Source organism: Dermacentor variabilis, chromosome 3, assembly GCF_050947875.1.
Source record: "Dermacentor variabilis isolate Ectoservices chromosome 3, ASM5094787v1, whole genome shotgun sequence".
Classification (NCBI taxonomy): Eukaryota; Metazoa; Arthropoda; class Arachnida; order Ixodida; family Ixodidae; genus Dermacentor; species Dermacentor variabilis.
In genome coordinates, this window is record NC_134570.1 from 125893898 (window position 1) to 125965986 (window position 72089).

General features: G+C 44.6%; 1 long non-coding RNA gene across 1 annotated transcript; it reads left to right on the forward strand.

Annotated features, from left to right (window-relative positions):
- Positions 1-24143: 24143 nt before the first annotated feature.
- On the forward strand, positions 24144-33248 carry LOC142574161 (uncharacterized). The gene is made up of 3 exons (XR_012826442.1): positions 24144-24209; positions 28719-28787; positions 33164-33248. It is a non-coding gene; the product is annotated as an uncharacterized LOC142574161 (long non-coding RNA).
- Positions 33249-72089: the final 38841 nt, after the last annotated feature.

A 72089-nucleotide genomic window follows, 5' to 3' on the forward strand; every position in this document is an offset into this window, starting at 1 on the left:
TGGTCCCTGTATTGGAAGCGATTTGCGATGGGGACTGCGAGTTTTGGCTGTCATCGAGTGAGACGCATTCGTTTGCCTGTGGACGCGTGACACCCTACTTGGTAATTTCGCTAGGAAGTGAATGCTTACAAGTTTATACGGCCGATAAAACAGCTATCTTGGTGTAGATCTCTAATAATTTGCTATTCGAATTGATTCTTCGCGTTTTGAGCGAAACTGCGCCTCCTTATGTTCAGTAACGGATTTCTTGGTTTTATACCCAGCTGATTGCGTGTTTAATGAACACATGTACATTTTATTCACTGCATTGACTATGGTGCCGCAGCTGTAGACGCTGACGTCTGCAACTATTTCAACATGACTAACACGGTCCACTTTCATTTTTAAATGTCAAGTATGTAGATAGGTTATACAATGTGGAAGCAGCAAGTACTTTCCGAAAGGAACGAATAGCTGTTTGCACGTGGAATACATACTGTCATGAACAAAATAGGACTGAGAAAAGTACATATCGCAATTCATAAAACTTCCTTTCACAGGTTTTATTCAAGCCATGAACACTTTTATCTACGCCGCTGCGACAAGTATCGCACTTTTGGTGGCTTCCGGTAAGTCCCACTATTTTCCATGACAATTGCATTTTTCTCTATCACAATGACCTCTCACTCACAGTCCCAAGGTTAGCTGTTGTAAAAACATAAATACCCAAGAAAGTGGATGGGGAAACGGTGCCGCGGTTGCTGAATTGGTTAGAGCATTTCACGTGAAATGCGAAGACGTGGAATCGTTCTCCACTCGCGGCAGGTTCTCTTTTAGGCACTTTCATTGCCATTAATCTATGATTTTTTTTAAATTCAAATAATAACTACAAGAAAATTTCCCAGTGTTTTCCTTGTTTGTTGGTTTCTTATGATATCATTAATAAAAATCTCGCTCCTCGGTTAACCCCCTTTCCTTTCGTTCATTACATAACGAGGAGCTGGAATCCGGCAACATTGGTGCCTTCAGGTAGCATGTGTGGGTTTTTTGACCAGATGCCTTCACCCAAAAAGATCACATACTCGAGACGCCTTCGGCAGACAGGATGTTCCAATTCCGCCGCCAAGATTTTTGAGCGGTGGCACTGGCTAACACTCCCAAGGTTAGTTGTAGTAGTTAGAAACATAACTAAACAAGACAGGAAAAGGGGAAACGGTGGCGCGGTATATCATTGGTTAGAGCAGCGCACGCGTATGGCGAAGACGTGGGATCGTTCCCCACCTGCGGCAAGTTGTTTTTTCCTCCACGTTCATTTCCAATAATTTATTGGTTTTTTTATTTCATTAATTAGGCAAAAGTAACTTCCCCTATGTTGTACTTGGTGTCCTCTTTTGTTGCCTTTTTATGATATATCTACATATATATACCTAATGTGCGCTCGCTATACAGGGTGTCCGATGTGACGTACGCCAAACTATAATTATAGAAAATTCTAATGCCTCGTAGCTCGACAGAACCAAGGTAATGTTATTTGCTGTCGCTTGGAAATACTCAGCTTATTTTTTTTCCCTTCCGCTTAATTATATAATTAGTGAAAAGTATTGATCAACGCCAACATTATAGTTAGATTGAACGTGTCAATGAGGAAATTGTAGAGGGACATGAAAAGCTCCCGATACCGCTTTCTGTTGCTCAATAGATGCAATATAAACGTGTTTTTCCGAGCGTGAAAGGAGCACGCAAATACACGTAGAGAGAGATAAGGGAACAAGGAAAGGCAGGGAGGTTAACCAGACTGAGTCCAGTTAGCTACCCTACACATGGTGAGGGGAATGGGGAGTGAAAGAGAAAGAGAGAACTTAGGTGTAGGATGTCTATAGCAGGGCACTCAAGTGTGTTGCCTTCAGGTAGGGAAAAAGCGCTCGAACTGCCTTTTGGGCTAATGAACTGTGAGGCTAGGCTCCCAAGATCTTCGCTTCCGTAAATGGCCTGTCGTCCAATCTATTCAAGGCACACTGGAGAGTCTCACGTTGATTATCGAAGCGAGAACAGTGGCACAGAAGGTGACTGATGGTCTCTTCACACTTGCACTTAGCGCACATTGGTGAATCCGCCATTCCAATACGATAGCTGTAGGAGTTGGTGAATGCTACTCCTACCCACAGCCGACACAGCAGTGTTGCTTCGCGTCGTTGTAGGTTCGCTGGTAATTTAAGTTTCAGTGATGCGTAGAGGCTGTATAAACGACACTTAGAGTTCTGTGGTGTATGCCAGTAACTTAACGTGATGGTACGAGCGAGACTACGAAGCTCTCTTGCAGCGTCGACTCTGGATAAAGGTATAAGGATTGTCGGTGAGCCAGCCTTGGCACGTCGGGCAGCGTCATCGGCGAGGTGATTACCAACGATGCCATAACGTCCCGGCAGCCACTGAAATATGATATGTCCTCGTTCAGAAGCGAAATGGCAAGTTTCGTTAATTTTTGACACCAGCTGTTCATAATTGCCACGTCGTAAACTTCGCAAGCTCTGGAGGGCTGCTTTCGAGTCACAAAATACTGCCCATTTGTTGGGCGGTTCTTTTTCAATATATTCGACAGAAGCGCGAAGAGCGGCCAGTTCGGAACCTGTAGATGTCGTTACGTGTTGAGTCTTAGGCATGGTTTGAAGGCGCTTTCATGGTAATGAGTTACTCCTTTACTCAATCTTTAAAGAAATACTAGCCGGAAGAGCAACGCAGCAAAGAAAAAGAAGTCACTTTCAAGATTTTTAGGTAAAACTAATAGAGGAACGTCGGGAGCTCACTTGAAAAATTATAGAGGTTACTAATGCTGTTTAATACCATCACGTACGGACGCAACAAATCAAAGCTCCTTCATCGAAAAGGCGCTTAGTAGCACATACTAAACAGCCGGCGGAAGCACCAGGGCCGACGTTAAGCAACGGCTATCCGCTCACGATGGCTACCAAACGAAAACCAACACAGTGAGCACACGATACGCTGTCGTCTCAGCCGCTTTTTTACTAAATAGTTATGTTCAAAGCGCATGCGAAGAGCAAAGAATGTCTCCGTTCCGACAAACTTTTGTCTTCTGCAACAGTTCTAAACGTTCTAGTGTGTTAATTGAGTTCTAGACAGTCTAGTGACTGCAGTCGCAACTTTGGCACACAAATCCTAGCGACAAAATCTGCCTCATACGCATCCTCTACCATATGAAACCAAGTTTATTATAAAGGATTGGCACGTTCGCACTTGGAAGGGCTCCTTTTCCCCGGAATCTTGCACTACAGCAGCTTCATATATGTAAATTCTTCTTTTCACACCACACATATTGTATTACTCATGCATTTTCATATTGCAGAACAGGACATTGGAGACTCATCGGAGGGTAAGTTGTGAACTTGGATTTGTTTTTCCGTAATGAGCGCCTACATGACACAAAGGTAGCCATGTAAATGCACCAGGTTATGTCTGCAACTAGTGCACGATTTGCGATAAAAAGAAATATAGAAAGGTAATTTAGAACTAATAAGTCATTTGGAAGTAGCGAAACAAAGTGTATTTTGCAAAATTATCTTAACGCGTACGGGAAGTAAGCGGTGATTTATTAGTGTGCCAGAATGGAAACGAGGGCAAGGGAAGCATAGTCGATCTTTTAAAAGAATGACGTTATTAGGGAATCTTGCAGGTAAAAGAAAAGTCGGATCACACGGGATAGGCGTAATGCAGATTGCTGTGAGAATCTCTCATCATGAAATGAAGAGACATAAGAAAAGGAAGTATTAGAAGATTCAAGAGTGGTTATAAAAAGAGTGGTAAAGTTTATTATTTTCGCTGTAGACGACGAGCCTGTTACACATGCAACGCTCTATGACAAGTACTATCTGCGAATGTAACTGTTTGTTGCATTTCCTCAAATACCTTTATATGGATAGGTTGTGTGCTCCGCCGTGAAATCAACTTGCTTTGGTTGCGCGAAGAAAAATAGTATCTCGTTCTGGGATAGCGAGATCTCGAGTTCAAACTCATTGCACATTTAACATCAATTTAAGGATGATATACTGAACGGTACAGCACTCAGAGCAGCCGCCCTACCTTCATTAAAGTGTTAATGAACAGAATACAGAGACTCCTTCTTTAACTAACGATGAAGTTAGAAGGGCGTTGCAAGAAATGACCTGGGGAAAAGTGGCCAGAGAAGATGGAATAACAGCCGATTTAATCACAGATGAAGGGTATATGCCTGAAAAGATTGCTGCCCTTTATGCTCAATGCCTCACGATTTCAAGAGTGCCAAAGAACTGGAAGAATATCAATATTACACTAACACACAAGAAGGGAGACATTAAAGAATTGAAACACTATAGGCCCATGAGGCTACTTCCAGTGCTGTAAAAAATATTCACCAGGACATTTTCCAATAGACAAAAGGCTTCAGCTGACTTCATTCAACCAAGAAAACAGGCTGGCTTCAGGATGCAATATTCTACAAGTCATCACATTCATGTCATCTATCAGGTAATCGAGAAATCTGCAGCGTGCAGTTAACCCCTCTATATGGCTTTCGTAGTTTATGGAAAGGCATTTCATTCAGTAGACATATGAGAATTCATAGAGGCATTACGTAATCAAAGAGTACATGAGGGATGCGTGAATATCTTGGGAAATATGTACAAGATTCGACAGCTACTTCCCTTCTCTCCAAGAAAAAACGGAAAGTTATTCATCAAGAAAGGGGCCAGGCAAGGAGACACAATCTGTGCAATGCAGTTCTCTGCATGTTTGGAAGAAGCATTCACGCTGTTAAACTGGGCAGGCTTAAGAATGAAGATAAACGGTGAATATGTCAGCGACCTGTGGTTTGCAGATGACATTATCCTGTTCATCAACACTGTGGATGAATTACAACGAATGATTCAGGACCTTGACAGAGAAATCGCAAGACTGGGCTGCAGAAGACAAAGATAATGCTCAATAGCCTGGCAAAGGAACACGAGTTCAGGATCGCCAATGAGCCTCTAGAGTATGTGAAGGAGTACGTGTATCTATGCCATTATCGCACAGGGGACTCTGAATCAGCGAAAAAAATATTTACAGAAGAATAAAAATGGGTTGGAGTACATACGGCAGACATTTGCCAGATTCTAAGTGAGAGCTTGCCACTATTATTGAAAAGAAAGGTTTACAATCACTGCAACATACCGGTGCCAACATATGGGGAAGAAACTTGGAATTTGACAAGGAAGCTCGAGAAAAGGTTCTACGCAAGGAGCAGTGGAATGAAGAATATTAGCCGCAATATTAAGAGACAAGAAGAGAGCGGTGTGCATCAGAAAGGAAATGGGGATAGTCGGTATTCTATTTGAGATTAAGAGAAAAGAATGAAGCTGGGGCAGGCCATGTAATGCGTAGGGTCGATGACTGGCGGACCATTCGAATTATAGAGTGAATGCCACCAGTAGGGAAGCGCTGTTGAGGACGGCAGGGAACTCGATGGGGTGATGAGATTAGGAAATTTGCGGGCACAAGTTGGAATCAATTAGCGCAGGACAGGGGTAATTTGAGATCACAGGGAGAGGCCTTCGTCCTGCATTTGACATAAATAGGCTGATGAATTTGGTTATGATCATAAAAGGTGCATGTTTCACTGAAGTCCATCAATATTAAAGTAGTATGTGTAAGATCTCGAGCGACATTTTATTTCCAGTGTCTCTCCATGAAACCGTATTCCTTCACAGGCAGCAGCTGACAACTGACCTGCGCAGTTCAGACTACAGGGAGAAGTTTATTCTTTGTGTGTGAGTTATGGATTTCTCGAAGAGGTGCAAGTCACCTAGGCGAAACCTTGCTTGCGACTACAGCTGCAGGCGTTAACCTCGTTGGCGCGAAACTGTGGCATAGGTTTCGAATGGTATTCCATTGGGAACTATTGAGTATCTAATTCCTGGATATAAAATATGTAGAAGCGAAATTAATCTTTTGCTACCCAGAAGATATTGTGCTGTATTACATAGGTACGCGTTTTAAAAGTGGCTTGCCTAATCATTAAATATTAGCTTTTGGGCTAATTGGTGATTCAGTCATTGTAGCAGTGTTAAGTAACATACAAGGGAGAGAGAGATGAAAGGAAGGCATGGATGTTAACCATTGAAGAGTCTGGCTGGCACATACAAACTGGGGAAAAATGATAGTATGCACGACAGACGGCTGAAATCACTGTTCTCCATTTTTATGCGTTTGTATGGCACGTAACACAGTAACGAAGAATCATGTGTTGATGTGAAGAAATTTTCCATGTACGTCTCATGCTGCTTACATAAAGCTTGGGATTAAACTCCCAAAAATTATACGAAGAGCTTGGGTACCTAATGTGTCTACGGAGCATTGTAAGTGGGATTTTCACTATAATTTGCGCATAGGCCAACATCACAATACTTTTAAATAAAGCAATGTTAGGGATATCAGCAATACTTTCTAAACAAACCATTTTTTTAAAACATTCTCTTCTTTCTTTGTGATTGTATAAGTTATTGTGCGCTTATGACGGACAGAAGGTGACACGACGAGCCTGTAGTGAGCATGGAAGTGTCTGGGCTGCTTCTTCGGGCGCTTATTTTACAGTATAAAACGTAGAAAAGAAATCCCCCAAACAAATTACGTTTTGGTATTCAAACGTGCGACCGGGATTTAGATAAAGAAATGAAGCTGACCTGGCTCGCATGCGGCGCTGTCAGGTTAGATTCTCCATCTTGTAAGTTAACGCGATCAATTATCACATCTGTCGTGGAGGGCCGGGGCAAGCGAGCTACTACCTAGTGCTACCTGGGGACACCGTCTGCCATCGACGGAGGCACAACAGTACAAGCTTCGCCGGAGCCGTTGACTTGCGGACTTGGCACTACTCCTTACCACTGCAGGGAGCCGCGGACCTTCACAGAAAAACACGGCAACGATGTGGATGAATAGCTCCACCACTAATAATGGCTGAGCCGTTCCAACGCTTGGAATGCCGCTAGCCAGCTGTCTAACGTGCGACTTGATTTTACTGAGTTGGTATGGTTTGAGAACCATTAAGACATTGACTATCTGGGAACTCTTTTAGAGGAAATAAAGAAATATTTTGCGGAAACAACGGAGAAAGAACGTGGGGAGCAGAAGTTGTCGCATAGCGCTCAAGTCGCCGGGGATGCTGGCAGAACGTACATTGAAGAGATACTGAAGTTGTGAAAGTCAGCGGATGCCCACATGGCGGAAGAGGACAAGGTGGGCCATATTCTCAAAGATATTGTTTGTCACTGCCTCATCGGCAAGGAGAGTCTGGAATCAGCGTCTGAAGTCATTATTCACTGTCGAACCTTCGAGGCCCTTAAAGGACGTCGCATCACTTCGAAGATTAGACGTCTGGCCAACCTCGCGACGGTCGCCACCGTCGATGTATGATTGACTCACCTTGATTCACTACCTGCCGATCTTTCCTCCACCATTCGTCCGATGGTACGCGAGGAACTACGTCGGCATGCTTCTCTTCCTGCGCAAGCTAGAGACACGCAGATTGATATACCATCCACAACTACCAGTGCGGCAAGTTTCGACGAGCGCAGCTGCTCGAACCGTGGGCCTCGGCCGAGGTCTCCATTACCAAAGGCCATTAACGTCGAGCCGGGTTTTACGCCCCGTGACAGTCATAGCTACAACAGCCGACCGTCTCTTTTTGTTCAGAATGGAATGCCGCGCACATTCAGAACACCGCGACTTTGGGCATGTCACGTGAACACCCCGTGTGGTACTAGTGCGGTATTTGGGTACACATCGCCCAGTTCTGCTCTTCGCGAAGTCAGCCACGTACGACATTTTCCGAGCAATCTGCGGCACTCCCAAGGGGAAACCAACGGCCCGATCACATATACTGGCATTCGAATTCAATTACCCAGCAGGCCGTGTACCGGCAGAACGTCCGTAGTGACTCTCCCGCCTCAGTGCGAATCCTGACGCCGCCTATTACGCGCCAGCGATGGTCACCATCTCCACGGCTCTGGCCGCGGCTCGCATCTCCGGTACCTGGAAACTAGCCTTTGCGGCCGATGGAGGTGAGGTCGCTGGATTTACCACATTGCACACAAGTATGCTTCCACCAGTTTCGATGCTTCAAAAGAAGTCTCAATTGCATTTTCACGATGTTCCCACAATGGCTCTGAGAGACACCGGAGAAACTGTTTCTGTGACAGGTGAAGATTGCAAGGAACTACTTGGCCGTAAAGGTATGTTTCATTGGGACAAATTTACTACTTTTCGGGCAATTAGCGACGTGCCTTTGTGCCCATTCGGTGTACGTACCATGTCTGTTTGTGCCGCTGGCAAGACCTTCAAGGGAGAATTTGCTTTACTTGCTCGTTTCACACGAGCGAATTTTTGCAACAGTGTCGTGCGACTGTGGACTGCGGGGCAAGCGAAGTTCAGTAGGCCGCTCTCGCCCCGCAGCCTCCCTGTCGAAGTGACCCCTTCGCGGTAGTAAAAAGTACCGTTCTTACGGCTAGGTCCCCCTCAAGCTTGCCTGTTATTATTTCGATGACCGACCCGAGTACAGTTTCACTCGACGTTGTGATTTAGTCGTTGCCGTTGCCTAGTCTGAAGAAAAATACGTTTGTGCTTCGCTGCCTCGTATCGCTTACTAGCAGAAAAAAACACAGTTAAGGGTTGTTAACTATACGGCCAAGTCAGGTACGGTTCCGGAGTGTGTGCGCCTTGCCCTGTTTGAGGAGTGTGGCATCTTCAATGGAGCCCAAAGCATTTGCGTGACATCTGAAATTGCTAATGTCTCGGTTACAGGATCAGAGTGCTTTAAAATGATTAGCAAGTACCTTCCCTCGCAGAAGCGCAAAGCCTTGGTTACATTGTTGGCTAGAAACGTTGAAGTACTTTTTTTTGCACAGAAGGCGCATGTAATTCAGGTACCGAGCTGACGCACCCATCACAAGAGTGACACCGGATGTGCGCATCCTCTCCAACCGTAGCCTTATCGAATTTCCGCGTCTGAGCGCAAAGCCATTTCAAAGTAGGTCAGCGAGTTGCCAACCACTGGCGTAATTCGAGAATCCTCAAGTCCCTGGGCTGCGCCCGTTATCTTGGTCAAGAAAAAGGGCGGGCCATGGAGGTTCTCTATTGGCTATCAAAATCTCAACTCCATAACCAAAAAGGACGTCTACTGGTTTCCTCGCATCGATGGCGGTGTCGATTGCTTACATTCGGCGCCTTATTTTTCCTCGGTAGACTTGCGATCCGGGCATTGACAAATTCTTATGGATCCGACTGTGAAAGAAAAGAAAGCTTTTGTAACGCCAGAATGTTTGTTTCAATTTAGTGTCAGGCCGTTTATTTAATGTGAATGCCCCCGCAACGTTTTTAAGATATAAGATATATAAGATATATAAGCTACGTTTTTTAAGGAGTGGGCAAGGCAGTACCCGAGGGATGCAGTCACGCCTAAACCTGTTCGTCGTTTTTATGCAAGTCTTTGCCTCGGGCATCGACACTGCTTCTTTTCATCCCGTCGACGGTCAGTATGCTGCGCCGGGGAATGAACGACATCACCATGTGCCAGTGACGATGCTCTTCCATGCCAACACTGGATTTCGCAACGACACCGATGGCTGCTTCCCTGAACGTTATCGGCCTTCGCGTTGGCTATCCCAAGTAACATCGACATCATAAAAATTCTTAGAAACTGCCCCTCAAGATTTGTACGCCAGTGGGCAAGGCAGCACCAGAGGGATGCAGTCACGGCTAAACCTGTTCGTCTTTTTCATGCAGGTTAGTAGATATCGCAATTCCTGTGAATTTAAAAGTGATTCCCTCTGTTTGGTTGTGCTGCCTTGCCCAGGCGTGTTGCTTGAATGTTTTACTGAGTGTTTTGACTCATGTTGTCTGCTTGCACTGTTGTTAAGCGGGGACGTTGAGCTTAATCCAGGCCCAGCGATAGCAGAGCAACTCGAAGAAATTCTCCAAAATGAAAAAGCTTCTTCATGTGAACTAAAGGCTATCGGAGTTCATCTAGACTCGCACATCACTGTGACAAACGTGAGACTGTCTTCCATTGAAGGTAAACTGGAAGTGCTTCCACAGACAGCTAAAAGGATGGAGACATGCGAGCAATCGCTTGAGGAACTAAACGAAGAGACTGCTTCACTAAGGAGAAATGTGGACAACACTGAAAATTATTCTCGACGAAACAATCTGCTCGTGTGTGGTATTCAGGAGTCTGAAGCAGAGACGGTAAATAGTCTTAAGAAACATATTCTAACAGAAATTTTGGAACGCAAACTTGAAATAAAAGTAGAGAGCCTAGAAAGTTTCCACCGCCTTGGAAGAAAAGCGGTAGGTAAAGCACGTCCGGTAATTATACGGCTTTTTGACTTCACTGAAAATGCGGAACTTCTCAGAAATGCTTCAAGCTGAAGGGAACTGAAACGTACATTTCGGAAGACTTTTCACCTAGGCTAAGAAAAATTAGAAAGCTGCTCTGGGCTACTGCTAAAGATAACGAGCCTGGGGATAACGTGTACCTTAAGTATAACCAATTAGTCATTAACAAAGAGGTCTACGCGTGGGATGAAAGGAAAAATCAAAGGTTTAAAGTACCTGAAGCCGCTTCATGCGGTATTGATCACAGCTATGAGAGTGGTATAACGAAAGCCTCACAACCGGGGAAAAGTGCAGGTCGTCCGTGAAGGTAATGCGCCAATGCTTCTAGTACTTGACAAGCCACAGGTTCAGAATCAGTGTCTTTTTCTTACGCCCATGGTTCTCCGAATCAAGCGAAGCATAAACCGCCATCGGTTAATATTAACGCTGGTAGTTCTCTTGACGTCAAGACGACCCTATCGCCAGATACGTGCCAGTTACGTGTGATATCCCTAAGCGCTAGAAGCATTGTAAACAAAATAGATAGCCTTGAAGTTCTGCTCATTTCTTTCGATCCTCACCTACTGGTGATTTCTGAGACATGGTTACATAGTGGTATTCTTGATGAAGAAATTGTGCCACCGGACTACGTCATATACAGACGCGATGGCGGCTCACATGGTGGAGGCGTTGCTGTGATCGCGAAACGTGCAGTAAACGTAACGCTGCTTGAACAAATTGATCAGCATGAAAGTTTGTTGTTGCATGTTACTGCGCATGGTCTCACTTTTTTCTTTGTGCTGTGTATCGTGCACCTGACGCAGCGGATTCTTTCATATATAGTTTATTTGACCGCTTAATACCTTACCAAAACCGCAACTTAATTATTACCGGTGATTTTGATTTCCGTGCTATCCATTGCGATAAACCGTATTATGGCCTGTCTGTCTCATGTGATATTATTCTTGATCTGATGTTTTCTTCAAACCTTAAGCAGACCATTCATGCATACACCAGAGAGACATCTGTCTTAGACGTTTTCTTTGTTAGTCAAATCTTTTTTGATGGAGTGCTTAGTGTTGAAGCTGGAATCTCGGACCATCGTCTGTTGTTCTTCTGTTGTGTTTCGCCAATTGTTTCAGGGATGCGTCCGGTTAAAATGACCAGGAACTACGCACGTGCTGACGATAGCGCTATCATCGACACTTTACAATCACAGTTAGATAACCCTTGCTGCAATGACTTTCGTAGTTTATGGCAGCACTTGAAGAATACAGTACAGTATACTATTGAACATTTTGTTCCCCTTAGAAAGGTTCGTATTATTCGCCGCAATCCTTGGATAAGTCGTGAAATTATTCAAATTAAACGCAAAGTAAGTCGCTTTAGGAAGTATAAAATACCTTGTCCGCCACAGTTTCAGGTTCTAAAAGAGGAACTTCCCTGTAAGTTAAAATTAGCAAAGTACCGTTGTTTTGACACGACGCGCGCCGAATTTATCAGAAGTGATCCCCCAAAATTCTGGAATTTTCTAGGTCGCAGGACTGACCACTTGACCAAAATTCGAGTTAATAACAGCGTTGTAACCGACTCCACGATCTTAGCGCAAGGTTCTAAGTCGTATTTTCAAAGCGAGTTCCTTACGGAACGGGCAACCACAGCTAGAATTACAGTTAAAGATCCTGGTGACGTACCAACTATCTCTGTGAATGGTGTTGTGTATACGCTGCATAAATTCGTAGATAAAAGGTCTGGGTTTCGATGGGCTTCCAAATGCCTTTCTGAAGCGTTTTGCAGCACAGATATCTATTTCCTAACGAGGATCTTTCAAGTCTCGTTACTTTCGGGAGATGTGCCGGAGGACTGGAGGATGGCCCGCGTTGTACCAATTCTAAAAGAAGAGGACAAGCTAGCCATTTCTAATTATCGACCAATCTCAATCACTTCCTCTTGTCGCAAGCTGCTTGAACACATAGTTTCTGGTTATCTGAACTCCTATCTTGCTGAAAATAACATTTTATCACCTGCACAACATGGCTTTCCGAAAAAAATGTGCACTGTGACACAGTTAGTTGCAACAATTCGTGATTTTTCTGTTGTGCTTAATAAATCAGGGCAGATCGATGTACTTACTTTAGATTTCCGCAAGGCATGTGACACAGTTCCCCACAGTAAACTTATTTATAAGCTGGAAAATATGGCACCCCTACTTACCTTGTTTATTGGATTAATGCTTATTTGAAACACAGGACACAGTACGTAGAGGTTAGTGGTTGTAAATCTGAAGTGTTTCCAGTTAGGTCCGGTGTACCCCAAGGAAGCGTTTTAGGCCCGCTGCTCTTCTTAATGTATATAATGATTTGCCGGCTGTTATTTCCGAAAATGTCTCTGCCAGGCTTTTTGCAGATGACTGCATTTTTTTCAAGAGCATAAAAGAGCGTACTGATCATTACCTCTTACAAAACTCGCTATTAGCTGCTCATCAATGGTGCCTAAATGGAATATGCAACTTAACCAAGATAAATCTGTCCTCTTGCGAATTTAGCGCGAAAAGCAGGTTTCTCCTGTCTCTTACAGCCTTGTAAATCACTCTATTATGGAGGTCACACATCATAAATATTAGGGATTACAATAACAATCGATTTAACCTGGTCTGCGCATATTGCAGACATTTGTTCCTCATCATTTTCCAAACTGTGCTTTCTGAGGCGGAAGCTTAGAGGCGCTCCAAGTAAGCTTGAACGTCTTGCATACATAACATTTATTAGATCAAAATTAGAGTACGCATCGGTCTTATGGGACCCGTTCATAAAAAAAGGACATTTACCAGCTTGAGATGGTGCAAAGGAAAGCGATTAGGTTTATTTCTAACAAATACAGAAGGCTTGATTCACCTACGACGCTAATGAAAACAAATAACATCCAACAACTTCAAGTACGTAGGAAAATGTCCCGTTTGTTGTTCCTGCATAACCTTTTAGCACATAAACTAAACATTTCGCATCCCACAGTACTTAAACAGCTATCGTCTAGACGAACACACCACACAGGAAGTCATTTAGTGGAACCAATTTTTGCAAGAACTGAAACATCCAAACACAGTTTTTTCCCGAGGACCGTTTCCGACTGGAACTGTCTTCCGGGGGCCATTTTCCAGTCGGCTAATTTTGTTAAAGCTCTAGAAGAGCACTTATTTGAGTGAATGACTGCTGCATATGTGCGTATACGTGTATATATGTATAAATATGTATATGTGTATACATACTTTTCTGCTTGTTTATCTTTATTAGCGGCAATCTGATAAACTGCCGTTCTTTTTTTTTCTTTTTTCTCTTTATGTCACAGTGTATTTCCATGCCTTGTACAGCCTCTCCTGCATGGGCCATAACTATTGGCCTGCAGTATTCGGAAATAAATAAACAAATAAATAAATAAATATATGGACACTATTTACGAGCACTCAAATGGTAAATCAGTTTGTGCTACCTGGATGATGTGGTGATTTTTGACCGAACATTCGACTAACATAACCAACACCAAGAGCTTGTTATAACCTGTTTGGAGAAAGCTCCACTGACATCGAACTCCCAGAAATGTCGTTTTAGAGAACGCGAGACACTTGTTCTGGGACACCCTGTGAAGAAAAATGGCGTTAAACCGGATTCGCCGAAAGTTGCCGCTGTCAGAAACTTCAAGAAGCCTAAATCTCTCCGGGACCTACGAAGTTTTCTAGGCATATTTTCATGCTTCAAATCAAATCAACTTTTTATTCTCCAGTTTGCATACTAAATGGTCATTTTGGGCTAAAAGCTACGTACATAGCTTGACACGCCCCAGCTTGACGTAGCTTTACGTTCCGTCGCTTTACTCCACATTTTGCTGCGGGGACACAGCAACTGACTGATACTGCAAAAAGATGTGCCTTTCCGCTGGACACCGAATTGTGACTGCATTTACGCAGCTAAAGTTCATGCTGACATCGGACCCGGTGCTGCGCCACTTTTATTCTTCTGCTTCCACAGAAATTAATAGCGGTGCCTGTGGAAGTGGCCTCGGCGCTGTGCTTGTCCAACACCGCGACAATGTTGAACACGTGTTTGCCTATGCAAGCCGTTCATTCAGCAAGGCAGAGCGCAACTGCAGAGTGACAGAACAGGAGTGCCTGACCGTCATTTTCGTCGTTCACACGCTCTAAGTCATCACCAACCATCATTCTCTTTCTTGGTTAGTAGGGATACGTGACCCCTCTGGCCAACTTGCGCAATGGGTCCTTCACTTATCCGATTTTGACTTTGTAGCAGTCTGCAAAAGCGGTAACTGCCACGTAGACGCTAACTGTCTAGCGTGCCTACGTCTACCTACGACTGAGTGCGACACTGACAATTTCGATCAATATATGAACGCTATCGACGCCCCGTTCCCTGATCTCGCGATATTCCGGAAAACACATGACAGCCGGTGCTTACATCCTCTGTTCGCTTCTGCGAATGAATAGGCGAACCCAAGCTGTTTTGTGGCCCACGACGACATCCTCTACAAGAAAAATTATTCAGGCCAAGGAGCCCGGCAGCTTCTCGTCGTTCCACGTACTCGACGTTCCCACGTGCTTCGTTTCACAAACGATGATGCAACTTGCGGCCACCTGGACTTTGCCCGAACGTTTTACCGCATCCAGGAAAGGTTCTACTGGCCCAAGATGCGACACGACACCAAAAAATACGTTGCGGGTTGCGAACAATGCCAACGCCACAAGCGTCCACGGCTAAGCCGCCTAGACTACTTCATCCTGCACCACTTCTTATCTCTCCATTCGAGGCTGTTGGTGTCAATCTCCTCGGCACATTTCCGCGATCAAACAACGTCAATTGATGGGTAGTCGTCGTTGTGACCATCCGATGCACTATGCAAAAACTGCCGCAATACCTGCAGCAACGACCTTCCATGTATCACAGTTTATACACCGCTTTGTAATTGTACATCACCGTCTTGCACGACTCATCATTCGTGACTGCGGGCGTGAGTTCGTCACTGACGTTGTTGAGACGATTATGTGTCTGTCTGCCTGCCAGTTCTGCCGTGCCACTCCATATCACCCGCAGACCAATGGCCTCGTAGAGCGCACAAACACGACTCTTGCGAACAGGTTACCCATTTAGCTCGATTCCAAGCACGAAACCTGTGACCAAGTACTATGTTTCATCACTTACGCTTACAACACCGCCAATCCAGAGACTATAAGGTACCCTTTATTTTATCTGCTCTATTGTCGCTTTCCACGCAGCTGTCTCGACAGCAATCTTCCTTTTACGCTAGACGTGGATATTTTGCTTGGCGAGATATTGTGCCGAGCCGAAGAAGCCCGTCGCTTCGCACACTTACAATCTCTCGTTTGTCAACAGCGTTTACCAATTCCTTACGACGCCCGCCATCGGTGCGTGTCTTGCACTAAAGGCGACCTTGTGTGCTTGTGGACACCGGTCCGCAAACGCGGTCTTTGTGGGAAGTTCTTAGGCCGCTACTCTGGTCCATTTGTCATTGCCGACCGCCTCAGTGACGTTACGTATGGAATCTCCTGCGTCACATGCAGTGGTCGCCGGTCTAGAAAGACACAGTTGACACATGTCGAGCACCTTAAAGGGAAGCTGAAAGCTTTTCAAGAAAAAGTGAGGGAAGAGCAGTACGTCGTGGTTTTCAACCCCCTGAATTCGAATATCGCATCGAAATTGAGCGAAAGAAAGCACAAGCATATTTTATTTCGACGAAAAGTGCAGCAGCAGACACGCCCAGCTCGCGCGCCTCGTTTCTGCCTGTGATTGGTCGGGTGCCTCGTGACGTCAACAATGGTGTTCATCCGCACCGACTGCTGCCGTTACACACGAAGCACGGTGCAAGGTAGTTTGGTGGTGTTTTGATGAGACGGTCATGGAAAATTTCGAGAGCTTGCGTTGCTCTGAGGAGTTCGGCGTTAAGTCCAAACTCCACGAGAGCGATCTTGCGCGCGACAGTGACGGGCGACGGCTTCGAGCGACAAAACGCGTCGTCGCTTGAACAGATCGCTCGGTGTTTTCGCTCGATAGCTCGTTTCTAGAAATCTAGAACTCTTCGCTCGTCACCCGGAAATGCTATGAGCGACTAGCCAATAGTGCGAAGCCGAAACTGAATGTACATAACTCAAATACTTCTGTTTGTCGCACGGAACGAGCAAACTATTGAATTTTACACGTGCAAGAATAAGAACCTAGTACAAGACCTTGAGAAATAGTTTATGCTCCTTCAGTAAAATGCATCAACTTAAATTGGTATAGCATGCGTCACGCTAGTTTCGGCGCGTATATTGCTGCCCTCATACCGTGAAGACGTCGCTCAAAGCCGTCGCTCGCGTGGAGTTCGGCTTGCAGGCGACGAGTGAACGCGACAGCCATCGCCTCGCTTGTTGCGCTGTCGCTGTCGCGTGCAAGATCACTTGTAAGGGCTTTATACTTTACTCCCTACATGTACGAGCCGACTGCGAAGAGCCGGCCTCTCCAAGAAGCAAGAAATGGTGGTGCAAGCACTGCTTTCCGCGCGAACGAAGGCGAAGTGTTAGCATCTCCTTGTGTAGGAAATGTTCTTTGGCGAGTATGTTTTTTGCTAAGCTGCATTCAGCGTTCCAGTGAGTACGTTTCCGGGCAAACAACTGTAGTATTATGTTCCTGCATGCCTCCTCGTAGAACGTAAGCGATGATGCAATCTTCGGTATTTGTGCACTGCCCCAAAGCTGTCGGCAATCTACACAGACGGTTTACACGCGGGAAAAGTTTACCGGCTGTTGTAGCATGTGAAGTATAGGACCTTCATCAGCGTGCCATCCGCACGCTACTCGTAACCGGCGAATTCCGTCAGCTACGTGAGGTGGTTGGTTTCTCTATATGTGCGCGAGAAGGGGGAGCGCAGCGTCCTGGCGTCAGCAGGCTTTCCAATACATTCAAACTTTACGCTTGCACTGCGTTATGGTAGCTGCATGCAGGCTGTTTCACAACACACGTGCGAATAGAAAATTCGCAGTGCTTTGCGATGAAACCTGCGTCAAGGGTGGGAGATAAACATGCACCTTCGGTTGAGCATGCTAACTATTTTTTTAGGAGAACCCAAAGCATGCATTATTGCTAAACTCCGTTAGTAATCGTCACGGAAGTGGTTGGAGCACAACACTGTTGTGCTTGAGCGCTTGAAGTTGTTTCACTTCACAGCTGCCTCCCATTTAGCTGAAAGCTTGTTGTCTTACAGGAACTAATGGAGCATCGGAACATCGTCGCGGCCGCTGGTGTTCGTGCAAGCGTAGGCTGCACAGGACGCCGGCATGATCGGCCTACAAGTTCAATTGATGCTGCGCACGTCAACTACCACTCTAATATACACACAAACAAAGGAATGTAGGATCGAGCGAAGCAGATTAGGATGGCACGCACGCAGAAATAAGCCCGGTCAGGCACGGTCGCGGAGACTGCGAAGGAGCGGAACACCAGTGCTGACGTCACTACGCCGCGGCTTCCGGTCTCCGCTCGCATCGTCAGTGTCAGCAGCAGCGCGTGGCGCTCGACGGGGGGCGGAGCTACAGCGCAATTTTAACCGACGATTGCGTCGCTGCTAAGTGAAAAATCCCCCCCAAAATTTTACCTTTATGGTTTACAAAGTTACCGCATCCGTATATGAGCGTCTTATTGAATTCGACAGACTCTTCAGTTTCCCTTTAAGCCATTCTGCAGCCGATCTGAATGACTCGGCCAGCAGGCATCGTCTACGAACGGCGAACTGAAATGTGCGAACGGAGTTTCGCTGAAGAGGAGAACGAAGATGTGTTGGCTCGCATGCTGTGCTCTGAACTCCTTTCACTGAGCGACACCTTTGCATTCTCCATCTTGTATGTAAATGCGATCCATGGTCACCATATTTTAAAATTATGAGGTAAAAGAGATAGAACATGGCTCCCGGTATTTCTCTCGGTATAGCTCTCCGAAATGATTTCTTGAAGCAATTTTAGTTGTAGGTAGCACGAATGTATAGTGTACATTCACATAGGCTGAACATTGCGTGGAATATTGTTACGAGTAGTGAATGGCAGCGCGATAAGTTAGCAGCCGTTAAGGAGCGCTCATTTGCGATATTGAAAGCGTAATCGTATGCGAAACAGGACGAAAATTCCAAGCGAAGAGTTTTAAAAGTTGCTGCGAGTGCAATTTCGTAGTGCACATAGGCAGTAATTGAGCGGTAATGCCTAACTTTCTATCTAATATTCTTTTGTTTGGCTTTGCTAGATTTTTCTTGAGAATTTATGCCCACTGCGATTAACATTTATGCAATGATCGGTTACAGGTATCGGTGAAAGTATTTTTACCTTGCCCAGAAAGCAGCATGTTGTTGTCGCTGGCGTTTCTGATAGCACCAACTGATTTAGTGACATATATGTGTTGTCAGTAAAACAAATGATAATCTGTACTACTTTACCGTGGAGCTATGCAGATTACTGGCAATGATTATATGGATTTGGTTTCCGTGATATATGTGGTTTTAAAACAAGAACGAACTACGGGGTTATGAAAGAAGCCGTAGTGGAGGGTTCAAAATTATTATTTACCGTTTTTTATCGTGCACGTCATTTTAGTCGACAACGACGAAAAAAATCGCCCGACAACACAAAAGAGACCTGCTTATAAGTCATGGCGTTCCGAAAATAAGTTGAAATACACAAATGTTTCCACTTTTCAAGTACGTCACAATCTATTCAGCTAAGTGAGCCAAACACTTTCTCAAGTTTTAATAGTACTAATATCGGAAACTTTTGTGCTATCTTTCTAAGTATGAGATATTTATCTCTCTGCATCATGTCTTGAGAAGATATGTCTTCACGAAAGGCATAGCACATTGCCCGTGAGGAAATTATAATTTTTATAGCATAACTAGATTGCATAACAATTTTTTATAATAACACGACTGCGCTGTGGCCTACTTTATGTTTTAGACTTGCTGAGCCACATCCAACGCTTCAACATAGTAAAGAATTTCATAGTAAAAGACAAAACATTGTCATCGTACGAAATATTACCAAGAGAGCGAGTCTCCTGCCGATGAGCAAGATGCTTTGATGGGCAAATTGGTGTTCACCTATGACTGAACGTGGCGCGAAAACATGGAAAAGAGCAGGGCAAGAGCACAGAGCGCTTTGTGTTTTCAGCTTTCTTCCTTCATTTTTTTTGTGCTGCTTTCAATAAGGTCAAGCAAAAGGCACGGGTATTCTGAAGCAATTAGTTTCTCACTGTGACTGCTACGGTCTCCATGCTAAATTTTTAAATTTTATTATGTATTAATTAAAATTAATTGATTACCATGTTGCCATGAGGGTGAACGTTTACCTTAGTGTCATAGGCATTGGCCACTTTTTAATTGTCCGCGTCGCTTACCGCGCCTTTCCCTCTACCACAGCGGATGTGCCAAAGCGATGTTATAGAGGAGCGGCTCTCGCGCTGGCACGACATGCCACAAAGTACTATCTCTATGTCGTAGTTGAGTTAAAATGTTATGGTATAACATCGAAGACCATTTTACTCCGAAAGACTAAGGCGGCCGGAAAAACAACATCAGCTTGTGAAAGCAGGTTCCAGGTTCGTATATGCTATCTTCACAAAGCTCGGCCTACCTTTTCTCGCGAACAATTCCTACCGACAACTATTTTTTGAACGTTTACCGGCTTTTTTCTTTCGTAGGTGAAGTTAAGATCCCGTGTGGAACAGTTTCCTGTAAATTAGGCTCACAATGTGATTTATTAATGAATCATGCTGCATGAGTGCATAAGGTGCTGATCAACTGATTAGTTGCAACCAGTACTCGGAATAACAAAGCTTTGAAAATGCCGTTTATAGTAAGAGCGCACTGCAATCCGGCCATATGACTACCCAGTAATTAAAGGGCGCATTTGATTTCTAAGTAGAAACGGAACGAGATAATATTTCTAACACTATGCGAGTATAGTCGACAAAAATAATACAGAAAAGAATGACAAGCTGCATACGACGTCGCCTTATCATCAATGAAATCGTGTGCTTCATGTACTACAGTGGCCGCAGCGCGAAGTCTGCTAGAACACAGGTCAGGGCATTTCTTCATTCACGCTGCTAGAAGCTATATGTACGCAAACTTGAAAAACAATTATGCAGCTCCAACGCACAATTTGGGACCCGTCTGAAGCGACGATTTCGCGAAGCGGGTAATTTAATGTTATGAAAATGTTCATCTCTATCAACGTGTTATGCAGCATAGGGATTATCGGCCGGCCCGGCCAAATCAGCAACGCTTGGTGGTCCCTATCAAGACAACCACGGGTCGACGTATTACAAGGCCCCTAGGATCGGTTCACTTTTTATCACGCTATCTCCTACACCGGCTTATCCGGTGGGCTCCAATCCTTGTGCGGCTAACAGTAGTGCAGGATTAAAGACTCCTCCCACTGAGGATTCTCACTCAATCTGACTTTAATAAAAATTCTCCCTATTGCATTCTGGGATTAGCCCTGCGGACTATTTCATCATCTGACCGACAGGCCTAGTTTACTTGGTAAAAAGCCTAGCGAGCAGACGTGCCACACTCTTTCAAAGAAGGCAATGGTCAGGTTAGCTTATAACGAAATTATTCATTTGAAGGCTTGTGTTTGTCGTACTGTGAGAACATTTAGGTACAATGCGATTTTTCCCTGCCTTATTCAGCAGTGAACATGGCTGACAACCCGTACATTTATATGGATAGTATATTAAGGGCTACATATAATCCTATTTGCTGTGCAAGCGCTGGACTGTGGAGCGATTCGGCATGACCGCAGCAACAGCAGTCACGGCTGCTTAAGTACTGGAGGTTTTTCTGAGAAAGCAGCGCTTTTAACAGCTGTAAATATTGCTTGGGCAGCAGGTTGAAGTATGGCTTGGACAGGGCAAGGCTCTTTCGTTTGGAGCACATCTGACAGCTGCGCCGTATTCAATGCCTTGGATCTCTGGTACATTTGCCTTCACTGAATCTTTTCAGTAAAAAGCGAAATCCTGGAAAAAATTGTGGTTACACTTTTTGTCGTTTTTCATTCTTTTTAAACCAAAAACATCGAATACTAGGTGTTAGCATTCAATAAGATAAGCAGCAATTTCATGTTTGCTTCAAGAATGATCCCGTAGGGAAAGGCACAATGAACATAGTCGGTTACGTGAAAGGTTTTTGGGCTCTCATAAATGCTTCTCAACCAAGCATGCCTATGGCCTCTAGGCACTAAATTTCCTCACAGGTCTGAGATGTTGACAATTCTGTTTCTCTTACAGCTGAATGCTAATGTTGATGCCTTTGAATATACATCCCGCCATCCTTAAAAGTTTGAATGCTACACTCTAGAATTGTGCAATACTTCAAGAGGTCACTCTTGGTCTTTCAACGCTTTCTTTCCTTAATGATCAATTACGAGGTATTCGGCACTCGCAAAGATTTCTCAAACTCTTACATTTTGCGTCATCCTAGGAGAGTATACGAAATTTGAAGTGTTATTAAAGATGTGTAATTTTATGATGCCCTAAATAGTATGTTTTATTCACCAGGTTGAAGAGTAACAATCGGAATAATCGAACAGCCACATTAAATCCGTACAAATAGTATGTCCGAATTCCTGAAGTGTCTGTGTGGCTAATTTCTTAACCGCCGTGTCACTGACTCGAATCTTTCGCGATGGCACATCGGACACACCGCTCCTATACACCAACAAGTCCCGGTAGCCACAGAGACGTGCCCTGTGTCTAGTCGTACTAGATAGTACATACATTCTGAGCGCTTCGGCCACGCTCAACACTATGGACATTCTTACGGTGGAAGAGGTTGCTGTGGTCCTAGCCATCGTACGCGACCCAACTATAAGGGCACCGGGTGACCCATCACAGTGGTCACTCATTGACAGACCACCAGCAGGACTTTGGCACAAGGAATGGTGACATCCTACACACACCGGAACCTTACATAATTACACTCCACACCGTTACACAGGGTGCGTAATATCTGGACACCTGGGCACGCCTCTTTTCATGAGGATGAACACGCTATTGTGGTAGCCCGAGAGCTCGGCAACCAGGCGCCATCGGAAGAGCTGTCCAACCAAGACGACGCACCGACAGAACCATTAAACTACACTGAAACTCTAGAGCGTTACGAAGAAAGCAGGAGGCACTTCGCCTCGCCACAGAATTATCTTAAACCAGAAGGCGCTGTCGCGTGGCTAGAGCTTCAAACTAAGTAATTTCCCTGTATCTTTTATCTTCACCTCTTCCACTACACACAATATTCCTCATACTGTCCCTCCTGTGGAGCAAAAACCGCAGCATATCATGGCACCTAGCAGTGCTCACAGCCTCCGGGTTAAGCCCCTATTTTTTCGCCTTTACTTTCCTTCCTGTTAGATTACGCTGACCAGTTTAGATCCGTAAGAGCAGCGACGGCTGATACGGTGGGCACGCGGAATGGCGCGATCCAATGGGGCCCGGAACTAAGGCATCTAGCCTTCGAGGAAGATTCCCCAGCTTATAAGAGATAAGTGTTTTCTCTCTCTCTCTCTCTCTCTGTCTTGCTTGCGCAGTTCTTCACGCCTGTAATCCGTAAGTGTCGCCGCCCACGGTGCATTTTGCCGCTCCACGTTGGAAAGCTAGTAAAAAGTTTGTGCGGCTAGGGTAGTTAACATTGCTGGCGTTTTCAAGCAATGTCGTCTACATGGGAGCCCCGTAGTGTCCGTATGACTAGGGCCTCTTTGAAAACGACAGGTGATGTCAGCGATGAATTATTATAAGACCGGCAAGCATCAGATGACTAGTGCTTCTAAAAGTGTCACAAGTCCCTCATGCATCTTTGTCGTCTTAGATGTATCAGTATCTCACATTGGCATATAACTGCAAATATATTTTTTCGTAACATTTGCTTGCAAAGTACTAAGCGATTGTATGAAATTTACATTCACGCGCATATTCTCGGCACTGTGTCTTCAGAAGAACTGAATATACTTCCGGATACACTACACGGTTTTGAAGAAACTCTGTCTAAATTGAGTGACTTGCAAGAACTCTGGTTCAATATAACGCTAGATTCGCGCTAGTATAAATGTAAAGCCTCAGCAGTCCAGCTCGGTGTAGCTTGTGAATCTACGTTGATTTTGCGGAGTAAAAACGCTCTCAGTAATGAAGGGTATTGCAAAATCGGATTGCTGGTCGTTACCACACGCATGAATAAAAAAATATATTTTTACATAATGATAACGGCGTGTAGACTGATGTGTCTGTTCCAAAATTACTTCTCTGCCTAAGCAAGTATGTATTTTTTCAAAGATACATCTCAGAGGCATGACGTTTTGAGCCTGTTTTAGCATCTTATAAGCATTTACACTATTGCGTTGTAGTATTTGATAGTTTTTCGATGCTGCTGCCCAAAGTAAATATTTCGAATGTTTTCTTTTCTCTGTTTCATTATACGTAAAGGCATCCCATTGCATCAATATAACGCAGAAAGACAACTTCTCTGCTGAAAATGAAATGCATTCTCGCATATTCCCAAGGTTATATCCTGGAGGGACAAAGCTTTTATTCTCAGACGCCATGTAATAATTTTTCACGTAATTGATTGGTTGTACTGTAGCTAGTTTACAGATGTTTCTACAGAAAATATACCAATAAATCTTTCAGCAGTTTCTAATATTAATTTCTCTATACCGATTTCTCCTTGTTTCAGATTACTTCGACTACGGCCCTCTAGGATGTCCGTTTCCAGTTGCTGAGAATAAAAGTGGATTCGGAGTGAGTATACAATGTCGCAAATTAAAGACCAATATAATAAGTTTCTAAAATACTGGTAGACAATGGAGCCAAATTTAATGTCGGGTGTGTCAATGGTGTGTAGGCATATGGCATTCGCTGTCATATGTAATCTAATGTATCGCGCCTCTTGCACTGGTTTTCTCCCTTTTCTTTATTCTTCATTCAAGTCTTTTTACTGATGAACAGCGTCGGTGAATCATTAAATTTTCCTTTAAAGGACATCATTTATTAGAACTTTACTTGCAACCTTCAGCCTTATAAAAAAATCACATAGTTAACGAAATAAACAATATGAGTAGCGACAAAAGTGAGGCAACAAGTAAGTATTTTTGCCAAGACTAAGACAGTCCTATATAGCGAAAACTATAGCTCATTGTTTGCGAAGCGCGTTTGCGTACTGACATTTGCATAAAACATTTTGAGCAACGTGCGGACGATCTTCTTTGGCAAACGACTACAACGTTGATATACCTTAATGTCTGATAAGCTATTTCGCACCTTTTGTCATCTGCTAAATACTTTTGAGCTCGATGACGCACGTTTTGTGTTTCGTGCACCTCAATACGCGCCACACCACTGCCCCGTGACGCATAGCTCGCACTTAGCGTTCTGACGAAACAGTTATATGCAACAGCACTTTTACTCTCTGCTAACCTTAGTCTCCTAGACCGCGAACAGGTCTAGGTGTCTTTCTTACATCATGCATCTGACCTGATATTGCTTGCGACTTGCCCTTAGATAGCGTATACTGAGCTTACCGACACATAATGTTGCAGGTATATTAATCATACTGATTGTAAGCGCGAACCAACAGTAAAACCCTTACCATGGCTCTACCCTGCAGTGAGAAGATCGGGTTGTTTACTTGTTGCGTCCCTGACGAGGACCGGACTTCGGCGCAATTTTAGAAATAGAAAGAAAGCAATAATAGAATGAAAGTGAGAGAAATATAGACAGCTAATCAGATACAAAGAACAGAAACAAAAAGCAACATGGAAATTTAGAAGAATGAGACGAGAGAAATTAGAAGGGAAAATCTGTACGTTAACACAATGAGCAGTGCGTTTGTGGCTCAAGCCCGTTTGCCTAAGGATAAAAATATACCTGGCCGAATATTCACTAGTAGATTAGGCAAGTGTATCCTGCACCGAAAATGCGCACGCCACTCAGCACATTCTAATGGAATGCGAAGGAATTCACCCAGTGAGAACTGCAGGTAACGTACACCTTCCGGACGAGCTCGGGTCCCGACTGTTGACCGCCAGCCGGTCAACAGTCGAGATTAGCAAAAGACGTTTAGAGCTTTGTTGAAAAACAATAAGAATTATTGATAAGACCGGATCTCTTACAGTCATAGCTAGCCGTTCAAGGTACATTTTAAAGGGTAAAAGAGAACAAGGAGATGTATGCAAGAATGCTAGAAAAAGAACATGTATACCACACCTGTTTAAATCAAGCAGGCTAGGGGACTATTTCTCACTGCTCCATTCCAAAAGATATAAATAAATCGTCATCACCATCGTCACCGCGGCAGCAACGGCGCTGGACGTCCGTGGTAAAAAAACCAAAAACAACCAAAAACAACAACAAAAAAAAACGAAAAGCTCGCCTTCGCCCACAGCGTTCCCCGCAAGCGTGTTAGTTCAAAGGTTACGGCTGCATAAGCTGCAGTTGCCGGGAAGCGACAACTGTGTGGCAATTCTGTACACAGCGCCGCGCGCAGCGGTGTTGTCATTCGGTGCGGTGATCGGTGCGATAACTCAATATATGACGAAATGAAAACAAGTATAGAGCTGCACTAAAAAGTTCGCATTAGGGAGTATCGTAATCGTCGGAGAATTTATTGTGGCGTTTCTTTTGGGGTGTGTTAAGGTACTGTTATAAGTGTGAAAAAAATTGTAGCGATTGACGTTATGTCTTCGGGTTGCATAATGCCACTTGACACGCAGATAAAATTACTACATGATAGTGAAATGGCTGTGCAAACAAATGTGATTCGCTTATTATACCTAAATGTAACTTGCTCGTTTTGGGGAACATTGTTGTTTACGCTGAATTGTCTGTGCAATGTAGGAGAGTACGAGCTTCGTGAGGCACCACCTGTAATCATTTGTAAGGGCGGACACGCTCTTTTTCGAAGGTGACTAAACGCACTAGTAGTGTACGCTGTTTCAAAAGAGTGCTCAATAAAGGAGAGCACGTTTCATGAGATTGTGCTACGCAGGGGTGGCCTAACAATTAGCAACCGTAGAAAGCTGAAGCCAGATGTTTAATACTTTTTATATGAACAAACTTGGTTCCGCAGGAGCTCTTGCAGTAATTGTACTCATTAGTTTGATTGGGAGTATAGGCGAAATTGTGATCGCAGGAAGCCCTAGACAATATGACTAACCTTTAAGTGTTATCTTCTGCGCATTGTACGGCAGGTAAAAGTAGCCCTGCAGCACTTTTTTTGTGCACAGTAAAAAAAAATAAACGTTGTCCAGCTTGGTAATGGAGAATTAAGAAAATAGAAGCCAGTAGGGTCGTGCGATAACTCCGCTTATACTCGAAGGACTGGAAAAATATTTGCCACAGGAGATTCGTGAAATGTCCTACACAAGTGGTGAGTCCATCCTAAAATAACTGGAAAGGTGCTTCAGGGTCTCTTTAAATGGCGCGCACTCAGATGAACACCGAGAATAAAACGATACATAGAAAAATTCACGCGGAAGCTTGCGTAAAAACATGATGGTTGTGCCTTGTAGACATGTTGCATTTTGCTTGTCGAAGGAAGACGGACAGTGGCCCGCAGGTTCTTCGCGCACTGCGGCAGTGGTCTCTGCAAATCGCACTATGCTCACACCGCACAATCCGTTTAAACCGTTTTTGCTGCCGTGGCAAGTTGTGTTCATCTAAACGAGTTGTGCAATTTGATTGTGGAATTTTCATTGCACAAAGCCATGAAAAGAAAGTAGCGTTGTGAACCATAACCTACCAGCACCAAGGCGATGAACTTGATCGAATGCGATGGTAATTCTGTTCCGTGTTTTTTGACACTCTGATGATCGTTTATATGTTTAAAGGAAGTTGCGCAGATATATTGTAATACGTGCGCCTCATGCATCTCGGTGCTGATAATCTTACACAGTTCGATATCGCGAGTTCATAGAGCGAACGAGAACTTTAATACTCTAGTATGAGTCTATTATCTTTATTAAGGCTAAGAAAATGTGTTTTTAGTTTAAGGAAATGTTTGAGAAAAACATGGATAATAGAATGAAACGCGGTTTGTTTTTGTGTCTCACGTGAAGAGGCAGACATTATTTGTAAGAAACATCGTATTTTCCAGAGGCTAATAACAGTGCTCACCAATGAAATATTCCATTACTCACATGAAGACAAATACTTCATCTGAGAAAGCGAAGCCCAAAAGTGGTATAACTGTTCCTCACCGTACTATACTAGCCCAATTTTCGAGATATGTCCTCACAAAATTTGATGAAAACCTGTCTCTGCCATCCACCTGGGATCATCACGAATTGCTCAACGCGTGTTTCTTTGGAAACTGCTGGCAGTGACACTGTATTTCGCAGCGAACATTACAGACGGATATCTTGAAAACTGGGCCACCCTTAGCAGCTTTTTATTGACGAGAAAACACGGCTTCGTTACGGCTCCCTTCGATTTCACAATTGCCGCTTGTGTCCTAAACTGCATAACAAAAGAATGTTTTCAAAGCGAGGATTTCCTTGGGAACCTCGGCAGACTTTCCTAACGGCGGCTGTTGGCTGCTCCGGCTGCTTTCTTGTTCATTCGTTAAGAAAAGTTCTTTACGTGGCCGATGCTGAAATGGAGCCTGTCCTTCCTCGAACACCTTGTTATAACCATTAGGCCGCACACTTCTATCGCACGCACCCACACGTCTCTCGTGCCAACGCCAACTAGCTATTTGAGATCATTGCCATGCGTGTCCTGTTGCAGCAGAACGGGTGCGAGTGCGCAACTGCGCATTGACAAGTTCCCTATACGGAAAAGGTGCACGACAACAACGGACATTTTTTTGTAAAAATTGATTAACTGCTTAATGAAAGCTTCGCTTTACATTGATTAGATGTGCATTGCATTTGCACAATGTTTTTTTTTCTTCATTTAGTAACCTGGAGACTTCTTTTTGTCGTGCAAGGTTTGTTCGGCTGTTCCGGTAATGCAACTAAGCAGTTCGTACCTGCCACATCCGAATAAAAGAAATGCATCCCACTTACAAAAACGAAGTTGCAAAAGAACGTGACACTGGTGAATAACATTTCAATGAAAGAAGATGTTAGGCTTGCTCTCCATATTAGGAAACACAGCAAGCACTTCAGTCGCACTGCAATACCTAATCATTGAGTTAATCATTATCAATACCATAAAGAGCCTGAAACCCATAAAAACATAGCTGAGAATCGAGAAACGTTTTGTATTGCGAGCCAGGTTATTTCTCACCACCATCATTTATTTGCACAGACGCCGATTGCGTGCACCCAGGACTGCAACAATGGTACTCAGACTGCTCCCAACGGCACACGCTGCTTTGTAAGTACTACGCAACTTTTCGAAGTGGCGCTTTCATAATATTTTAGGGTGCTGTTTTTCCTAAGGGACGGCGCATTTTGTAAGCGTTTTGCGTATTGTTATTTATTCAGGAAGTATATGGTGTTTTTCTTGGCAGACATGCACTAAAATAAGGCACATGTGTTGATGTGCCGCTTTCTGTTCGCTTAAACTCAGAACAACGGAAAGATACTTATTTTACTACTTCAAGTTAAAAAAGCTTCTGAAAACTTCTTTCTGCCAGAGATGGGGCACCTAAGGCGCCCTGGATCTAAATATACAAATGGTTATGTGGGGATACATACAAAAATATGTGATCTTCCTCGTGATGCGATGCAGTGACTTTATCGGTGTAGACATGTCCAGTGTGATATGTGCAGGAGCAAGAGTGCAAGCGAACGAGGTCAATTTTAATTCAAGATTTCATTAGAGACAACTGTAGTTCGTGTTGTCTTAGTTTATTGAGTTGACGCTCACCGGTAGCGAAAGCCAGACACACTGCGTTTAAATGAATAACTTTCTCTACTTGCCTCGGTTATCATGATTGGGATATCATGTCTAGGAGCGCAGCGCGATTTCATCGCGAGCCCGAGGAGTATCTGTTCGTCGCGCGAAAACAAAGGCGGGTACAAATTGGAGAAGCCAAGAATCGCCACGCTTAGAGAGCCTACATGGAAGTGTTGTTTCGAAACAGCGCTTGCACGTAAGCTTCATAGCCACACGTCGTCGTCACAGTTGTCACCATTGTCTGCTCCATCATTATGAGGTCACTTCAACTCAATTACAGGACAACTGTAATCGTCATTGGTACGTTGCCATGCCATCGTCTTCATTACGACGTCTTTATTCCGTCGTTCTAACACCAAGGTCCATTCATCGCCACCACCACAGAGTTGTTGGCGGCGTTATACATACTACGTTACAAAATTACGCAAATCAGACGTGTCACCCATTTCGGCCCAACAAAATTTTTGCTTGGCTTAAACCGTAAGGCCACACTGGTTCTGATAAATGTTTCTTCCTCCTCTTTTCTACCGCGCCTTTTGCGTCCCAAAGCTGGTATTTCTTACAGTACATTAGCTGAACGCTTCTTCGTGAATAGGCTGTAGAGCGTAACTTCGGTCTGTCAGAGTCCGCCATCCAAGCGTAGCAGCTGGTGACGCATCCCATTCTATAGGCACTGCACTCGGTAATAGCTTAAACAAGTACAAAACTGGAGTGGCCTAAAAGTCAATTTGTTGTAAATTTCTGGTTCTTAGTTGAAGTCCTAGCGGGGCATTGCGCCTGTTTTATTTACATATTGAATTTATTTTATTCCTTATTTTATTCGAGTGGCGGTGAACGTTGGCTATATCGGAGGGGACTGGCCAGGATCGGCAGGTGATTCATGAAGCGGCGAACAGAACATGGCATGGGCACTCGAGCCACGAATACATTTCATTCTCTTCTTCTTGGGCCCCCTGCAGGCGATGGTTATGCCATTACACTTCGTCGTCATTTTCGACTCACTGCACCATCTGTTGCACCTCGGAACTAGTGCTATGCAGCATCTTGTCACTCAGCATTTCGCATGGCCGGGAAATGAGAAGCACGTACGTACTTTGATGAGCTGCTGCCTCGCCTGTACGCAGTCGAAGGTCCCCGTAACGTCGCACCCCCTTATCAACATTCCGCTTCAGAACTAACACTTTGAGAGGATTCACGTGGATATTGTTGGGCTTCAGCCTCCACTTAATGGCAACACGCTGCTGATTCAGGCGGTGGCCTGAACCGCCCATGGTAACTGACAGCCGAAGTTACGCTAATACTCGTGTTGTTGCAGTCTGGGTGCCTCGGTGCTGTGTCCATTCTACCGTCGGAACCAATTTTGCCAGTACCCTAAACCAACTGCTCCTCTCACGCAAATACACAGTTTGTGAGATGTCTCGCGGAAGTTGCAAACGTTAACTCAAGTTTTTGTTCGCCGATACTTTGTATGAAAACCCTTGCTGCCTTGCAACCCGTCCTTACCGCGTGTTTCACTACGCGCCTAAGACATTCATCCTCGACATGAACGAGCACAAAGTCAGGTACCTCTTTACTAGCTTAAACAAGAGTTCTTTCAAGTTTTTTCCCTACTCTAACATAACTAAGTTATCCCTCCTTGGTTTCATCCTTAAGAACACTCGCTCACCCTGCTGCACTTTTATGCCTACTGCTAAGCGCTTATCATTCAGACTTCCGGCAGTATCTGGATGGTTTCATTAGTGGGAGGGTCACCGTGCAGCCTACTACACGCTGGCCTCGAACAACGACGACAAAGACCTTTTTCTCTTCGCGACCACGCAGCACGATGGTTCGAGGCGAGCAGCTTTACAGAAGCATTTTTAGGCATTCTTGGTTCGAGGCAAAGGCTTTGGCATTGGTAGGAGATGTAACCGTGGTGGCTGAACCATCCCCTTGAGGCACAGCGCACATCACTGCAGATAAATGTTTACCGTTTCTTCTTCTCGATAGCAGTGACCTATTTGTGGCAACCTTTTCCATTCCAACGCTAATTCCACAACAGATGCCACGTCTATTAAATGTGCTAAGCTCGTTGGTTCATGCTTAGTTTAGTGCACTATAACAAGAACGAATAGAAAGTAAGACCGAGACACGAAAGAAGGTGTTCGCCGTAATGTTATCCCGCATTCTTTCGAGTGCTCCATCAAAACACAAGGGCGCAACTTATTTCTCCAACACTACTGGCGAGAGAACTTCAATGGTACACCAGAGTCTATCAATGTGAACAGCAGCTCTAATGAAAACCATTGCCGTAGCTAGAAAAATAACCATGTAGGTACTGGCGAATATAGAAGAACTTTGAGAAAATATGCATGTTTAATTGCAAGACTGGAAAAGTTCTCTGAATGTATCGCTTGATAAACATATGAAAGGAGATATTCTTGAATCTCGTTTGCTTGATTCGGTAAAAATTTAGAATTGCACACGTCAATTAGTGGTATTGTTTTCCTTTAGATAAACTATTTTGTGCGGGAGTATGTTCTCCGATTAGCGAAATTTTCGAAACGAATATATTCTGAATATTATAGAGAAAGTAAAGCAGCGAGTCCGAATATTGAATTGAATACTTTCATTTTTCTTAAAAAATGCGACAAAAATAGTTGCGCACAGAGTGGTAAAAAGACAGATACATAATTTGATTCTTGTACGTAAGGACATTCTCCACTGGACGTTTGCCTAACAGAGGATTTGGTAAATGAAAATAACAGCTCATAGTTATTTCAATAGTGTCCCATGACAATAACAGTAATGTAACAAGGAAGCAGTACATCATGACTTGCATGCATGTTCTAATATTTTGCTGGAAGGAAGTGTGATACATATATGCAGGGTGCGCCGCATAACTTAAGCCACACATTAAAAATATGCAAATGCGACGCAGCTGGACAGAACAAAGTAATGTTGTTTGCCGTCGCTTGGCGATAGTCAAATTAGATATTTTCAGTCCGCCTAATTATATAATTAGTCCTGATTATTTACATACTTTTTAAATATTATAATTACATGAAAACTGTCAATCACAACATTGCAATGCGACATGGTAAATTCCCGATACAGCTTTCTGTTGCTGTATGCGTGCTACATAAAAGTATTTTTTCGAGTGTTAAAGAAGCCCGCAACAGCACGCAAAATTGCAACGTGACGTGCTGCTCGAGGCAATTTGCATGTATTCACGAGTTTTTTATGCCGCTCTACAATTTTCTCATTGATACTTGTCATCTAACTATAACATTTGTTAAGTTGAATAAGTAATTAGGACTAATTATGTAGCTTGAATAAAAAATGTACCATGAATATCTCCAAGCGTTGCCAAACAACATTGCCTTGGTTCTGTCGAGCTACCTGACATTCGCATAGTTTTAAAGTCTGGTTAAGGTTACGTGGGCCCCCCTGTAGACTACAACATTAAGCTTGTGCATAGGCAAATAAGGCGAGTCTACTGAACCTAATGCATCGCTTCGTCTACATGGTTTCAAGGAACTCTTATATATTGTGGCTGCAATTGATGTATTCTTATCGAATGACTGCCATATATTCCGCAGAATTTATCAGCCCCGTACGTTCGCTTACTAAATTGTGCCTTGTGCGAACGATTGCAGCTTTTATGTAGTATCATTTGGAAAAGTACAACCTTGCATCGCTCTCTCTCCCTCAAGACTGCAGAACTGTTGTTGTCCCTTACGTTCAAATAGAAACAAATTTTTTGATAATTTCTAAAACTGATTTCTTGTACAGAAAACGAATCACATAGCAATGACTGGGTCACATTCGAAATTTCGAATACTCAATTCCCTTATGGTGTCATTTTTCAGACAATTGGAGAAGATGGATTCGGGCGGATGGAGCCTGATCTTCAATACGCATGCCCGCTCGGAGAATGCCAGAATGGGACTTGCGTTCCAAACGGAATGAACGATACCTGCTACAAGAGAGCTTTGAAAGAATAAAACTTCATCTATATGTTGAAATTTTCACCGTTACACGTGGTCTGTTTTATTTTCATTTTTTAAATGGTTTGTACACGTTTAGTCTTTTTACAAACTATGAGTCAAGAGTGGATGCCACATCGTTTTTGCTAGTTCTGGTCGCGTGAATACGACAGGCCTCCAATTTTTATTAGACGCGGCGAAACAATTTGTTCAGTGTTGATATGTTGCATATCACGAGGAGAATATAAGATACAGTTTGCATCATGAATATGCGGCGAACACTGAACGTAACAGAAAAAAAAGTGCTTGATATTTGTTGTGAAATGGTGCTAAAGAAGGATGGGTGTAACGTTAAGGGACAAGAAAAGAGCAGAGTGGGTGAGGGAACAAACGCGAGTTAACGACATCTTAGTTGAAATCAAGACAAAGAAATGGGGGCATGGGCAGGACATGTAATGAGGAGGGAAGATAACCGATGGTCATTAAGGAGGCATTGTAGGGTAAATGGTACATGTTAGCCCTAACGTAATATTTTAGAAACTGCTGCAGATATTCGCATCAAATTTCATGCACTTACAAAAGATGCTCTTGGGTACAACACGAGACACTTGTTTGTGTCTAGATTGTCTCCCTTCCCTGTGGCCCACTCCCAAAATTTCAGGTGTGTTTCATTATTTGATATGCCTTTTCTCTGCAATCACGCAAAGGAATGTGATGATATTACAGAGCATTACTCTACATACTCATATGTTACATCTGAACTAAAGAGATATCATATCCACTTTGGAGTTTCTCTAGAACAAATAATATCTCTGCTTGCACAAAGCCACAAGGGGGGTTTCTTACAGTGTTAATTTTTCCAGTGTTATCATTCATGTCATCAGATATTTTTTTTTATTTCAGATTATATACCACTGGTTTTAGTACATGTGTACAAAGTTTCACTGGAACGGGATGGATACTTTCTGAGAAAAGGTACATTGAATTCGACAAATTCATAAAAAATGCAATTTGAGAAAAATGAAGTTTTATGTTCGAATACTGCTTGTGGATGCTTAAATGACGCCAAGAGAATACATTTCACTGCTGACTTCCTTGCAGGCGTCTCCAAAACCCTTCTTAGTCTTCGTTTTTATCCGTCGTCCGTCCTTGCTCTCGGCAGAGTCATAGAATTCTGCCCTGTCATCACGCTCTTTGTCCGTCCTGTCGAGGGCAATATTAGAAAACATACCTGGAGCAACTCCACGGGCCTCCAGAACAGCTTTTCGTAGGCTACAGCATTGTTAGTTGCTGTCTTGAAAGTGTACGCACTGACAAAGTTTTCTTAGGGCAGCGTCACCGGATGAGTTGATTGAGCGACTCATTGGTGTTCTGTGTTCGTCCATGAATACATTTGCTCAGAAAACCGATTACCTTTGAATAATCTCCTTCTACTTCATTTGCTGGACGATCGTGCCATCTTCTTGGCAAGTAATACGTTTGAAACTCGAAACAGAGGCGACCACGACCACATAAGCAAAAGCAAGAGTTTGATGTAATAGTTATTTTCTACAAAGGACTATTACGTCAAACTCTTGCTTCGAGTTGTTAACAAATTCGACTTCGCCCTACCATCTGCCCTACCAATTTAGATGGTAGAGCGGCTGCCCCGGAAAGGCGGTGGTCCCGGGTTCGGGCCCCGCACCAGGAGAAATTTTTCATCAACTGCGATGCTTTCCTTTCGAGGAACCCGTATGGGTTTCCTTTGTCACAACTGCTACGATTGGGTGGATGTCTCATTTTCTTTTACTTATAGTATGATTTTAAGTACAAATCATTTACTTACCACACACACACACACACACACACACACACACACACACACACGCACACACACACGCACACACACACACACACACACACACACACACAAGCAAAAAAAAGAACACGCCATAATGAAGAAAACCGCGAACAACAACGATAAACAAACCGGCCTCCGCCTACCATTTTTAAACACCAGGGCACACGGCACGCTTCGGCGTGACATATGAACCGCTTTGAGCAGGCGCTCCAGGTCGCGCTTTCAGGTTTGTCCCTCATAGTGCAGTCGATTTTTCTGTGCCAAAATTGCAAATTCGATTATTTGGGGAGGTTTACCCTACCATACCTCCTTAAGGGTTACAGACTGGATTCCAAGGGAAGGGTATCGTAGCAGAGGGCGGTGAAAACTTAGGGGGGCGGATGAGATTAAGAAGTTTGCAGCAACAACCTGGCCACAGTTAGTACAGGACCAGGGTAGTTGGAGAAGTATGGGAGAGGCCTTGTCCCTGCAATGGGCGTAACCACGCTGATGACGATGCTAACCAAGTACTGCTGAAGGAGCACAAAATAGAAATTTTCGTTTTTATATCAGATTATTGGGGTAAATAATTCAGAACTTCTCTTGTTTTATTCTAGGGTCCGTGCTGTCACCGCAATCACTTCATGTTTCGTTTTTATAGATATGTGCGATTGCATGGTTACTTGATATCTCTTGCTTTTCTCATATTTTATTACGTCATTTTCAAAGTTTTATCGCTTAAGTACTCGGTATCTTATTTTTTAATCTGAAAGGTTGTCCGGGCAGCTGTTATGCAAACCATTTGTAATGTGTCATGCCATATTTTGAAAATGATATTTCGAACGTATCAATACCAACACAGTTATTTATTCGCATAACGAAAAATATGCTCACCTTTTAGGGGGGGGGGGGCGGGGGTAAGCTGTCAAATTTTACGATCGTTTCAAGAAAGAGTCAGGAAGGCAACATGGCGACTCGAAAACTATCTTTCTAACCGTCATCTCCCATCTCTTTCTACCTCAGTCTACTAATGGACGATTACATAGTCCCCCTCCCCCTGCACATAGTGTGAGTTTATGGCGCGAATAATATCTCCTTAAGCTGCTTATATGCACAATGTACATCTGTCGGATGACGAGTGACATCGAGTAGTTGATCTCGCAGTTGATGGCAGAAACTTTCCGGGGAGGATGATGAGGACCCTTCATAATAGCGCTTAGCTTTCCTCCGTTACGATGTTTTGGTGTCTCGTAGAGGACTTGGTCGGCAACTCGTAGGCGACTCGCACACGCGAATTTCCCGTCGTAGATAACTTTGGTTTTTCGTGCTAAGCAATTTGATTGCGAACAGCGCTTTCTCTGGCTTCTGAAGCTTTCCTCATGGGTTGGAAGTGAGGTGTGGTTAAGACGGCATGACGAACAGTATAAATACCGGCGGCTATCCAGTTACGTCTTGTGGTCTGTCGTTGCATTCTGAAACCAAATCAGGCAGAAGTTGCTTCCTTGGTTTTTGGGGTGCAACCGTAATTGTGCCGCAGAGTCCGGTTGGTGCGGTCAGTCGTGACCTTACCTTGAGGGTGTTGTGATGACGTGTACAGCTGGTGAATCTTATTGTGCTGTATAAGCTGTTTAAAATGGCCGGCTGTGCATTTCTTGCCATGATCGGAAAGAAACTTCTTAGGTTTCCCGGAGATAAAAAATATTTTCAGAGACGAAATGTAGGAGTCGCAAGCTTTATCCTATCAGGAATCTCCAAACGAAATGGGTTACCCAGACGCCACCCGTTAAGAGCAGCGACGCGATTTCGCGGTCCCGATCACGGATCACATACAAACTTGCGTCGCGAGCGCGACGATATGCACGAAAGAGACGGAGGCAGCCGAAGAAGCGGCGACAGCCCTCGCGATAGCCACCACGGACGCCGAGGGCATGATAAGCGACTCGGAGGACGCCAAACACAATTACGCTAGCAGCCCGTTCTCGAGGACTTACATGCCGAGCCGAGGCTCCCGCCAGCAATCCCGAAGTCGCGCATACCGCAAGAGCTGTATGGAAGTGCACGTGGGGGCTCTCATGACCACTTTAGGGACATCACGCAACAGTACAGATTGAACAGATGCGAATACTCACCACCGCACAACAAACTAAACAAGAAATAGGCGGGGGCGCTGTAACATAAAGCTGTTCCACACTTTTTTATTCCAAGTCTGCAATCAGCCCTCCGCGACTGGTCAAAAACTTTTCTGGACCACCCCCACTTCACCTGTCTGTGAAGTGATACACAAACCGTGATAGCGTCCCATCTGATATGACGTGTACACACTGATTATGCGCGCTTTGACCGAACAAAAGAAAAATAGTTATTTCTAATTCGACGCCTTTTCGCCAATAGCCCTCGGCTATTGGCCAAAAGTTTTCGGACTGTGTCCAATTCACCTGCCTGTCAGGCAACGTCACAAATCTGCGAAAACTCACCGCGCCAAATTGATGGTTATGTGATGTTTATGATTAGTAGTTGCGTTCACTATAACTCGAAGAAGAAGAAGTGTGAAACGAACGTCGTTCTTGTGTGGTACTTCGAAGTTGTGCGACTTCTAGCTATCAGGAGCTTCGCCGAAGACGTCATCCTCGGGCATGGGGCACGGAGAACCTCTGCGCCTTCCTGGCAAGCAGAGTCCTACAGTGGTAGCGTGGTGCTTGGCAAACCACGGCAACACGGATTATAGGCTTCCCGACTGATATGACAACAGCAGCAGAAATGGGCTCGGACAGTGAGTATACGCCAGTCCAATCGCGCCACTTGAAGCTCAAACTTCGCAGGACGTCACCAGGCAGTGATAGTGCTCATAAAAGCAAATGTGGCGAACGGGTCTTTTCCGTTGGCTACACGCCAACTACAGCAGCAGCGAATATGGATTCGTTGAACAGGCAATCGCTGGTCGAATATTTCAATCAAACATCTTCAGGACATGTGAAAGCGATCCTCATTAATGCTCGGAAAAAATTCTGGTGGTTGAAGTGAGTTCTCAAGCAGTATTAGAGGATTTGAAAGCTACTAAAACCATTGAGAACATTCCAGTTCACTTATTCCTAGACTATGGGAAGGACACCGGAACTGGTGTTGTATCAGACGTGGACAGTGACATGAAGGATAAAGACCTGCGATCTTTACTATCATCGACAGTGTGAATCCTTGACATCCACCGATTCGGCGGCCCTCGTGCATGGAGTTGGCCTTCGAGTCAGACTGTTTGCCAGCGTCGATAAAAGTAGGGTATGTCAGGCACTCAGTACGACCATATGTGCCACGGCCGTCACAGTGTCACAAGTATTTCACACAGGGCCACGGGAGTGCTCTGTGTAGGAATGCTTCATCGTGCCGAATATGTGGTGGTAGTCATCATATGGAATTCTCTGAGGCTGAAACCATGAAATACGCAAGTTGCACTTTAGCCCATGAATCGACATCTAAGGGCTGCCCAAAAGTGGCACAGGAGAGACAGATACTCTAAAATATGGCCAGGGAGAACTCCGCGCACAAGGCGGCTGCAAGTTCCTTCCGCAAAAAAAGCCGCCGTTTGTGGCCATGGCGTCGCTACTGCTAGAGTGAGTCCCTACTGAACCAGGCGCTTTCTTTTCATCCTTGGCTGCAAATCATCCCACAGAGAGAGCAAAGCCCGCACACACAAGGCACGCCTTCCCCAGTGCCTCCGTGCCCACCAAGGAATGAAGTGTCCTCCAACGTGCGTCCAAGTTCTTCGGCTGCTGAGTGGCCTTCGCTACCACAAAGGGTATCATGTATATATTGCATCGATGTTCTCCAGCAGCCAAGTGGATAATAAAAGGCTTGAAAATGAAACAGTGATATAATGCTTAAACAGGTAGTAAACACTATACGTATATCACTTTCTGGATTGGCAACGGCAACTGCAGTATCTGTCGTGAAGGCGTTAGATGCTATGGAGCCACTATTAGCGGCTCTAAAATAAGAGTCGCAATCATGACTCTCACGATAAAACACTGGGCATTGCAAGAGAAGACGCATCAATGTGTTATAATGCAACGAAATGCTCGAGGTCTAAGTGACCGCATGTCTGACTTGAGGCAACGGGCTTTCAAATACCACTTCCCAGTGATCGTGATATGTGAGCCAAATATCACATCGCAATTTCGCCTTGCCGGATACCTCCAGCTTTGGTCGCGTGAAAATGGACATAAGAGCAAAGCGATAATGGGTATCGCAAACCCATGACCTTTGTTAGGCGTACGGCCACTCTTAGTGACATCGATGAGTATGTTTGTTTATGTGTGAAAGCAAAACTTAAGCTGCAGATGTTGTCAATAGTCGGGGCCTGAATGCCTTCTAGAGAAAGGCTATACCGCTCCTACCTATCGCCTGTACTACAACGTTCTCCAGGCTTTCTGTCACGTGTGGTGCGCGTGTCTTGTGTGGCGGACAGCCACTGACTCTTAAATAAGAGAATGAATATTGGCATGCAGCGCGTGCTCGCTGGACACGGCACCTCGGCCTACAGCCAATCACGAAGGCACACGAGTTCTGGAATAGGCAGGAGAAGAAAGAAGAAAGAAAAACGTAGTTTTTTTTCTGTCGAGGAGATCCCCGGTATGTGGCGCGGAAGAAGCAAGGCTGTCGGGCTGCTGGTCCGAACCTCGAGACTTCAGGAGAGCCGGGCAGAGAAGCGAAGCTGGCGGGCGGCGGGCCCGAGCTCCAAGACTTCAGCTACGGTCCCGACTCGGTCCTACCTCCAGCCTGTGGTCTTTGCAGATCCTCGTGACATGGTGCGGAAGGCAAAAACTTCCTACCATTTCCCTCATGCGGCTCTTTGGCCGAGCTGCAGCCGATCCTAAAGAAGCAAGCAGCGGCTGATGCTCAGGCGACCGACGCTCTGCAGCTGCACTGCACCCCATGTTATGTAATTGTGACCAGTCACGCATCTCACTATTGTAAATAATTGTTTAATTGGGTGAGAACACCTAAAGTTGCATGAATGTTTTTTGTTAATTATGGAATCTCGTTTAGTAGGTTTGTCTGTATCATAGAGTTTTTCACTATAACACCTAGAGGGAAATTTGGCGCCAGCATCCATGGGAGTTGGGAGTCACGTAGTGTAAGCATGCCATCGTTACATTTGCATAACAGTGAATTTGAATTTTTAAGCCGCCGCATAGTGTAGCATCAGATTACAGGGTTTTGCGTTTATTGCCTGCGCACTGATAATGACGCCACCGATGGGAGAGCACGTGGCTATGGGTTGTGTACATAAGTTTGTGTATGCCTTCGAATAAAGTTAGTTGTGAGTTAAGCGCTGTCCCGTGTGTTCCTGCCTCCTGTATTAGTCTTATTGCACTGCCCCTTCAAGATGTTCAACCAGTACCAAATCTCCAAATGTCGATCCTTCTTAAGGGGCACCGTGCCGTCATGGGAACGGCGGTGTATGTGTCTACGAGGCTTGTGTTGGCTGGTATTGCAAGAGGCTTCGTCTAAAATGTGATTATGGCTACACAAATAACGCGTTCCTAAAGTAAAATCTTCATAAAATGGTTCCATTCTCGCATATTGCATCTTTACTCACCTACAATGCATGACGAAGGGAAGCAAAGCAAGAACAGACGACAAACTGTTTCAAAGCGAGCGCGAATCTTGTCGTCTGTCCGCAAACTTTAGCGGCCGGGTGATGCTCTTTACGTATCATATAGCTGTATATGCAACAACGAGATCTCATAGTTAAACAAAACATGTTTTGGTGCAATAATAAAGATACAACAGCTTGTTACGTGCTGTTTTAGTAGAAAATGCATCATTATGACAGACGGAATGGGGCTTGCATGGCTCTCCGAGAACGATGCCAATCCAAAGTAACAATATACCGGCATTCCCATGCATATCACACCGCAGCAGCGCCAGATTTTCCTCTAGGTAATATAGTGAGAAACTTTTTGGTCTGTATCATGGTTTGTTTTAATTATGTACAGGTTCTGTTAACAATCGCCTTGGTTGTTTCTCATCCCCAATGTGGATTCGTCTCAGTGGTGGCCAGAACAATTCGAATCGAGCAAGTGTGAATACACTACCGGGCAAGCAAACCGTCAGCAAACCAAAACCATAATAAATGGACTCATAACAGGACGAAGCAGGTTGTTCGTAACTATTTAAACAGATAGTGATGAACATGAGCTTAGCAGAGCCTATTATGGTGGGTGAGCGCCTGAAGCCGCAGGGCGCGTAATTAAGAATTGGGTGTTCGAGCAAGGCGCCAAGGCATGTGAGGAAGATGCGAAGGTGCGTGACGAGCGGGCTGCCGAAAGAGGGCGGCCAAACAGGGCCTCGAATTAGAAGAATTGGCACTTGCGCGTGAGGCTGGCTGAGGCGGGAGAAAATAGTGGGAATGGGAACGCTTCAGGTCACATGAAACAAGCAGAGGTCTCAGCCCCCATCAACCCCCATAATCTTATACCTATGTTCAATGAATCTCGAGATGACCTCGAGGCATGTTTAAAGCGTTTTGAAGATGTAGCCAGGGGACAGTGCTGGCCAAAAGGAATGTGAGCCACTGTTCTCTGCTTGTGCCTCGGCGGGGAAGCACTGAAAGTGTTTGGTCGTTTGTCGCCGGAAGACTCCCTGGATTATAACAAAGCAAAACTAGCCCTGTTGCAGTGGTTTCGGTTTAGAACCGAGAACGATTTCGGCAAAAGAAACCACAGGACGGGGAAACCGGTAAACAGTATCCTACACGGCTGTTAAGCTACTTCGACCATAGGGGGGAAATGACGAACCAAAAGAAGACGCTCAATTCGGTTCGAGACTATATAGTCGCAGAATTTTTGAACAACTCTCACAGTCGCTTGGCGCTTTTCATTTGCGAGAGAAACTGCAAGAACGTGGATGAGGTCTCGGAAGCAGCAGATGGTTATTTGGAGGCTCGGAGGCAGCGCAATTTGGTGGGGTTCAAGAAGCTTGAAGAAAATCCTGGAGAAGGAACGGACAAAAAGTAGGCGGCAAAATCGCAAGTCCGTTACTTCATATGTTACAAGATGGGACACAAGACGTCGGACTGCCGTACGAAGGTAAACCAGCCATATTGCAAATACTGTCGCAAATACGGACACCACATGCAGTCATGCAAACGTAATGAACCTGGTGCCAAGAGCCCAACAGCATGCGGCATAATACCTGCCGGCCAGCGAAAAGCTGCACGGGTACACTCTAAAAACTAGGAAGGGTATCGCAGGAGTGAAGCAGCCGATTTACTCTTCAGAGCGTTGTTTCACTCTCGCAAAATGTCGTGGAGAATGAAATGCATTGTTCACTTTGTCACCAAGGAGAGAGTGAAATGTGCTTTTCACTCTTCCCTTCAGGGAGAGAGAGAGTAGAATGCCCGTTCTACTCTTGCGGCTATAGAGAACAAAACGTAGCGTAATCTTCTGCTTCCACTGTAGGTGGCTGGCCCCGAACATGGCAATGTATCATTCATGCACGCCGAGCAAAGAACGCATCGTTTTGCTTCTAAGAGAACAGGCCGCCGCAGCTCAAAGGAACGCGAGCGAGCGCTCTACTTTTTCACTCGGAGTCGCTCCACCGCGCGCGCGCGCGCGCGCGCTCAAGATCGCGGAACAACGCAGCACCGGAGAAAGGTGATCCGTCCAGCGAGCAGCAACGAAGGCCATCCAAGCGAGATCGTGTGTCAGCCATCTCGCGTTACCGCGAAAACACGACAGTCTTTCGTCATGCCTTGGATATAACAACAAATCCTCCACGGTAAGTGAATTCTAACTTAGGTGCACATTCTCCGTGTATGTCATGCTAGCGCCAGGAAGTCGTCGCTGCGCTTAGCCGACGCGATTCACAACGGACTAGGCTTACGCGTTGTGTCTCTCGATGTCTATCGAAAAAGCCAGTCGCCGCGATAACTGCATGTGATTTTATCACTTTGCCGTTGTCCGTAAGAGCTTTGAAAATCGCAAGCGCTGCCAGAACTATGGTATGTTCAATAAGACGCCAGGCGAGAGGACGCTTAAAATGGTTTGTTCACCAGCCCGTGATTCCGAGCCTATATATATGCGGAGCGTGATTAGTGTTTCTTGCACCGCCGTGTTGTAAGCGAAGGTTACATACGGCGGGACCGCGTCCCACGTCTTGTGCTCGACGTCGACGTACATTGCTACCATGTCGGCGAGGGTCTTGTTCAGGCGCTCTGTGAGACCATTCGTCTGCGGATGGTAGGCAGTTGTCCTCCTGTGGCTTGTCTGACTGTACTGCAGAATGGCTTGGGTGAGCTCTGCTGTAAAAGCCGTTCCTCTGTCGGTGATGAGGACTTCTGGGGCGCCTGTAGCAGCAGGATGTTCTCGACGAAAAATTTCGCCACTTCGGCTGCGCTGCCTTTTGGTAGAGCTTTAGTTTCAGCAAAGCGGGTGAGATAGTCCGTCGCCACGACGATGCACTTATTCCCGGATGTTGACATCGGAAAGGGCCCCAACATATCCATCCCAAACTGCTGGAATGGTCGGCGAGGAGGTTCGATCGGCTGTAGTAATCATGCTGGCCTTGTCGGTGGTGTCTTGCGTCGTTGACAGTCTCGGCATGTCTTTACGTAACGGGCGACGTCGGTGGTCAGACGCGGCCAGTAATACCTTTCCTGTATTCTAGACAGCGCCCGGGAGAATCCGAGGTGCCCAGCGGTTGGATCGTCGTGTAGGGCGTGCAGTATTTCTAGACGCAGAGCTGACGGTGCAACAAGAACGTAGCTGGCGCGGACTGGTGAGAACTTCTTCACGAGCAGGTTGTTTTGTAGCGTGAACGAAGACAACCCGCGCTTAAGTGCCCCGGGGACAACGTCGGTGTTCCCTTCCAAATACTCGACGAGGCCTTTTAGCTCCGGGTCTGCTCGTTGCTGTTTAGTGAAGTCTTCCGCGCTTATTATCCCAAGGAAAGCTTCGTCGTCCTGGTCGTCTTGCGGTGGGGATCGATGGGAGCGCGTCATAAGCATACGGTGTCGGAGTGTTTTCTTCCAGACTTGTATATTACCGTGACGTCATATTCTTGCAGTCTGAGGCTTCACCGCGCCAGCCGTCCTAAAGGGTCCTTTATGTTAGCGAGCCAACACAACGCGTGATGGTCGCTGACGACCTTGAATGGCCTGCCATAGAGATAAGGGCGGAATTTAGCTGTAACCCAAATAATGGCGAGGCATTCCTTTTCAGTCGTAGAATAATTGCTTTCCGCTTTGAACAGCGACCGGCTAGCATACGATATCACCCGTTCAAGTCCTTCTTTCCTCTGGACTAGGACGGCACCGCGGCCTAGGCTACTGGCGTCAGTGTGGATTTCGGTATCGGCGTCCTCGTCGAGGTGTGCAAGTACCGGCGGCGACTACATGCGTCGTTTGAGTTCTTGAAATGCCCTGGCTTGCGGCGTTGCCTACTTGAACTCGACATCACATTTGGTTAGATGTGTTAGCGGCGCCGCGATGCGTGAAAACTCCTCGACAAAGCGCCTATAGTAGGCCCACATGCCAAGGAATCTGCGCACTGCCTTCTTGTCGGTTGGCTGCGGGAACTTTGCGGTGGCAGCTGTCTTCTGTGGGTCGGGGCGTACTCCTGATCTGCTGATGACGTGGCCTAGGAACAAAAGCTCATGATAAGCGAAGCGGCACTTTTCCGGATTCAGAGTGAGCCCTGATGACTTCGTGGCCTCAAACACTGTCGCAAGCCGTCTAAGGTGATCGTCGAAATTTATGGCGAAGACAACGACGTCATCCAAGTAAACAAGACACGTCTGCTACTTCAATCCTGCTAACACCGCGCACATGACGCACTGAAACGTTGCAGGCGCCGAGCACAGTCCGAATGGCGTGACCATGAACTCATAGAGGCCGCCTGGCGTTATGAAGGCGGTCTTTTCGCGATCTCTCTCGTCGACTTCTATTTGCCAGTAGCCAGACTTGAGGTCCATTTACGAGAAGTATTTAGCGTTGCAGAGCCGATCCAATGCGTCGTCTATTCGTGGAAGGGGGTACACAACCTTCTTCGTGATCTTGTTCAGTCGACAATAATCGACGCAGAAGCGTAGGGTTCCGTTCTTTTTCTTCAACAGGAATACAGGAGAGACCCACGGGCTTTTCGACGGCTGGATGATGTCGTCGCGCAGCATTTCGTCGACTTGTTGCCTAATAGCTTCACGTTCTTGCGTCGAAACTCGGTAAGGGCTCTGGCGGAGTGGTCGAGCGCACTCTTCGGTTATTATGCGATGCTTTGCAACTATTGTTTGTCGAATCCTCGATGACGTCGAAAAGCAGTCTTTGTATCGTCGGAGAAGACTTGTGACCTGTTGCTGCTTACTCATAAGAAGACTTGGATTCACGTCGAAGTCTTGTTCGGGTGCTATGCTCATCGAGGTAGATGCGGCTGAATCTGAGAGGACAAAGGCATTGCTGGTTCCCACAATTTCCTCGATGTATGCGATTGTCGTGCCCTTGTTGGAACTTGCTTGAACTCTTGGCTGAAGTTGGTTAGCATAACTTCCACTTGCGCTCCGTGGAGTCTCGCGACCCCTCTTGCGACGCAAATTTCACGGTCGAGCAGTAGATGTTGGTCGCCTTCGATGACGTCTTCTACGTCAGCGGGTGTTTCGGTGCTGACGGAGACAAAATGTGCTTGATGATCGTTGGGAAGTGAGTGACGACCTTGAACTTTCAAGTAGAGCCAAAACAGGTTTTCGCATTATTCTTTTCTTCACATACGAAAAAAAACGACAGACCCTATCACTTGAGGGAATCGATGTTATGTGGAGCAGTGTGTGGGGAGTCCGCCAACAAACGAAATGACCATGACATTACCGAAACCTAGGCGGCTTTTGCTTGACCTAGATGACACGAATGTCGTGACATTCATGGCATGGCCTATCATTTGTGTTCGTCATACACTCTTGGCATGCTGTGTCAATATTCGTATGTAGGAAATTAACGAAACGACCATGAATGCATCAAGACGTAGGCGGCTGTTTCCTCACCTACATGACCCACATTTCAATATATTGATTTCATGACCAATCATTTACATTCGTTATACACTCTTGCCATTATGTGCCAATTTTGATGCCTATGAAGTTAACGAAGCGACCATGAGAGCAACAAGACGTAGGTGGCTAGACAGATGCTGTCAAATTGGCAAATGTTCGCCATAAAATCCGTTGCATTAAAAAAAATATTACTCAAGGAACCTTTACTTCTTCACTCCTTTACAGGCCAATCAGAAAGGGCCCCGAGCCTAAGGGTTGCAAGCCGCTCTCCGATGTTGATATCAATCTAGTTTCACGTGATGGCAGCCTCATTCCAAGAGTCGACTCTATCCGTGTGTACTAGGCACGGCTCTTGAATTCATTGGGTCCAACAACCTCACGTTGGCTAGAATCACCTAGAAAATGGAAAATATAGTTAGGCTCATCAGCAGAGTCGCTAACAGAAGGGGAGGCTTGAAGTAAGACAATGCGCTCAGGTTTTGCACGCCTTCCTTATAACTCACCTAATTTATGTAGCAGCTATGTGCAATTGGCACACTTCTGAGAAAAAGAAGTTGAACAACCTTATTCAGAAAAGCATGAAGAAGTTACTGGAGATTCCCATGACCGCCAGTACAGAACGACTCTATCGATTGAGAGTATACGATTCATTGGAGGAGATTATCGGGGCTTAGGGACAGGCCCAACTGGATCGGGTGTCCTGCTCTTCGGCGAGCAGAAAAATTCTGGCCATCGTGGGCCTTAACTCACTACTAAGAGAGAGGGCATCGAATCACTGACGAGCAAAGAGAAAGCACTTACGTTGCGCCAGTCTCTCGCAAGGCACACCCGCAGCACAATGGGGGAATGCGTAGGGCCAGGGCGATTATGATCCAGAAGATCAAGTACAAAGGCCAATCGGTCTGCTTTGTAGACGCGGCTCAATATGGCCACTCGTCTCACTTTGCTATAGTGGCAATTGATCACAGGCGCCATGCTGTTTCGGCAGCCTCAGTGGCTAGCACCACTTCTAAGGGGGAGCAGGCTGTTGTTACTTTGGCTCTTTCGGACAACTACAGGAACAGCAGGTATTCAACGAACCGTATGCACACTAAAGCACGTGGTCGATGGAACGATCCGGTTGCTGAAACGCATCATAAATTGGCATAGTAAAATGAAGGAAATCAATACGATTCGCCTGGTACAGGCGTTCGTGAGCAGCCATATAACGTACATCACCTCCTACCTCAAGTAGCAGGCGGCCGAACGAACCAAGCTAGATCGCGTCATCCGCAAGGCGTACAAAGGCGTCATCGGGTCATCAATCAATACTAGCACCAATAAATTTTTCCAACTGGGGTTGCATAATACGCTAGGCGAGATTAGCAAAGCACACAACGTCGCGCAGCACGGCCATTTGGCAAAAACCAGAACCAGACGACACATCCTCGAGACGCTGGACATGACTACCACTCAGCACTGCGACAAAGCCGGGTACCAACACCGATTCGCCAGCGCATCGGCGTTCCGCCATTGCCTATGCACGCGCACCCGACTCTTCGCGTATGCCGCTACAACAGGCGTACGAAACACCTGGAAATGAAATACGGCAACAGTAAAGAAATGGCTCATACAGATGTGGCCCGTTACAAGCGGCGACGTGGTTTTGTGGTCCCGATCACCGGCCGCGCAGATAGTTGCGTCACGAGTATGACGACATGCATGGAAGAGACAGATGCGACCGAAGAACCGGCGATGGCCCTCACGTTAGCCACCACGGACGCCGAGGGGATGATAAGTGATTCGCAGGTGGCGATACGCATTTACGCTAGCAGCCAGATCTCCCGGAAAGTAGCCCGCGTTCTCCATTATCGCTGAAGTGACTAGCGCAAGAGTAGACACGGGGCACAAAAGGGTGACAAGGACAAGTGCAATGGGGATTCATTGCGCTAGTCCCTTAAGCAATGGAATACCAACTAGCCCGGTCTCACAACCTGCTCCAGTATCGTGGCGGCAATAGCTGCCACAAAAAACCAGTTTCCTCGTACGGATCCCCACCCACAGGGACCCTCCGCTCGCGGGCAACACGACGACCCACGCCGTGGCTCGAGGATTGATATGCCGAATCGCGGCGTGCGCCAGCCATCCCGACATCCCGCCCACCGCGAGAGCGATGTGGGTATCGATGTGGGGTTCTCGCAGGACAACTTTCAGAGACATCACGCAACACCACAGATTGAACAGATGCAAATACCCATCACCGCAGGCTAAACTAAACAAACGACAGGCGGTTGCCGGGAGGCAACGGCAGACAGACATGTACCCGAGCCCGGATATCTTTTGCCTCTGCTACCCAGAGCTTTGTTCATCCCACACGTGTAAAACGTGCGGAGCCAGAGAAACGATGTAGCACATACAGGGGGATTACAACGGTAGGCAAGCATCAAGAGTTTCCCACAAATGGGGTATACAAGGCAGAGTCCAACCGCGGTGCGCGATGGAATGCGACCCTGCTCAGCCACAACCTCGTTGATCAATTGTGAGCTGTCCGGCACACCGAGGAAGCCGCCCGTGTCACCTAGGCTGTAGTGCTGGTGGTCCCACCCCAACCAAATCACTGGCCATCTCCAATAGTTTTAACTCACTGGCTCAACTGTCTTAAAGTAGCACGCGGCTCTTATCTGCGGCGTGCAATATCCCAAAAGGACTCCAAATTGGAGAAAGCTTTGATTTAGTGTTAGTTTTGTCTATATTAAGTAGAATGGGTGCCGAAAGTTTCAAGTTTAAATGACATCGGGTTTTACATGCCAAAACCGCGACGTGACCCGCCATAGGCACGCCATAGTGGGAGAGTCCGGTATAACTTGGACCACTTGTGGTTCTTTAACGCGCACCTAAATCAAAGTACGTGGATGTTTTCGCATATAGCCCCCGGCAAGATGCGGCCGGCTTGACTTCGTGCTTTGAAGCCGAACACCATAGCACTTAGCAGCCACGGCGGGTGCTTGAATTTTCTGGAATATTTAGCAGGACTATAAGTAAGTACTGAAGCGTAATTTTAAACGCGAAGCGTCTCCTGGCGAACATTTGCCACTGTGACAATATCTAGCCGCCTACGTGTTGGTAGTCTCATGATCGTTTCGTTAACTTGGTAAGTAAAAAAATTGGCGTAGTATTACAAGACTGTTTGACGAACATAAATAATCGGTCATGATATAAATATCACGATATGTGTGTCATGAAGATCTTGAGGCAGCCGCTTACGTCTTGGTGCTCTCATGGTCGTTTCTTTAACTTGGTAGGTATGATAGATATGAACTGGCTCTGTATGACAAGAGCGTAGCATGTACGTAAAAGATAGGTCATGACATGAATATCATGACATACGTGTCATGTAGGTCATGAAACAGACGCCTACGTCTTGTTATTCTCGTGGTCGCTTCGTTGATTTAGTGGGCTCCAAGGACACTGCTTCGCATAACATCGATTCCCACAAGAAGCGGGATGGGCTGGTATTTTCATGTAATTACATGGATTATATTAGTTTCAACCAGTGTCCTCCAATAAGTAAACGAGGCGACTTGTTTATATTAGTAAAAGGAGGTTCAGTGTGATGGAAGCGAATTTGCTGTTTCCGTTAGGCTCAGGATCCTTTAATTAACGACACGGAAGACGAGCGCTCTTTACATGCAACACAGACTTTATTCAGACACACTAACACGATACGGACGATTTACATGCACGCGGACTAGAATTCAGAAGTCGTTTGTCCTTCTATAGAAGGATGTGCCTAGCACTCATGCATCACGACTCACCGGTGTGCTTCGTTGTTGCAGTGACCATGATGGTTGTCGTTGCGTAGTGTGTCGATGCGTTGTCTGACGCTTGAAGACAGCTGGTGTGTTGCTTGCGATGGCCACGTCTTACGCCATCATCATCACGCCGCACATTGTCGCGACGTGGAAGCAGGGGAACAGCAGGCCGACAGAGCACCAGGCCACTGCTCTATCTGGTGTACAACGCCTGGCCTGCAACGCCTCGGGCGCTAGAACGTCGGGCTCGGTCGTCAGACAGGTAGATCAGGCGCCCAGGTGCCCAGCAGGAAGCGCTGCACCAGGCCGCTATAAAAGCAGGCTGTTGGTGCACAGGAGAGCTCAGCCACGAGCCAGATCTCTGACCATGTCTGCACGGTAGCCATACACCCGTTCGACAGTCATCGGGCTCACTCAGCAGGCAGGTAGTTCAGGCGTCCCGGTCCCGAGCAGGAAGCACTGAACCAGGTCACTGTAACAGCAGGCCGCTTGTACGCTGGAGAGCCCAGACACGAGCGGGATCTCCGACAAGGTCCACACGGTAGCTGGACACCCGGTCGCCGGTCATCGAACCTTGAACCAGCATTCTGCCAGGTGCCGTTCGAGACTTCCGCTCGCTCTAACGCTCTGCGCGCTCTCACCGCCACTTCCTTGTTGGTGGCACGTAGTCTTCCTCCGCAATCACCATCACCAATTCTCTTGTTGTTGCCACAACACGATCATCATTCCAAGCTGGTCTTCTCACCACCACACGCCACTATCCACATCGACACAAGTGCCCCCACTTAAGATCATCATCATCATTATCAGCCTGGCTACGCCCACTGCAGGGCTAAGGCCTCGCCAATAGTTCTCCAACTATTCCGGTCATGTGCAAATTGCGGTCATGTTGTTCTTGCAAACGTCTTAATCTCATACGCCCACCTAACTTTCTGCTGCTCCCTGCTACGCTTCCCTTCTCTTGGTATCCAGTCCATTACCCTTAATGACCATCGGTCATAATAATCACTCATTACATTCCCTGCCAACTTTAGATACTTAAGATGCACCGGTTAAGATAGTTTCCAGCAACTATTCTTAATAACACAAGAGGCGGGTGTGCATGAGTGCAGACACGTGCAGATATTTCAAGGAATGTACGTGGTCGAGAGAAACAATTTACGAGCACGCACTGATCCCCAAACGCGTTGAGACTTCAGAGCACAAGCCAAAGTTCTAACAAGTGTTGCCCAAAAGAGGTGACGCAGTTCAGATATGGCTTAGGGAAGAGATACTATCTTCCAAATCATTGTTGTCAGCAACTTCTGACTTCGTGTTTCGGTCTTTGAAAACGGTGATGCAGACACTTGGTTATTCGGTACTTCCCGCTCCGCTTATTTCTTCAACATGGTGACATGGAAGACATTTATCTTTCCACCTATGTCAATGGCATAGTCGAAATAATTCCTGACTTCAGAGACCCTAAATCGGCCTTTACATTTCATGAGTAGCTTGTTCGAGTCACTCGATAATAGTTTCAGGACCTTGTCCCTGATCCACTTTCTGTTTTTGTGTTTTATGGGCCTTACTAAGCTCTTCGTGGGCAAGGTGACATGTCTCCTCGAGTTCAACAAGTTAGGTGCAGGTTGTGCGCACCTCATCGTTGATGTCATCTTTTGTCAACAGCCCTTTCAAAGCGCCTAAAGGTCCGTGCACGGGCCGGTCATAGAATAATTCAAACGGCGAAAAGCCTAAACTGACTTGCGGCATCTCTCGATACCCGAATAGAAGAGGAGCTAGGTATCGATCCCAAGGCCGTGGATTTTCTTGGCATATTCTTTTGAGCATGGACTTCAGAGTGATGTTGAACTTTTCATCCAAACCACTGGCCATGGCATGGTACGGAGTGGTCCAGAAAAAATTGACCGAAAGCAGTCGACCGACTTCCTGCATGAGCTCAGAAGTGAAACTTTTACCTTTATCGGTGACTACCTCTAGTGGCAAGCCCACTCTGGAAAAAAAATTCTAGTGATTCGGCGACACTGACACAATCGATATTAGTGATCGCTATGACATCAGGATAGCGTGTCGCAAAGTCAGTAAGCGTCAGAACGTAGCAATTTCCTTTATACGACCTTTGGCATAGTGGTCCGATCAGATGGACCGTGACTCTTTTTAACGGTGTACATATAAGTCATGTTGCCCAAAGGGGCGACACCAACTTTTCCTTAGGCATTGTCCTCTGGCACACATCGCAAGACCACACAAAACGCTTGAAGTCTTCATGCATCCCAGGCCAGTAGAAATATCCCAGGTCGGCAGTACGTCGAACGCCCTGGTGACCAGCCATGATGCTTTCGTGAACACCTTTCAAAATATAGAGTCAAAACCTTGTTGGGACGACTACTTGTTTAGAAGTTCTTCCCGTAGGTAGACTGTAGTTACGCTGCAAAAGACCTCCATCTTAGAAAAATAATACTTCGTGTCTTTCTTGGAACAATGTCGCATGCCAATCTTACTGAAGCTACTCCTAAGACTTGGGTTCTTTTTATTTTCCTCGGCTAGTTGTGCTGTAGTAACATGTGACGAATCTGTGAACGGCACTTCTGTCACGGGTTCCGTTTTCTTCTGCCTCCGTGCGACAGCAAAAAGTATGTCTGACATTCCTCCAGATGCCGGTGGTGGACTCGAATTATTTTCTTCAGGAGGCACATCTAGACATTCCCAATCAGGACCCGGCTCGTGCGGCCCCCTGACTACGGGAACATTGCCAAGCACGGCCCACATAGCCACAAAAATCCAATAGATGTACCGGATTGCTCCAAACATCCAGCAAAAAACGGGATGTCCTATGGACATCCTTTGCATGCACATACATCTAAAGGACGTACAAAGGAATCAGAGTTTTGGATGACCAATGAACATCCATTTAGTTTGTTCATCTGACGTACAGCAGACGAAATTGTGGGTGTCCATAGAACGTCTATAAAGTTAGTACTTTAGACGTGCGTTGTAGGCCCCCCAAAGGTTTCGCATTGTCCACGCACGCTTCAATGAATTTGACGTCGACGATGCTGCGCCGTCGCAGCCTGCAGTTTGGTGCCACGATCGCGCGGTATCATCAGTGATCATGTAATGGATGTCCATAGACGTCATTTGTTTGCAATTATTGACTTCTTTATTTCTTACTTTGCGAAAGTAATGGAAAAGACAAGGTACAGTGCGTTAGGGAATGAACTAATATATATAGTAGAAAAAAACTGCATGAAAATTATATCATGGCACTCTACTTTTGTTGAGCGCCACCAAACGCTTTTAAACTGTGGCAAACTTCCGTGTGGAAGTGCTTGCGTGGCCCCCGCCACTTGACACTCCATCTCGGAGGTCTTGTGTGCCGAAAGCACGCTCAAAAGCAAGGAGAGGGAAGCGCGCCACAAATTTCGCAATAAATCAAAAATCGTCTATAAAGACGTCAGAAAAGTTAAATGATTTATAGAGATATTATGGTGCATTATTGTCCAATTATCGATTATTCTCCCAGTCGCGAGCCTGTCATACGCCACAATAAGCGCAGCTATTGGAATGGCGCCGCAAGCAAACATATGTCGGCATGTGTGAGCTTTTCTTCCTGTGCTGGCGCTGAGCTTTCTCTATGGCTGAGCCGTGCTGCTCTATGTTGTGCTCCCTGAAGGGCTACAGAACATAGCAGAATAGCGCCAACCTTTCCGTTCTCACACCGAATCACTTTTAGGTTGCGGTGCTGATGCTGTGACACTTCATTTCTTATTCTCCCCATGTCTGCAGTGGTGTCCGGTCGTGAGTAGGCACATGGTTTCCAAGGTATGTCGGTGGTTTGTTTTTGTACTTTCTTCTATTTCATGCCGGTAATGAGGGATTAGCATGGGCCGGAAGAACTGATGCACAACGCAAACGCCCCGCGGTTTGGGCAGCAGCCTTCAAGGCATGTCGGTGGTGTTTCTTCTCGGAATACTACTAAACTGAGCCGATTGGTGCATAGGTAAGGCTAGTTTGAACAGCTGAACTGCAACCCGAAGCAAATGAAGAAGCGCCGCTATTGTTTGTGTCCTTTTGTCCCGTGTTTCAGTTCAACTTATTATACTCGTCCTGGTCTTTCTTGTATCGTACGTGCTTCTCACGGTCCGCAGGTTTTGTACACAATAGCACGATGATTTCAGTGGTTCTGGTACAAGTTTTCGACAGTGGTGCTCGGTGTTACGAGGTAGTCACCGTTCATGAATTGCTTTTGTTATGTCTGGCGGTGGAGGTCTTTTGTAATAAGGGTATTGTGATATTCTGCAAGCTCTGTTGCTTCTCGCTACTTTTACATAGCTCCTGTGTATAGCGGGCCGTATTACGTGCTAGTAACATTTGTAGGCACAAGCCATGTACTTTCATGTGTTATTGAACAGACGATCTTCTGGCACATTATATAAAGCTTTGCTATGCTCTTCTGCTTGCAAGGACAAATATTATTGTGAGTGGTATTATTTAAGCAGATGCCTTAGAGCTGCCTCCATGATAAAAATGCTATTGGTGTGGATTTATACTCTGGTATTTTAACCTAATCACTTAATTTAGAGAAGCTGAAAACCGGTTACTTTAGGCGTCATAAGCTACCTTGTATGTCTTACCCACTCATTCAGAAATGTGCCTTAACTTGAATGCCATGGTTGATTTGGTCGAAATAAGGCCGTAGCAAATGCGCCCAAGGAGAGAAAGTGAGTGTCTTGGGCCCGTTCGCACCTGTCCTAATAGTGACAGTCAAGCATGAGCTTCAATTAAGGGTGAATATCTGAATGCGGAGTAAGTAATAAGCGATGTGTTGGCATAGGTGTAAAGATTCTGTCCTCTTTTTCAGGTTTAGGATGCTCAAGCCAGCCAGCAAGAGAGTGATCTTCCAAGTACCGTTCGCCCTCCAGCCCGTGTGCCTTTAGGAGTGCTGCCAAATTTTCTTCCTCTTTTGAATCTGGTAGCCGGGTAACCTGTTGTCACGGTAACGACTACAAGGCTCAACGTCATTATCTTAAGCGCCCAAAAATAATTTTGCCTTGGAAGTGGCAACCTTAAGATGAGTACTCACTGCAACATGTTCGATTGGTAGTACTGTTGCAGGGGCCAATGCAATTAACCACTGCTTGTATGTTGAGCCCACTGTTTGAACACCAACCAGATAACGCTATAGAGATGTAGATGTAGCAGCTCGTCTCCAGCCTCAGCTGAATCAATGATTTGGCCTTTCGTGGCACCTGCTTCTATTTTAAATAGTGATGTATGTTTTTAAAAATGTGACAAATATAGTATACTGCTCTGTGATGTCAGGCTGAATGTACGGAAAGCAGTGAGACAACTTAAAGGGAGAGGGTCGATTTGGTACTGCTATGAGTGGCTAAGTACTCTCAGCAGCATGGTGTGGTCTGGTACCGCTGCGTTTGGGTGACTAGTGCATGCCAAGTGTGCTGTGGTACCAGGTAACCACTAACTGCAATTACATTGACATTACTTATGATCCATGAATCTACACACGAATTGGCTGTAGTCTCCCTCGCATGCAAATATGGCATAGTTATTCGACTCAAATAATTTATAGAGCATACCATTTTTGTACTTATACTGGATGCTTACTTATTCGAGAAAAATGGCCTCGTCGTCGGGTGAGGACAATATGTTAAAACTATTTTATTTTATGCAGCAGCTGCGTTCCAAATTTTTCCCCTTTATAGAGAAGCTAATTTGGCACCCTCCTGCTGCGGGGGCTTGCCTGCTTCTCTTACAGAATTTAACATTGTTCTAACGTATTGGTGGTTCCTATAAGATATATTCCTCTTTTAGGCCTTCAGCTGTTGCTCTCTTTAGGTGTCACTACGTTGTTTCTATTTTTCTTTTACTGAATACAACGCTAGTCAAAAAGTGCTTTGATGTTTCCATGTGTGAATTTTGTTTTGTTCATGAGAAGTCTGATAACGTGCCATTTGTGTTTTATTTTACTGGAGAGAATGCAACTAACACTTAGCTCTGAAAAGTGTTCCTTTCAAGCGTCGATTTTAATGTCTCATTTTATTTATCCTTTAGTATGTTTATGCTTAGCTGTTGCGCATTTGCAGTATTCTTGTATTGGTTCATGCGTTAAGTGCTCAATGTGCCTTCCAGAAATCAAAAGATGACATTAAATTGTATTTTTACGGTTCACTTTATTTTCAAGAGACAGCTGCAGTCTGCCATTGTATTTGACTGCAAATATTGTGTACATCATTACGTACTTGTCAAATGGTTCATAGCAATAAGAAGTTTCACAATAAAAATGCTGGTGGTGACAACGGAGTTTTTCTTTGCTCAGTAACAGTGGCACTTCGATTTATTATCCCAAATGGTCTAGGACTGTTTGAGAAGCTGCATACGCTAATAATCATTGGCTGTAGTAGCGTCTCAAGCAGTCTGGGGCAGTCTGCGACGACAAGTTGAAGAGGCCCAGTGCATGCATGCATGACGAACAAAAGAAACAGCCGAAAATAGTTCATTGGATGTCCTATGGACGTAAGTGTGGTTAATATGGATATCCATTAGATGATATATATATCCCGTACTGACATCCCCACAAAGTACCACTTACATGTTCCGGATGCATTTGCGATGGTGCGATGATCAACATCCATGCAGCGTTTTCTCGATAAATCTGCATGTATAATGGACATACTCAATCTCCAAAGTGTAACATATTGTGGACAACTAATGGATGTACCTGGCTATCTGGGGAGGTCTTATAGAGGGTTACTCATGCATAGTGCATTTACGTCCCCAATGAAGTAATGTATATGAATTTGGGTGTATACTTCGGGTAAGTCCTTGCCATGGCGATCCAATGGTACAATTCTCCTGGTTTTACCAGTTAGGCACTCATCAGGAACCAAATAACACCGCACAATGATTGTGTTGCTGCCCGTATCTCGTAGAATGTGTGCGATTTGTCCTAGTACTCGTCCTTCTCCAATTGTCATAGCATTCACTAAGAAACTTCATCATCATCCTCAGCCTGGTTAAGCCCCCTGCAGGGCAAAGGCCTCTCCCATACTTCTCCAACAACCCCGGTCATGTACTAATTGTGGCCATGTCGTCCCTGCAAACATCTTAATCTCATCCGCCCAGTTAACTTTCTACTGCCCCGACTACGCTTCCCTTCCCTTGAAATCCAGTCCGTAACCCTTAATGACCATCGGTTATCTTCCTTCCTACCCATGCCTGCCCATGCCCATTTATTTTTCTAGATTTCAACTAAGATGTCATTAGCTCGCCTTTGTTCCCTCACCCAATATGCTCTTTTCTTATCCCTTAAAGTTACACCCATCATTCTTCTTTCCATAGCTCGTTGCGTCGTCCTCAATTCAAGTAGAACCCCTTTCGTAAGCCTCTAGGTTTCTACCCCGTAGGTGAGTCCTGGTAAGACACAGCTATTATACACTTTTCTCTAGGGGAATAATGGCAACCTGCTGTTCGTGATCTGAGAATGCCTGCCAAACGCACTCCAGTCCATTCTTATTCTTCTGATTATTTCCGTCTCATGATCCGGATCCGCCGTCACTACCTGCCCTAAGTAGATGTATTCCCTTACCACTTCCAGTGCCTCGCTACCCGTTGTAAATTGCTGTTCTCTTCCGAGACTGTTAAACATTACTTTAGTTTTCTGCAGATTAATTTTTAGACCCACTCTTCTGCTTTGCCTCTCCAGGTCAGTGAGCATGCATTGCAATTGGTCCCCTGAGTTACTAAGCAAGGCAATATCATCAGCGAGTCGCAAATTACTATTCTCCATTAACCTTTATCCCCAATTCTTCCCAATCCTGGTCTCTGAATGCCTCCTATAAACACGCTGTGAATAGCATTGGAGAGATCGTATCTCCCGGCCTGATGCCTTTCTTTCTTGGGATTTTGTTGCTTTCTTTGTGGAGGACTACGGTGGCTGTGGAGCCGCTATAGATATCTTTCAGTATTTTTACAGACGGCTCGTCTACACCCTGATTCCGTAATGCCTCCATGACTGCTGAGGTTTTGACAGAATCAAACGGTTTCTTGCAATCAATGAAAGCTATATATAAGAGTTGGTTATATTCCGCACATTTCTCTATCACCTGACTGATAGTGTGAATACGGTCTATTGTTGAGTAGCCTATACCGAATCCTGCCTGGTCCTTTGGTTGACGAAAGTCTAAGGTGTTCCTGATTCCATTTGCAATTACCTTAGTAAATACTTTGTAGGAAACGGACAGTAAGCTGATCGGTCTCTAATTTTTCAAGTCTTTGGCGTCCCCTTTCTTATGGATAAGGATTATGTTAGCGTTCTTCCAAGATTCCGGCACGCTCGAGGTCATGAGGCATTGCATATAGAGGGTGGCCAGTTTCTCTAGAACAATCAGCCCACCATCCTTCAACAAATCTGCTGTTACCTGATCCTCCCCAGCTGCCTTCCCCCTTTGCATAGCTCCCAAGGCTTTCTTTACTTCTTCCGGCGTTACCTGTGGGACTTCGAATTCCTCTAGACTATCCTCTCTTACATTATCGTCGTGGGTGCCACTGGTACTGTATAAATCTCTATAGAACTCCTCAGCCACTTGAACTATCTCATCCATATTATGAATGATATTGCCGGCTTTGTCTCTTAACGCATACATCTGATTCTTGCCAAGTCCTAGTTACTTCTTCACTGCTTTTAGGCTTCCTCCGTTACTGAGAGCATGTTCAATTCTATCCATATTATACTTCCTTATGTCAGCTGTCTTACGCTTTCTGATTAACTTCGAAATTTCTGCCATTTCTATTCTAGCTGTAGGGTTAGAGGCTTTCATACATTGGCATTTCTTCATCAGATCTTTCGTCTCCTGCCATAGCTTACTGGTATCCTGTCTAACGGAGTCACCACTGACTTCTATTGTACACTCCTTAATGATGCCCACAAGATTGTCGTTCATTGCTTCAACACTAAGGTCCTCTTCCTGAGTTAAAGCCCAATACCTGTTCTGTAGCTTGACCTGGAATTCCTCTATTTTCCCTCTCACCGCTAACTCAATGATCGGCTTCTTATGTACCAGTTTCTACCGTTCCCTCCTCCGGTCTAGGCAAATTCGAGTTCTTACCATCCTATGGTCACTGCAGCACACCTTGCAGAGCACGTCCACATCTTGTATGCTGCCAGGGTTCGCGCAGAGCATAAAGTCTACTTCATTTCCAGTCTCGCCATTCGGGCTTCTCCACGTCCACTTTCGTCTATCCCGCTTGCGGAAGAAGGTATTCATTATCCGCATATTATTCTGTTTCGCAAACTCTACTAATAACTCTCCCATGCTATTCCTAGTGCCTATGCCATATTCCTTCACTGCCTTGTCTCCAGCCTGCTTCTTGCCTACCTTGGCATTGAAGTCACCCATCAGTATAGTGTATTTTGTTTTCACTCTACCCATCGCCGATTCCACGTCTTCATAGATGCTTTCGACTTCCTTGTCTCAATGACTGGATCTAGGGGCGTAGACCTGTACAAACTTCATTTTGTACCTCTTATTAAGTTTCACAATACCTCCCACCCTCTCCTTAATGCTATAGAATTACTGTATGTTACCAGCCATATTCTTATTGATCAGGAATCCGACTCCTAGTTCTCGTCTCTCCGCTAAGCCCCGGTAGCACCAGACGTGCCTGCTTTTTAGCACTGTATATGCTTCTTTTGGCCTCCTAACTTCACTGATCCCTATTATATCCCATTTACTGCCCTCTAATTCCTCCAATAGCACTGCTAGACTCGCCTCACTAGATAACGTTCTAGCGTTAAACGTTGCCAGGTTCATATTCCAATGGCGGCCTGTCCGGAGCCAGGGATTCTTAGCAGAAGAACCTTGGTGGCTTCGAAATCGTTTTGCCGGATTGAATTGCAACGCATGTTTCTTCCGTGGATTCGGCCAGCGAGCCAGAACCTAGATTTTTCACATTGTCTGCTATGACGCAAAATCCGTGCTATACTTCGGCTTAGTCTTGCAGTCAGCTGTCTTGTGTCCAATCCGCCCACATGACTTACATTTTTCAGCCTCTCTTGAAGCGCTTGGACAATCAGGCAGCGTATGTCCTTTGCGGTTGGAAAAAAAAGGGTGCTGCTGCTTGTTGTGGTGCACAACACTGGGTTGATTGAACCTCTTGGCGTCGTCTGCTATTCTCCCGTTATTATTGATGCCCTCGGCTCTAAGGAAACGGTCGTTTGTGTCCGTGAGAGAGGTAACGGCTTTACATTCGCTTTCCCTGAGGATGATGGCAAGCTTGGGGCACAAGCAACGCAAGAACTTCTCAGCGATAACGTGATCCCGGAGGTCTTCAAACGTTTTAAGAACGTCAGCCAGCGTGATTCTGTTATCAAAGTAGCTTGAGATCCGTGCGGCAAACTGTTTTTCTGTTTCACCATCTTCTGGCCGTACTTTACGAAATTTTTCTTTGTACGCATGGGCTGTAAATCTGAAGCGTCGAAGAAGCGCCCTTTTCACCTTCTCGTAATCGAGGGAGTCAGCAGCAGTCATACGCCCAATCACAGTTAATGCCTCACCAGTCAAGCACACGCTTATGGTGACAGTTCATAGAATAGCTACGCGAGTCCTGTTCATTGCATACGCGCTCAAACGTCTGCAGATGCGCGTGGACGTCGTTGCGTCGTTCATCGAACAGCGGCAGTCCCTTCTGGGGATTGAAGCAGGGTAGGCTTGGTGACGTTACCGGCGCGCTTCGGGTCGATGTCTAGTTCTACGCTTCTTCATGAAGCTTGAGCTTCAACTGCAAGGGTCGCCATGATCGTTGACGTGATCATTCCGCCTTGAGAAATGTGGAGCCAGTCGCGTTGCCATCGCTTTGCTGCCGAAGGCGGCGCAGCTGTGCCAGCACATGGGCATGCGTCTCTCAGAGACCCTTTGATAGTATCGCGTTCTACTCTTAAAGGAGTAGCGAATGCGGAGACCAAGTTCTTGAACATTGTGCACAGGTTCTTGTTTCTTGAGAGAACCAAAGTAGTTTTTCAAAAGCTTCGAACGATGAACCTATAAAAAAATAAAGTGATATGCATCGGAAAGCTTATAATTTATTTTATATATGATTCCGGCGTAAGGAAATCTAGTTATGTCTTTCGTCGGAAACGCGTTTTCCTAACCAAAGAAAAGCCGCAAATAAAGGTGCTTACCCGCTGCATTCACTGCATGAATGTTAGGTCGTTTCATTTGTGGTTGTAGTTGTTCTTCTTCATGATATATATTTATTCTAGTGGGAAAAATGTGAGTGAATGTATGCTTTAGAAAGCGCTAATTTGGCATCGTTAGCTTTCACAGTACTTATAATATAAGCTGTTATACATGCTCAGTGAATTAAAAAGTGCGTTTGATTAAAGCGATGCAAGCGATATGGGGGGGGGGGTAAAGATACTCAAGGTAAAGAAAAGAAAACAGTGCATTATCGGATCTCCGCACTCAACCACAGCTTCTCCATTCCATGCTCCGACGAGTGCTTGCGCAGCACATGCCGCACATTGAGAGAATTTCCCCACTTCAACGCAACATCTGATGTACAAGCGACGATGGCTAAGAGAATAAGCTCCCTGGACAATAAATTTGACATCATGGAAACGATTGCGCAACGAACGCTACTCTTCCGGCGCATCAAAAAAACCAAAGGGTTCCCATTGCACTCTGCGGGGCAGGCGCCTCAAGCCAGCTGCGATACCTAGCACACACACTTTTCTTACCAGAGATTAACACTATAGATAAAAGGTGCCCCAGACTACACTTAATGAACGCTTCGCTGTAACTCCCACCTTCACCCGGACTTTACCGATGTGAGGCATCGTTTCTGCAATGACTATGACAAGCAGTTGCGCTCACCAACAGTTACACAAGCTGATTAGAATATGCTATAGCGCTGCGTGTGATGTCTGTGACTGCGACAAGAGTATCGAGCATTTATTCTGCCACTGACCTCTATTTTTATCACAAAGACACTGTCCAGAGCACACGTAGACTGGAGGTGACCGCTGCCCATACAGGCGCTTGTCGAACACTGCCTCCTTCGATCGTCAATCCACCAGACAGTGTGGGCAGATTAGTGCTTCTCAATGGAGAATGGCCTTTTCAAACAAAATTGACAGCGCTGTGCCGCCTCATCTATGTGTGGGCACGAATTGGTAACTTCTTTCCTTCTTGTTTCTGTCTTTTCGGTCGTTTCATTCGTGTTTTCCCTTCGCCAGTGTAGCGGGAAAAATACGAAAACACTTGTGTTGTTAGCTTTAGGGGCACGTTAAAGAACCGCAGTTGGTCCAAATAGCCGGAGTCCCCCACTTCGCCATGCCTCATCATCAGGTTGTGGGTCTAGCACGGAAAACTCCATAATTGATACTTTTAAACTAATTTTTATTGAGCGAACTCGTGCCCACAAGAGCAAGTTACACTCAAAGCACCTTGATAACTTTGAACATGATCGGCGATCGTCGAAATCTCATCAGCACGTCCAGCCCATCGGCTTTTACACGTTTGCCCACGAATGTTCCCGAGTAAACCCAGTAACGGCGTGTATTCCAGAAAGTACGACATAATTGTCGTCGAGCATAGAATCAACTACACAAGGTTTGGTGGCAACAGACAGCATATATAACCACAGATAGGATTCGAGAACGTTCAATTCCGTCTGATTAGGTAGATTTTTGAAAATGCGGAACTTAGTTCCATCAGGAATCGCAACGTGCTTGTGCTGATAACGAACAACTGCTAATGATCTTTGCATTATATGTACATTACCAGGCAATTTCATTGCAAAATTGAAACCAAGAACTTGTGATGTACTGTCTCTTCAGCATAAATCTTGAGAGCAGCACGACTTGTTAGGTATGATTAAACAAATTACGTTAAAAGATGGGATGACATTAAAGTTATGTTTGCGTCTTACTGCTTGGGGCCTGGTTTTGGAGAGCTGTTTGAAACAGTAATGCATTTCGTAGCACATTTTGTTGATTAATATCTTTTAAGAGGTGTTAGCTTTAGTATTTATCTCAGGGAAACATGGTTTAGCTAGTAAGCTCCTCAATTTATCATTTGCAACTTGGGTACTAAAGTGGCTAACTAAAAGATTTTGATGAATACTTTTATTCAGCTGCACACTATATTCCTCTAGTCTTGCAATCTATGTCCGCCTGTTCGTAAAATGCAATTGAGAAACCTGACTATCTGTCACAGGTAATCAAGAGTAAGTATATTCGAAAACGAAACAGGTAGTATAATCAACGTGATAACAGTAAATAATACGGGAATGTGTTAGGTGCATATAAATTCTTTTATCACTACAGACGCAACAAGTATTCGGTTCCAAACAACCTATAAATTATGTTTTATCACCGATAAAAGGTTTCGAAACGCCAGCAAGAACATCAAACGTTTAGAATTAGCCCTGAGCCGAGAACCGTTCTACGTTGGAAGCCAGATTATTTATGGTTATTTTTATTTTTCATTTACACAGACGTCTCTTTCATTTAGCCACAAATGCTATGGCACTACTGAGGCTCTTCCCGACCACATACGGGACTTTGCGAGTACTAAAAGAGCTTTCAAAGTGGCGCATAGGTATGCTGCTCATGTGCTAGCAGGATCATCGCTTTTTAGAAGCATTTGCGCTATTGCATCCTTTTATAAATACTGCGAGTTGTTCGCCGGACATGCAATCATCAGATGCACATGAGTATTCGTGCGGTTCATTTCTAGTTTAGGCTCTCAGTGGGGGGAAACTCAATTCTTCACAGTTTGCTTTTGCTATAAGTGCTTCTTTTCCGCGGAGATGGCGCACTAGAGATGCTACCGCTCGAGGAAGATCAGTTACCATAATGAACAATTTGAAAAAGGAACCTAATGTAATGTCATAATCTAATGTATAATATATGAAAATGTAAAAAAATTGTCAAGTATTGCGTAGGCTGTATTAACGGTGGAGCGTTAGAGTTACAATAATGGCTGCCAGGAGAAAAGACGCATAGTCGAGGAGGGCAGAAAGCTAGGCGCGGGGATGACATTAGTAAATTTGCAGGCGCAAGCTCGAACCCACTACACTCTAAAAACTATGAGAGTGCCGGGCACTCTCTTTGAGGGAGTACTCGCTTGTCCCATATTTCACTCTCTTTTCGAGAGTAAAACACCTCCCTCCCAGACAGAGTGCAGCAACTCTCCCGGACAGTGTATTAGTACTCCTCCTAAACAGAGTGATGGAACTCCTGTTAAACAGAGCCCTGGTGCTCCCCCAAAGAGAGTAGCAGTACTCTTATCAAAAAGACTATTAGTACTCCCCCGAAGGGGGTAGCAGTACTCCATGCAGGGTATCAGTACTCCACCAAGAAGAATACTAGTACTCTACCAAAGAGAGTCTGGGTACTCCTCCAGAGTAGTAGCACCCATCAAAAAGAGTACCGGTACTCTTCCCAGGCAGGGTTTTATTATTCCTCTGAGAGTACTTGTATTCCCCCAAACAGAGTGGTGTTACTCCTCCTAACAAAGTACTGTTAGTCCTCCTAACAGAGTGGTGTCCCTCCTCCTAACAGAGTGCTGTTACTCCTCCCAGAATGCCAGTATCTTGTCGCAGCAGTGCACACATTGATTACATTAAAGAGCCCCACTATTTCATAACCGGCCTAGTTTAACCTTTACAAATGAGTTCCAAGCACACTTGCTTTGGTGGGGTACTTCGCACTAGAGTGGTCGAATCGCTACATAAAATAATTTTTTAAAAGGGCAAAATTTTTACTGATGGTCAAAATTACATTCATGGTGCTAGAAGAGATACGAGATTAAGCAAGATTTTGACACATTTCAACTTTATCTAATAAGTTTCCCTTGAACGTTTAAACAAATTGAACACAAGTGATACGAAACAACTGTTTGACTAAAGTAACATAATATTTATTTCCTCAAATATTTCTTTTATTGCAGAACACAAGAACAAAAATAAATAAATAAATATTTCTGTCATAAGTTTGTGACTCACTGACAATGTGAACCATTCTGAGCCATACGGCACTTAACTAGCTTCCCGCATGACTGACGTTGCTACCTGCACGATGCTAGGTGCAACAGCGGTGGGTTCAAGGCCCATCAGGGCCTCCAACAGAAGACAAGTTCGCCTTCCCTTTGGCGTGTACTGGACATTAAAAGCCCAGAACACTGCCAAAAGCAAGGCAAACCCATCTACCACGTCCACAGCTGTGAGCTGCAATGTCTCAAATGAAACAAGAGCTGAGGACGTCGTCGGGTGCTCTGCAGAGTGTAAAATCTTCGGGTACATGTGGCTTTCCCCAGGCACCTGGGCATAAAAGGTGAGAACAGAGGCCGAGATTACAAAGACAACAATGATTATGTAAAACAACCTGGAAGACTGCTCCAATCCCACCATTAATCATGCATTTCATTTTATTGAAGAGGCCCAAAACAAAGCGGTACAGAAACCCACCTCCCACAAAGTGCACGCAATGACGCAAAAGATGCTTTGCATTGAAGTACCTCTGCAATGCTTTCATCACAGCAGCCATTTCTTGACTTCCTTTATTCAGAATAGTATTTTCCTGCTTGATTTTCAAAATGCTTTTATGAAAGATAGATAGTTCATAAAAAGTGAACAAACCGCCACCTCATGGGCAACTGACGACAATAATAGTCTCATCCTACTTTAAATATAGTTGAAAATTAATTTCCTGAAAGCGACACCTTCGTCATGTCACTTCCTGGCCCATCCACACGCTTCTTTAAAACTCTTGAAAATATTTTTCAAAAGTTGTCTGCTAGCTAAGAGCAGTTAAGCAGAATTATGGTCACTAAGGTCAATTATTACTTAAGCCTTTCTGCCTATGTTCCACATAAACACACTTCTCTGAGAGAAACCATAGCAAGCAGATGCTCTCAAGGCTCACAACAGCAAATTGCAGCTTCTGGCTGGCCCTCTGGACACGTGACTCAAATTGCAGTCACTGATTTTTTGTTATTAGCCTGAGAAAGCATTGTCCAAAAATTAACATGCTCTGTTGCTAGCTATTAATGCTACTCAAAATCTAACAGTGCAAGCAAATCGGATGCAAAAGAACTAGCTAGTGCATGAGTTTATTTTTTAAGACAGGAATTTTTAAATATTGCCTCTGGCACATGGCACAATTTTAATCCTTGGAACTGGATTGGTCCAAGAGGTCAGATATATTTGTGCAATAAATCGAAATAAATATGTGACAAATATACAAAGTATCAGCAATTAAGTATTTAACAAATTACGTTGCAGCATATGAATTGCAATTTACAAATTGCAGCCAGTGTGTTTGCAAGGCATATCTACTTGGAACAAATACTAAGGATGGCACCAGTTTTAAGAGGTCTGCTGTCAAACTTGCAGTAAAATTGCTGTAAAATTGTTGTTCCACTATTTTTTCCCCAATATTCCGTTTTAAGTACTAAAACATAAAAACAAAAGGCTTATCAATGTATTTTGTCACACACTTTGGCAATAGTTTCTTGAAACTGCTGTAATCCTCAGAATTCCTTAGAAGTGGATATTATTCGTGAACTTGCTGGCTATAATTTGTAAAGTGGAATATGTGCAGTAATCTAATTAGTAAAAAACCTAATTGGTCTTTTTTTATTTAGTTGATTATGTTTTTCAATCTTTTCTCAAGTAATGTAAGCCCCTTCGAATAATCCAGCTCAATGTCTATAATTGTCCTATCTGGCACAGGCGATTTTTAATAAAGACACCACAAAATCTAAAAAACGCGCCTGGTATGTACTGCTGAATGCAGTAAATACAATGTGCGACAGTGCAATAAATATTACAAAAACAGCATAAAACATCAGAGGAAGCCCCGCAAACAAGTAAAATTAAATATTCAAATCGTTATTCTGTTGTGCAGGTAGAAAAAACGCAACATTAAGCTATGCGTTACAAAAATGCGGCAAGGATGTAATCCTGCTATACATTTTTTGTTGACCATTTTATAGAGAATGGGTCAAAATTTCATGAAACATCCTCTTTGGCCACAAGATTTTGCAGTGAAATTATTAAAACTAGTTTGTCTAAAATTTCTACTAAGGGCATGTGCGTTAGCAGAAAGCAGCTTCAATTATTTCAATGCAACATGTGTTCTAAAATCATTATTTAAGGACTTCAACATGATGCAAATGTAAGGCGTGCAACACACTGGAGCTGTTATAGCTTTAATGTCCTCTTTAAGACAGCTGCCATTTCAAATATGTACTGAAAAGAAAATAAACTACCTTAGAATGCATTTGTGAATGTAGGTTTTGCTTTCTACATTAGTTGGCTAAAATACCATGTAAAAGCATGTTGTAAAAAGCAGTTTTGTTTCTGGCCAAGGTAAAGATAGTACTTTAAAAATAAAAGTTCAAAAAAGAATGACATGTAAGGATAGTGACTTCATGGAAATGTGCTTTGTGGAAATAGATCTAGTCAGAACAATGAATGCTGGAGAATACCTACGAGCATATTAAGTTAGACGTGAATGAAGAAATAGTTGAAGTGAGGCTAGACGTCTACAAAAATGTGTGCCTACCAGCTGTGCAATTATGGCACTGGGATCTTCCTTGGCCAAACGAGGCAGGGACATGAGCACAGATACAGTATAGTAATCTGAAAAAAAGAGGGAACATAAAGGCAAGGAAACACAGCTACAGAAGGCTGGTAAAATTCGTCAAACGAAATGTAATTTTATGGTACAAAGGTATCCGGCATTCAAGACTTGTTTAATTGAGTTCAGCAACTGTTAGGACTGCTCCAATATGACTGGCTTCACCATGCAAATATCTGTGGCCAACTAATGCTGGAGGCATGGTAACAAAGAAGCTCAAGTCCACGGCTGACATTTATTGAGCACTTTAAAGTAGGAAAGTATGAACACCTTGTCAACTTGTTCTTTTTTATTACCACAGCCACTTACCACTCAACACAGAGGCCAATTGCAATGAAATTTCACTTTCACTTTGGAATGACTACTAGTATGCACATACAAAGCACTATGTGGTCTGGGTAGTTAAGATATATGATGCAAATTCACTGTGCAGAAACAAAGACGACAAGAATGTAAATGATAACAAGTGCTGCCCTTGTTAATTTATAATTTTCCTGTACTTGTCTTGTTTCCGCACTATGAATTTGCATCAATGCATCTGGGCTAGTAGTTCTCATTAAGCAAAGCTTCATTGCCTACTTTCCCAGGTTTGGCATAGCTGCCTGGCTGTTGGGTCGGTTGCTATATCGGCGGGTATATTTGTGGATACAAATACAAAGGTCAAAGGTTGTATGAAAGTGCCTGCAAATGGCTTATGTAATGCTTGCATGGTGAAAAAGTATGCTGTTTTATGCAACAAGAAACTCGATTCCTACATAAAGCCTGAACATTTAATGTCAAGCCACATGTATCCTAAAGAACACCTATCTGTCACGGGAACAGTGAAATATTTGTAACAAATTCTTTAATTTGCATTATTTTCCTTGATTTAGTCAATCTGTATATGCCCATTCTTGGCCAATCCTCCACAATGGGCTCATCCCACTGCAATTCCTACATAAAACTCGCCAAACCAAACCACTCTTCATTAGTTACCGAAGCTTCACTTCACATAGATTCCAACATGTGCATTGAATCTGCAGGATTTATTTTTTAATGACAAACTGAGTAGTCCATAGATAAGAGACACTTGGTGGTTGATAGAGACAAGATAGATGCTGGAACATCATTTCGAACATTTTCATGCACTGTCATACCCAAGTGCCTTGCTGGTTCTCAACATTTCAGGGTTTGGATCCTTTCTGGCAAATGGTAATAGCAGCGTATATCTTTTTAAACTTTTGGTATTAGAAATGTACATTTTTCTGAACTTGTCCTTACATTTCAAAGAAAATGTTTTCACAGATGCTGCTCTATGTGTAGATATCTTTTCTTATGCACTCCACAATTTTATTGCCACTGGCGTTTAATGGCTTCAAAAATGAAGCTTCTGGGGGTCCTACAATGCTTGTAGGAGTTAACATTTTCCAAATCATTGACTATCAATAACAGAAGCATAGTTCTGTCCACTTTGTTCAAATACAGGTAAAAAATTATATTCTGGGGTTTTATGTGGCATAACTACGTTACAATTATTAGGCATGCTGCAGTGGGTTGGGGTACTCGATTAATTTTGACCATATTTAACATGCACACAAATACAAACATGTAAACGTTTTCACATTTCACCCCTATCAAAATGTAGCTGCTGTGACTGTGTTCAAATGCAGGAAACCTGATGTGTTGTTCCTTACTACATCATCATTGAATTATATGCAAACTAAAACTGTTTTGAATTCCACCCACCATGATTGCCTTCCTGAACTTTACGGCACATATCTAAAATGAAGCCCCTGTTCTGAAGAAAATACAGCTGGAGAAAAACAACTACCATATTTAAGTAATTTCATGATCTGTGTTGCATGTGGCATGAACACGTGGCAGTGTTAAAAAGGCTACAAGTGCTGGTAAACACTACTACTGTTGAATCCGTGATTATGTCTAGCATTACACAAGAGTTCTTAGAAGTAGCAGAGCAAAACTGCAAGACTGAAGACTCGCTTATTGCATGCAACACTTTTCCAACAGGTCTGTCAGTACATTAACTGCAGGGTAACACATAGCATAGAATGCAAAGGTGAGAGTGGCTGTGAACTTGTTTGCGTTTCAGCCACTCAACATCAAGGTTATGTGTACAACTTACAAGCGTCGTCCGGGTCTTCTTCCAGTGGGCGTTTTTTCTTGGGTGCCAATGCCAAGATTCTCTGCCTATATTTCTCCACAAACGCATTTATTCTTTCTTTTGCATTCACACCTGTCAGCCGATGGAACTCATTCAGAAGCTGCAAAAATTTTTAAAAATATGAACAGCTGCAACACCAGATATACTTAGGACTACAACCATGAATGAACTACACTGATGCAATTTCTTTTTCAATTTTTTCATAATTACATTGCGCAGCTTCTTGACAGGTATAGAAAGAGTGACAAAAGTATTAGCTCAAGAAAATTTATTTAATCTGGAAGATATTACAGAAAATCAAGGATGGCCCTTTCTTTAAAATTTATTGAAGGTAATACTAATTTACTACCCAGACTCGAGTGCTTCCAGTAGATTTTTCGTGCGAACAAGAGAAAAATTTACGTCATATTTGAGTAATTTTCATGGCAACAGACTGAGAAATTTAAAAAAGTGCTCTTTGTAGATGAAAAAAATATAGCACTTAGGCTGATATTGTGCAATGTTGCATTCTTGCAATTCTTTTTCGCTGTCATAGCAATGATACGTGGTAATTGGTTAGAATCAATGCCATTGACTTGCTGTCTATCACTAAGTATTTTAGAGCAGTAGCCACCACACATCTTTGAAAGCTAACTAAAATGCAGATTTGGCAAAATCTGCAGAATGCTCTTTTAACTGACTGCATGCTTCTATATTATTTTTATGAAGGTACATTTTCTTTTCTGACCAAGATTGCCTTCGTTGTCCTTGGTTACCAAAATATAATTTTTTCGTCTAAATTAAGAACCAGACATGCCCAACCAAACTTATTTTGATGCATGCTCCAGTGGATGCATACAAACTTAGACTTGTTTTCCAACTTCCTTCACCAACCTCTAAAGTTTCAGACCTCTCAGAGAATAGGCAGAAATTATATCTTCCTTTCCAGGATAGGTTAGTTGCTGTTCATTACTTGCAACTGTGTCGAGCCGTTATCTATAATCTTTTTGAAAATTTTCCACAAGCAGTCGGAGAAGCCTCCATATTGGCCCAGATGAATAGTGACTCGATCAGCAACTCCCACCTATCACTAGGCTGCATCACATAGACTACAATCAATTTTAAAGCTTAGCCTTAAGCTCTATGCAAGTACCCTTCAGCACTAACAAGACACCTGAAGTATAGACTGCTTATGTTTCACCCATTACTATAATACATCAATCCATAGTCTTCACATTAAAAGGTCTTGCTACATACATCATGATCATCATCATCAGCCTGGTTATGCCCACTATAGGGCAAAGGCCTCTCCCATACTTCTCCAACAACTCCGGTCATGTACTAATCTAGAAGCGTACGGTGATGGACTAGTTGGTATGACATTATGAGAACAAAGAGAAAAATGTACTAATTGTGGCCATGTTGTCCCTGCAAACTCTTTAATGTCATCCGCCCACCTAACTTTCTGCCGCCCCCTGCTACGCTTCCCTTCCCTTGGAATCCAGTCCATAACCCTTAATGACCATCGGTTATCTTCCCTCCTCATTACGTCCTGCCCATGCCCATTTCATTTTCTTGATTTTAACTAAGATGTCATTGACTCGCATTTGTTCCCTCACCCAATCTGCTCTTTTCTTATCCCTTAACGTTACACCCATCATTCTTCTTTCCATAGGTCGCTGCGTTGCCCTCAATTTAAGCAGAACTCTTTTCGTAAACCTCCAAGTTTCTGCCCCATAGGTGAGTACTGGTAAGACACAGCTATTATACACTTTTCTCTTGAGGGACAATGGCAACCTGCTGTTCATGATCTGAGAATGCCTGCCATACACACCCCAACTCAATTCTTATTCTTCTGATTACTTCCGTCTCATGATCCGGATTCGCCTCGACCACCTGCCCTAAGTAAATGTATTACCTTACCACTTCCAGTGCCTCGCTACCTTTTGTAAATTGCTGTTCTCTTCAGAGATTGTTAAACACTACTTTAGTTTTCTGCAGATTAATTTTTAGACCCACTCTTCTGCTTTGCCTCTCCAGGTCAGTGAGCATGCATTGGGATTGGTCCCCTGAGTTACTAAGCAAGGCAATGTCATCAGCGAATCGCAATTTACTAAGGTATTCTCCATTAACTTTTATCCCCAATTCTTCGCAATCTAGGTCTCTGAATACTTCCTGTAAACACGCTGTGAATAGCATTGGAGAGATCGTATCTCCCTGCCTGACGCCTTTCTTAATAGGCATTTTGTTGCTTTCTTTATGGAGGACTACGGTGGCTGTGGAGCCGCTATAGATATCTTTAAGTATTTTTAAGTATTGCTACATACACTGAACAACAAATATATTGTCTTCCTATCTAGCAT